The sequence below is a fragment of the Neovison vison genome, chromosome 2 (genome assembly GCF_020171115.1).
Source record: "Neovison vison isolate M4711 chromosome 2, ASM_NN_V1, whole genome shotgun sequence".
Lineage (NCBI taxonomy): Eukaryota > Metazoa > Chordata > Mammalia > Carnivora > Mustelidae > Neogale > Neogale vison.
Window position 1 is genome coordinate 86,402,131 of NC_058092.1, and position 72,089 is coordinate 86,474,219.

Sequence of the window (72,089 nt, forward strand, 5' to 3'; positions counted from 1 at the left end):
TGAAAGCTTGATGACCCTTAACATCTTGTGGAACAGAGGAGTCAGTAAAACAAGATGAAAATGTTAAAGAGGGAATATAAGAAACACAAAAGAAAGATGACAAGTTAAACATAATCCACAGAATAAGAAACGTCAGAAGCCTCCTCCTCAGTACACCTACAAACACCTGCCCTTTTGTTAATACATAAAAGAGAGCCTCTTGCTGTAACCCCTTCACGTCCTTGGTAGGGGGAATCCAGACGCCTAGGCAGTGTGACATACTGGGGGGTGAAGATCTCACAGGACAGAGATCTGGACAATGCATCCAGCAAGCTGTGTTGGATCTTAATCAGCCTTTTATTTGTTATCCCCATTTGGGGATAACTTTATTGCTCTACTTCAAAAGTCTCAAAGGCAATTAGTAGATTAAAGTAGACATATTCACTGAATGGCCCATGTGTGTGATGGGGAGGAATGATGGGGGACCACCTTGATGTGAAAATGTCGACTCTGACCCAACTTTCAAAGAGAGAAAAAAATAATCTGTCACTTATGAGATTCTTTTTTTAATCATATGAGATGCGATTCAAATTTTCAGTCTACAGACACAGATCTCTGAAGACCTTTGATGTCTGTGACTTGCCTCCCATGAAGTACTCTCTACGGTCCCAAAGAGTTCACTCATTCGTCTTGGCCTTAAATCCACTGTAAAGGGACGGGCCTTTTATTCAAGCATTTCTTTCTATCTAGGAGTATAATTGTATTCAGGTGAATAAGACAATGGGATACAAAAAACAATATGAAAGAGTTATTCATATTAGTTCTCTAATGGCAGAATTGCTCTTGTTGATGAATGAAGATCAGAGGAAAGGAGATTCCTCAGGGAGGAGTTGAAAGAAAGAGATAAAGAGTTTGAAGCAGACCTGAAACAAATTATACATTATATGTTAACTTAAAAAAAAAGAGTTTGGAGCAAGAGGGTAGCACTTACCTTAACAAACATCCTTTGTGTAATAATTGTTTTTCTTTTTCTGGATAGCAGATGCAAAAGATTGAATTAATGATTTCCCCCATTCATGGCATATGATCATCACTGGGCAAAGTAAGATTCCTCTTTTGTTTAAAAACTTGTTCCATTTTATTTCTATGCCTCATTCCCATTCCACCTTCCCACAGGTAGCCATTCTGATATATTAGATGTGTATATGTTTTCCCCACATGTTCTTGCAGAATGGGTATTTTTTTGTATATTTAATTTACAAAAATAACATCATGTTTTATATTTCTATTTAAAAATTTTCTTATACTCAGGGCCATATACTTTAGATTCACCCATGTCACTTCGTATACATGTAGTGCTTTGATTCTAACCACCACACAATGTGTACATTTTCTCTATGATAAATTTACTTAACAATAAATAATTTTCCCTATGGACTCTCCCAGGTATGTGCATCTGGATTTCCTCTGGTTAGGTCACCCCAGAGGTTGCTGAAGTCCATATCCATGTAAATGACCCTTAAGGACCTGTGTGAGAATCTCTTTGGACTTTATAATATTATTTATAATATAATACTCCTATTCCAGGAGTAGAATTGTTTATGTTAAGGTTAGAGTATATTTGAAACACTCCTGTTTTTTTTGAGGGGGTGCCACTTTTTCTTGCAAATGAGGTTGATAAGTAAATGGGGTGAGCAGACATTAAGGGAGATGCCACAGTCACTAGTAAGAGTAGAACTTATTCTTCTGACTATAGGGATTTTCTCTGTTCTTTGCACCACATCACATTCCGTCCACAAACTTCTCCCATCCTCACACTAGAGAGTGGGTTAGAATCATTGTGTTATATTTCCTGTGAGCTGCCTAACCACTCTCTCCTTTGTGACTATAATGTAACTAGCGGCTCACAGAGCTATGTTAGTGATGTGGGATATACGAATTCCCTGTTGGCCAACAGCAATGCTTAGTGATCTCATTTAATTGTTTTCTGGTGTACTGGAAATAGTATTAAAATCAGGGACGATCAAATGCATACAACTTGCTGGCACAGGTCTTAGAGGTGAATTTCTAATAAGATGGCTGACTTTTCAAGATCTGCTAAGGATAAAAAGGACAGTGAAACATTGAATTAGTATCCTTTGTATGTGAAACACATGGAAAGGTTGACATCGTGGGCTTGGTGAAAGAGAAACTGGTTTTAAATCTGCTGGGAAAAGAAATAGGGCAAAGCCAACTTACAATTGATTCCTCAAGAATAATTCATAAACACTTAATGATAAACAATCAGAGTGTTAGGGCAACTGTATTTTGTAATTCACTCAATTATGTATATATCATTTTGTTTGTTTTTATGAGACTGACTCACTACCTACTGCACTAATGAGGCACCTCATTTTGTTTGTTTTTAATGGTTTCACCCAATGCCCCCACATTCTTCTGTTACTGTCACATGGCAGCTCCAATGATCACACTGCTACAGTACCTCTCTTATCAATGTGAAGTTCTCAGTCAAGAAAGCCTGATACAGTCATTCCAGACATTCTTACACAGACATTTCTATCTTTTACAGGGGCTTTGAACTTTGATGCTAAATCAGTGGCCTCTTACAAGGGAGAATGCATTCTATAATTCACAGTGGAAACTTACTCCATCAAGAGCAATGACCAAGGCTCAACTTGGGGGAAGGGAGAATGAGACTCCTCTTAGAGTCTCCTGGGATGCAGGTACATGTTTGGGAGTGGGAAGTTTTTAACACTGTGAGCTTTTACCTAGGAGATTCTCATCCCCTCCCCCACCATTTTTGACCCATCTACTCACCACCTAACCTCATAACATTCAGGACAACTTTTTCCATGACTACTTGGACAATCAGCTCCTTATAGACATAACGGTGACATCAATCACTTGAGCAAATGTCTTTTGTCTGTAAGACAGGCATTAGGAAATTCGGTTAAGTGATTGCCCAGATGAGAATTTTTGAAGAAAAATTCTTTTATGTTCCTTCAGTTGCCGTGACATTTTTGTTTTTCAAAAAGTAGCATAGTATATTAATCCATTGGTAAACCCGCTAATTTTAGGCCAGAGGCCTGGGTATTAATTGTGCTCTCTGGTGCAAACAGCCTTATTTGGTAACATGATGGCTCTTTGAGGCTTTAGTTGGATTAGAGAAATGCCAAGATCTTGTCCAGTTCATAAGTTATTAAACTACTAAACCTACAGGAAAAGCAAACTACAATAGGAACTTAGGATATTATGACTCTTTTTTCCTTCATTTTTGAATTTTTTTGGATCAAGAACACAAAGTACTCTTTCCTTTCATCTTAACACATTTTTCTGTGGTTAATCTTCTCCAAAACTATTAATACATATGGAGACTCTACGCTAACAAGCAGTTGGCACAGCTACGTGTTTCTGGTCCCCTTTATTGGATAGCCTAAGCAGAAAAAGAGAACTCCTTGGGATAGTCTCTTTGGAGAATAGTGGTTTTTATACTTTAGAGCATCAGAATCACACAGATTGCATTTCCCCTCTGCCCTGCATTGACACTAATTCAGTGGATTTGGGGTGGGGTCTGAAAATTTGTATTTCTAACAAGTGTCCGTCCACCCAGGTGAAGTTGATGTTGCTGGTCAGGGACCATACTTGAAGAACCATTGTTCTAGAACACCATTTGCCCAGCATTGAGGCATTGATTTGAATCTCTCTCCATGTCAACCTCATACCCAGGTTGTAGTATGTGATGGGTAGCTTTGAGATGATGCCTCAACCTTTTGTTCTGGATTCCAGAAAATTCTGTTTTCCAAAAATAATCACCACACACACATACACATCCCAGCAACACAGAAAATGGAGAGTGGGACAAACACATATAGCCACTCAATTTCTCTATTCTTCCTCTCTTTATGACCCAAACTGTAGACAGTCTGGTTCACATAATTGGTCTAAGATAATAAAAAGATCTGATGTTTTTTGAATGGTGCATCATCATTTTTCAGCAGAATCCAACAGAGAAAGATAATCAGAGTTCAGATATGATCTCCTTTTCTTTCTGGAAATCCACTATTTATATTTTCTGTTTACCATGAAATGTGTTATTCATTCTACCTGTAATAGCTCATGCAACCCTTGAGATAATCCCATTGGGTAGGTAATACTTTTTATCCCCATTTTATAGATGGGGAAACCAAGACCTAGAGAGGCAAAGTAACTCACCTGAGGTTGCTCAAAAAAGACATGGTGGAATTAGTTTGCTGTTCTATACTGCCTCCAACTGTATAATACTGGAAAACCATGACACACTTTCTTTGCTGTTTACACAGTTTGTAAAATGGGCCTATCTCCCAGAGATAATGTGGAAATAAATAGGATAATAAATGTATTAAGTGCAACAGAGAAAGGATGTCTTGTGGCTGCTAGATACTAATTTTTGAAATATTTTAGATGTTACTTTCCTTTCCTCAAGAAATCAAGTTACATTATGTAAGCTTATTATTACCTGTTTTATTCTTTTGCATGTCTGATCCTTAAAGATTATTTTTATGTCCTTTCTCTCAAAATGGTTATGCATTTTGTTGCACTTCGGTGGCTTGGTGGGTTAGGTATCAGACTCTTGGTTTCTGCTCAGGTTATGATCTCTTGGATTGTGGGATCAAACCGACTTGGAGTTCTGTGCTCAGCGAGAGTCTGCTTGGGGATTCTCACCCTCTGCCCTTCCCCCGAATTGCTCAGGCACTTTCTCTTTCTCTCCCTCAACTAACTAACTTAATTAATTAATTAATTAAATATTTTTAAAAAAAGGTCATGCATTCCTTTTTCCTGTTGACATTTAATGGAATGACTAAAAATTATTTTATTTTCCATGTGTGACACTAAAGGCAGATGTTCTGATGTCATCAGCAGTTGGTGGAAAGAGAGGTCTCTCAGGATTTGAGTTCCAGCCCCAGCTCTGCAGCTACTCACCATGATTCTGGCAGTCACTGAATCCTGCATTACATCTGATGGTGTTGGGTTTGATCAAAAGAACTGGAATTTTTCTCACCATAGTTTAGGATGGATGATGTTCACATTTACAGACCCAGGTAAGGGTGAAGCCCATTAATACTTCACAGGGATGCAAAACAAAAATGATTGCAAACAGTTTTTTCCCCTAATTGCAATAACTAGAATAATTAGCACCATGTTGGTTATTTTACTCACCCTGTCGTAGATGAGATAGACCAAGAGTTAGGAGCAATCCAAGGCAAACTGGCTGTAATCCCACCTCTTTACTCCTAATCAGGAAAGCACTTCAGAATGCAAATGGGGAAGCAGGATGCGTTTGTCATGGGAATCACCTGCAATCTAATCTATTTTTTAAGAATAAATCATTTCCAAATGGCAACACATTATTATGAATGATTAATTACTGGCGTTAACACTCGCACCTGCTCACCACTCTTCAGTTGAGAACCACAGGTTTAGATCTCTTCCAGCATATACATGTCATTTATAGTCTTGGAACTTTCATCCAATAGACCGTCACAGTGGTCTTTCTGGACTCATTGCCTTGACGATGAGTTACAAGGCACAATTACTTCTGAGCTCTGTCCAGTTTGCTAATTCAAAAAAAAAAGGAGGGGGGTGTTGTAGCAGTTCCTTGGAAAAAAAAAGCCCTGAGAGGAAAATAAAATTTCCCCCTGAATCATTTCTCCTGCAGAATCCTGAAAGTCATGGAAAATGTCAGGCTGCCCAGTGCCTGTTGGCTTCTTTCTCAGCCCTGGAATGGAGGAAATATTGGAGTCCACTGACCTTAGGTGCCCAAATCCTCCTGATGGGAAATCTTTTAGGTCCAAGCTGTCTACTTTTATTTTTACATCCAGCATTTCTCCTCAATTATTTATTTATTCCCTTTGGGATTCGTTTATTTTCCCTTTGGGAATTCTTGAAATACTGCCTTGGGAATTTTTAGAAAGTGTTTTAATCTCCATAAGGACAATGCAATATTTGTGTTATAATCTCCCTTATAAACATTCTAATCACTTAGTATTTACCCTATTTATCCTGGCACAAAGTCTTCAAAAACAGGATATTCTCCTCAAGTCCCATTTTAGTTATATTGTGGCAAATCACAAGCAAGCTTTTCTAATTTTTTTATATGGAAGTCTTGGAATTTCCACAGCTTGTGTTCTGAGCCAAAAAAAATAGAGAGAGATCGAAAGCAGGGAATTTTTGAATTCAGCTGATTTACTTCAAATTATTTTTTGCAGATACATTTGCTTGACAGGGCTGTGAATTGTAAGTGTGATTAGGGAATGGAAAGTTTTGTGAAATCAAAAGAAAAAATGGTAAAAAATAGTTTGCCTCTGACAATATCAATCCCAGGAAAAGGTGATGCCCAAGTTATTTACAAGATTTCCTGGACAACTACTAGATAGGAAGACCAAAAAAGGGCTGGGGTTGAGCTGAATTGAGACTGTTTTGAAACTAGGCAATGTGTTAGAGCAAAAAGAACACCATAGAATAAGGAAACTTAACTTCGAGCCCTGACTTTCCTATTACCTAGCTGTGTGATTTCAAGCAGATCAGCTAATCTCTCTGATCCTCAGTTTCCTTCTAGATCTAATGGGAAAAAAATAAATAAATAAACTCGCCCTGCGTACTTAGAATTGTTAGGAAGCTCATGTGAGATATAGTATATTAAAGAATTTCAGAAATTATAGGAACACTTGGATGGCTCTGTTGAGTGGCTGATGTCAGCTCAGGTCATGATCCCAGGGTCCTGGGATTGAACCTGGCATCGGGCTCCCTGCTCAGCAGGGAATCTGCTTATCCCTCTGCTCCTCTCCCCTCCTTGTGTTCTTTATTTTTCTCATTCAAATAAGTAAAATATTTTTTAAAAAGAATTTTAGAAATTATAAAGTACTTTACAAATGTGACATGTCTTTATAACATTTTTCAACAATTCAGTTACTCTTCTGAACATGTGATATTTGAATTGGAAGAGATGATGAGATTAATGGAGCATTTTAGCAGGCCAGGACATGCTGTATTATCATTAATATTATAATCATTATATTATTATATACTTATATATACCCTCAGAAGTTTTTACAGACATCTCTCTTTGGAGCAGAGTCAGCAAATATTAATGATTCTTTTACAGGACTTTGGAGAAACCTACTGATTTCCTATTATCCATTTCCAATGGATAGTGACCCCACATGCCACTGAGCCTGCAAGTTAGTTTAGGGGTCCTCCTTCTTCTCATTGCCAATTCCAAAACATAGCTCCTCTCTGCTACTGTCCAAAACCTGTCTTCTTTATCCTCCTGATACACCTGATCCTGCTTCATTCATTAGTGATTTTGATGGTTGCTTCCATCACTTCTTCTCCACTCCTATCTTTTTTCTTAAGAATTTGAATATCTTCATGTACCTGGTCTCTGAATTCCTTGATTTTCTGGTTTGTAATAATCACTGCCTCTATCCGACCTTCACTATTCCCTCGTGTAGTCATTTTCTAGAACTTGTCATCACTCCTCATATTTATTCTTCTTATTGTGTTCAGTTAGCCAACATATAGTACAACATTAGTTTTTTTTTCCAATTTATTTATTTTCAGAAAAACAGTATTCCGACATTAGTTTTTGATGTAGTGTTCAAAATCCTAATATTTCTAATTGAAATCCTAATATCAAGATTTATTTGAAATCCTAGTATCAAGATTTTCACCCAGAAAATGAAGGAATTCAGAGACTAGGTCCATTTTCTGGTCACTCACTACCTCCTTATTTTTTTCTAATTTATTACTATAATCCCAAGTTAGCAGTTCTTTGTCTCTGTCTTATTGTTGCTAGATAGGATGTTCCAGACTCACCCTCACCTCCTGTGCCCCTCTTTTGTGCCATTGTCCTTGGCTGGGAAAATCCCAACTTTGGTATCCAGCATTATACCATGTAGAACCTGCACTGCTCTAGCTAAAACTGACTGGGGCAAAACCAGTGACTTCTTAAGATATTTATTTAGGTGTGTCTTCTTAAGATATTTATTTCATGCCATTTTCCATATCTCAGGCCACTAACAACACTTTAAATGTCTATACACACACACATACAAGTATACACATTCACACACACGCACACACTCATATTGAAGAAAGGGGAAAGGAGAAGAGAAGCTTCTGAAAGAAATTCATTATCCTCTCGTTCAAACACTTTGTGCTTTTACCTGGTGTTTACTTTGCTTCCCTGCTGATAATTTCTCTGTCTCATTACTCTATAATAGAAACTCCATGAGAGTAGGGATATTGTTTGTTTTGTCACCATTGTATTCCTGAGTACCTGGAACGGCGCTTGGCACATAGAACATCAAAAAAATACTCATTTTGTCACCAACTTTGGCTGTGGAGGGGAAATAGACATGTCCATGTCTAGGGTGCAAACACTAACATTGGGGAATGAGTAAATCCTGGAGCCCAGAGCCTCAGCCAACAGCAGAAAGTCTACCTAAAGCATAAAAAGCAATAGCAATGATCTAAAGCCATCAAGTAGGGTTTCCATGAAGTTTCTGCAAAGAGAACATGCCTTGCAAGAGGGTCAGTGTTGGTTCTGCTTAGAGTTGTAGTAACTGACCAGGTGATATTTGGCCCATCTGTCTACAGTTCTTTAGTAGGTAATTATTAGCCCAGAAATCATACTGATGAAAGGGAAGGACTTTGAGACCACCTATCCTGCCCCATTCTTCTTCGCAGGTGAAAAAACTTGGACCTTAAAAGTTAAGACTCTTATCTTAGATTACCCTTTTATTTATAGAAGAGAAGCAAGAATCCAGGTGTCTCTGCTCCTGGCTACTTTTCTCTTCATGGTTCCCTGTAAATGTCAAGATGGGTCTAAGCAGTTTAACAGTGCAGGGCTGAGCTACAGTTCTTGAAATGGCACTGGGTTCCAAAAGAAAATCTTATGCATTGTTTATGAAGACTGAGACTTTCATTTAGCACAGAAATTTAAAATATTTTAAAGGGAGATTTCCAAAGTGTTATGCTTTGGGAGAAAGTTTTCCGAGCTTTAGTTAAATGGAAGAAAAGTCTTTACTTCTTTTCCATACAAAACTCTGATCATTGTAAATTGTGAGATCATTCCCAAATTAAATGTTTAATTAATAGACCAAACACATTTTGGTTTAAAGTGATTTTCTCTTATGGTATTTGTCTCTTTTATCTTTTCCATGTATTTGTTTGTCCCTATTTACCCCAGTCTCATAAAATGTCCTCTCCAAGTCTCCTCTCACAGTGTAAATAGATGTTTTGCAATCATTCTGGAATGAGAGGAACCCTGAATATTTTCATCTCCTCTTTTCTTAGTGTGGCCCATGTTGCAAGTGAAGAATGGAGTTGGATTCTTTTGGGGCCAGAAGGTATGGTGGGCTGGTCTCACAGACTTGCTGCCGAGAAAACAGGAGGCAGCTATAAGAACATGGGTGGAAAGTGTGTTTTGATGCTCAGGGTTCCATTAATTTTTTTTTTATTTTTATTTTTTTCCTAAGCTCTAACAAGAGACAAAGAGAATTCCTTTTTTGGAGTTAGACCTTGGGCCCCCAGGGAAGAATCCAGACAAGGTGCGCCCATACCGTCTGCTCATTCCTCTCCTTCTTGTACACTTGCCGCTGAAGGCGTGTTTAAACTTCAGAAATGGCCCTGAAAGCGGTATTGAGAAGCTTACACTCATCAGCTTGAGGAGAAGTGGGCACAGTCTCCTGGATCATATTCATTGTGTCAAACTGGAGTTAGACTGGGGAGCTTCTGGGTCCTCTAAATGACAACGTCAAGGGGAAGGTATGTCTTTCAACCAACACGGAGACGGAGGCGCCTGGGTGTAGGGGTGTAGGGAACTGACGGTGAAGGGGGCGAGCTTAAGACCCCATCCTCTGTCTGGGCAGTCTTGCTCTATCAAACTTCTCTGAGGCTCAATTTTCTGAGCAACGCCATGAAGACAAAAAGAGTCACATCACTCCTCTCCTAGGGTTGCTGGGAGGCTCAAAGAAATAATCTCAGAACACTTTGGAAAACTCTTCAGGGAAAGAGTTACATAAATGGGAAGTGTTACTAATAACTGAATGAATTGTCCTGATTATTGCCCCGGCAATTAATTATCTATGGATAGGATAACACCCAGCAGCCCACAAGGCGTGCACTTGTTTATTTCTTTTCTCATCACAGACACTTGGGGGAAAGTCAGAGCATCAGACCAGGTAATACGTAAAAAGGCAAGACTTCTACACCCTAAGTGTTAAAATTTGTTGGGAATGCAAAGCCCATGCTGGAAATAGTAAGTACGGGAACAATTTCAAGGCCAGGTGTGAAAGGCCAGAGATGGGGATTAGTAGAGAATAGAGGAGGGTCATCCCAACAGGAGAAATGGAAAACACAAAGGCACTTTTGTCCAGATGAAATGCTTGAAAACATGCAATAGTCAAAGCATAAAGGATTAACATTCTGAATTCTGCTAAACAAATTTACAAAAAGGGAAGGAGAAATAATTTCTATAACAGCAATCTTTTTTCTGTTATTATTTTATGTAATAATTCAGTGCTATATTAAAAATTTCCTAAGTCACTCATATCAGGTACATATGTAGTATTAAATATGCATTTTTCTACTCCCAATCATGAGTAATATTTTTCTCACAATTCCAGAATGTCATAATAAATCCACGGTGAATTAGGCTTTGAACCAAAGATTCTTCCAGTAGCTTGTTTTCCAGAAAACTTCAAACTTCTGTTTGTTTGTTAAAATACAATTTATTCCCTAACTACAGACAAGAGGTAAATAAATGGCTCCTCTTCTGAGTCACAAGTTGAACTATGTGAAAGTTCTTTACAGATACTATGCAGTTCTTCATTCTAATACAGGAACTGAGTCCTTGTCTTCATTTGTATATTCCCAAGGCTGGCACAGTGTCCGTGCAATAGTTCCTCAATGAACACTTATAACTTGAACTGAAGTAGGAAATTGTGACCAATACTGCTAATCACCTAATCATCATCCGTTCTTCCCTTTTTTTAAATAAACAACATCCTTTTTTATTTGGGAGAAACAATGTTTTCAGTTAAAATATTCAGTCTCCCACCTTTTCAATGAGCTGTAAGAGGAAGTCACTCCCTGGAATTTATTGAAAGCTCTTTTAGAAGGGGATAAACTCCACTGGCTTTGTCCTCTTGCCCTTCATTTTTCTCTAATTTTCTTGCTTGGGATACAGATGTAATGTATGGAGATAGAGCAGCCATCCTAGGATCATGAGGAATAGCCCCATGCCAAGCATGACATACTTGATCCAATAAAGAAAATCTCAAAGGATGATGAGGTGAAATTTAATATTTTACATATTTGATTCGATAGTCATAAGCATCACGTGAATCACTTCAGCTGGTACTCTTACCCCATCCGAGCATGTGTAAACAAGTGCAGAGAGGCTAGCTACACTAGTGCAAGAATTTACAATTCCTGAGCAGAGGATCTGCATTTGAATTCAGGACTATCGGGCTGTGAATTAAGTTCTCTTCATATTTAGTTATTTATCCATTAGATATTGGTTTACTGAGCCCCTACTCTCTGCTGGCCACTATGTTCAGGGCTGAAGCTCTCCTGGTAAAAGGATACACATATTCCTGGCCCTCCCACAGTTAATAATCTAGTAACCACATACCAGTGTGTGCTACCTTTAGCTCTTGGTACAACACAGAGTAACAAGCGTATTCCTTCCTCTGCATGTCAGTCATTCAGTTATTACATAACTTATAGTTTTCTCTTATCCAAACAAAACATACTCATCCTTTAACAGCTGCCTATTAAATCAAGGATTTTGGAGCTGTCTACCATCCTCATCACTTTCCTCTGAACACTCTCTACTTCTGTCTCGTCATAAGAAATGGCATCCTGAATCAGACACCTTTGTTCCCAGCTTGGTCCTGGATGGCCTCAGGTGATCTATACTCTGAGTATAGATTGAATTTACTGCATCTATTTTCATTTCTCGTGGCAATGTTGGCTCATGTTCGCTTTATGGATCACTGAAATCTGTCTTCCTATGGACCGTGGTCAGTCAACTCTCCACCACCCTGCACTCGAGAATTTTATGTTTCACATTTAAATACTAGATTTTTAATGCATTCCTATTAAATTTCACTTCATCATCCTTTGAGATTTTCTTTATCTTGATTCTGTCATTTCTAAGGTTAACTATCTTTAACAGTCTTTTATTATGAATAAATTAGATAATCATGTCTTCTATGCTACTGATAAAAATGTTGAACAGAACAAATTTCAAAGACAAAACACAGTAACACCCTTTCTAAGCAGAGTAGTCCCAATCCATTGTACTTACACTTGCAACTCTATTCATTCATTCCTTCCACAAAACTTAATGCTTTATCTGCCTTCAACTCAGGTCATGATCCCAGGGTCCTGGGACTGAGTCCCACATAGAAGCCTGCTTCTCCATGTCTCTCCATATCTCCATATCCCCTTGCTTGTGTTCTCTGTCATAAATAAATAAGATCTCTGTCAAATAAATAAAGATCCTCAAAAAAAAAAAAAAAGTGCAATCAATTCAATCTGGAAGAAGCAGATGGGACCTCAGCTGGTGTGCAACTCAAAGATATAATGAGGGACTTCAAATATCTTGCTGAAAGCACTATGAACCAATTTAATAGATTGGATATTTCTTCAATATTCAAAACTTGGAATCATATCCAAACTCAGAACTGAAGTTATTTTCCATAACTTGGTCTTTGGGATACCATTAGATCCTATCAGTCTCTTGTTTTTGTACCTCAGAGAAATGCATTAAAAATCCTAATCCTTGCAAGATTTCTTCCAAAGTTAAGCAGTCAACATAAATGGTTTGGATCACCTCCATGATGACAGCTTTGTGAAGGACCACTAGGTTACCAGTTTACCAGCCACTTATGCCTGCAGCCGCTCGGAATCGCTTCTCCCACTTCTTTTTCTTTCCTTGTCCATTAGTGAGTCCATCCTCATCAGTATCCAGGAGGATGTCTGGAAGCCTCTCCAGCCATGCAGGGACAGGTGCAGTTTCCAAACCTTAGTTGTGGCCTTCGTTACATAGCTTGTTACCACCCCCCCTCCCATGAGTCAATGAGCTCGGGTATTTTCTTGTAGAATTCATTTTTTTCTCATGCAGTATTTACATATGATTGCTAGCATCTTGAAATTCTCCTTCCCAAATTTTAATTTACAGTATTTATTACCATACTTTTGTTGTATCTACTAAGTGTAAAAGCATGGATTAGACACCAGAAAGGCAGAGGTAGATACAAGGATGTATGAGAACTGTTGTCCCAGTCATTTAGGGAACTGATGATGATCCAAAGGAGGAGGTAAACCAGCACGTGTGTAATACAAGGAAGTGGCTATTCCATTCCGGTTTCTTTTTGATTAGCAAGCATTTTGCGAAGACTTGAGCTATGTGTGTGCAAGACTCAAACAATCATTTTTAAAACAGCTTTAAAAAAATAATTTCACTGGGCAGGGATGGGGTGGGGTGGGGTCAGAAGAACATCAGACTGGTGAAGATAACCAATATATATATAACAAAACCAAATTATTTATCAATATTATATATTAATATTATAACCAATATATATAACAAAGCCAAATTATCCCATATAACAAAACAAATTATTTTTCATGTTTTGACTATGTCTGTGGTCCAGTCCAAGAGAGTCACCACTTCAGATGAATTCCATACATTTACATTTTAGTCTGTGAAAGACTTTCAGTTCAACAAGTAGCTGAACCAAAGGATTGGTAACTTTTCTGAAACAAAAGGGAAAAATTATTTCTCTTGTTTTAGTACTGTTCCTTTATTTTCCACTCCAGAAATCATTTCAGAAAGTTGATGTTTGTTGTCAAAGGAATTAATTTTATTAATATTTTTTATGACTAGAGGGGGCGCCTGGGTGGCTCAGTGGGTTAAAGCCTCTGCCTTCATCTCAGGTCATGATCCCAGAGTCCTGGGATCAAGCCCTGCATCAGACTCTCTGCTCAGTGGGGAGCCTGCTTCCCCCTCTCTCTCTGCCTGCCTCTCTTGCCAACTTGTGATCTCTGTCTGTCAAATAAAAAAATAAAATCTTTAAAAAATTTTTATGACTAGAGAGAATAAAATTAAGAAGTTATGTGGTCTCCCTTTTAAAAAATAACTCATCAAAACACAAGACCTTTTCCTTACTCTTGTAAGTGAAAAATTAGAGCCAAGTTTAGAATTTGCAAATATGACTTAATGGAGAATAATCAGTTTGTATGACATAGTGGTTATTTAGCCGCTTCAAAATCCAGAGTATAATCTACTGTTTTTTCTCTCCTCCCTCCCTTTCTCTTTCTCTCTCTCTTCCCCCACCCCACCATCTCTCTCTCTCTCTTCCCTTTTTGTCTCTCTCTCCTCCTCTCTCTTTTTATTCTGAAATGAGCATTATTCTGAAGTGAGAGTTCCCTTGTATTTTTTCTTGCAAAGATATCCCTTTGGAGTGAAAATCAGGAAAAGCTTTAATTTTATCACCTTGGAAGTGTTTGGTGTTTCCAGGGCAGAGAGAGTGAGTAGTTACCGAACTGAGAGCAAATGAAGGGGTTAATCCTGGGCTTGGCTGAGTGTCAGTGAAACTTTTTTTCTGGCTCTGCTCCGGGTTTCCCCTTGAAGGGATTTCCCTCCGCCTCCAGGCCTCTGCAACAAGACCCTTTATAAAGAGCAGACTTTCCATTTCACTCCTCACTGAGCCTCACTGGCTTTAGGGGCTAAAAGCTCTTTTAGGACACTTTCAGGTGGGACAGAAAGAAGGGTTTGGGGACCACTATGTTCTCATCACAGCAGAAACGAAAAATGCCTAGGAAGATGGTCGTGATCTTTGGAGCCTCAAATGTTCTTTGGATGGTGTTTACTGTTTGTAAGTTCTTTTCTTTGATCTGTTCCAAATGCTCACATTCCATTTCAGCTCTGATTTTGGCTTCAGTCAGTTGTGCAATGGGAGTGAAGAAAGGCACTAGGATTTTTAAGAAGTGGGAAATCCATTTACTGTAACATGTAATATGCTAGGGAACATGGCTCTGTACCATGGTATTATCATAGTTGGAGCTATAAAAAATGTTTTTCGGATACCTTTTTCCAGTGTCAAATAAATAATTGGATTCTATCTCTACTGAGGTCTATCTCTTCAGTTTCCTGTACTTGATAATGAGCTTAAACTTAGCAAATATCAAAACAACTTTCATAAACGGGCATCAAGGTCAGGACTAAGAGTTCTCCATGATTCCAACAACTTTGGCAGCGACACCTATGTTTTTTGGCCGCCTTGTAGTTAGTTCAAAATTTAGGAAAGAGATCAGCCAGACTGTATTCTGGACATTATACTAGAACAGAGCAAAGGGAATGGAATACTAAACAAAGTTCACTTTTCTCTTTTTGTCCTCACAGCTCAAGCTTTTAAAATGGAAATCTTCCCTGAACACAGAGTTATTGCTCAGATCGGTGATGTCATTTCACTGACTTGCCGTACAACGGGCTGTGAGCCCCCATCTTTCTCCTGGAGAACCCAGATAGACAGTCCGCTGAATGGGAAGGTGAAAAATGAGGGGAACAACTCCACATTGACCATGGATCCTGTTAGTTTCAACAATGAACATGCTTACGTGTGCACAGCAACTTGTGGATCTAAGAAACTGGAAAAGGGAATTCAGGTGGAGATCTATTGTGAGTACTTTGGAGGATCTTTGATTTTCCTCTTAATTTTGCTTTTAAAGTAAGTTTTTTTTAGAAAGGATATTTTTAAAAGAAAAAAAAAATTAAAGGCTATTCATGTCCAGCTTCTTGACTAGAGGACATACTGCCCTGGGAAAGTTAAGACCACTAGCATTAGAAAAGGAATACAAACCTTGCCTTTGTTTCTAACTCTGCCACAAACATAGTGACCATAGGTAAGACTCAACCTCTCGAGGCTTTTCTTTTCTTGGCCATAAAATGAAGATCTCTGAAGTTTCTTAATCTTCTTTTCCAAAAATTTCTATTTGATTATATCCTTACATGTTTACTTTGTCATATGTCTAAATATTTTATGAATTCCATTCTTTGGGGATTTTCCACTTACTTATTCTTATGCAATTTCATATAAACAGCATAAGTAGGAGATCTATAATTTAGTAATGGGCTTCTGTTCAAGAGTTTTCCCTTAGACAGAAGGAAAGTATCTACAAACATTCCACTCATTTGACTTTGGTACAGATAAATTTAGGAGGGTTGTTTTTTTGTTTTGGTGCCATTAAGCCTTAATGCTCAACCACTCATCCTCAAGGTTATGGGTGTAATAATTTTATTTGCCTCATGAATGTTCATGAACATCCCTAGTTTGCCATTCTACCAAAACGCATGCATTCTTGACCCAGCATATAAAGTTAGCAAGAGGAGTAAAGAACCACCTGAAATAAAAATCTTGCCTTTGGTTACTGATGACTACTCTTTCAGAAAAACAAAACAAAATGAAACAAACCCTGAAATCCTTTATGACCATCTCTTCATGAAGACCCCATTTGATGATCTTATAATTATTTTGGTTCCCATCTGCTATGGGGAAGCTCAGCTTTGCCCGGCATCCGTAATCGATTCTCCAATAAGCCCCATGTGCTGTTGATGCCTCCGGAGAAACCGTGCCTGGCCCGCTGCTTTCAATTACGCCGGTTGTATGTGCATAGTTCGTCTGTGCAGCCCCCTGAGCTCCTTGAAAGTCCCCTTATGTAAATACAGGGAAAAGTAGCAAGTTCTCATATTACCTGACAGCAAACTACGCAGATTATGGGCACATTTTTTACAGAATATGAGAGGTAGAAATTATTGGTGGAAAAATTAAAAATACTTTTGGTTTGGTTTTTTGTTTCACGTAGCAAAGCACTTCCATTTCCTTTGCCTTTGCTTTCATGTATCAAACAGTTGAAGACTTAAAAAAAAGAGGAATAAAGACCCTTCTGGCTTTAATTATCTTTCCTGAGGTTTTTCTTTAAGAATATCTGTCTCTCGTTACGTTTAACGAGCCCGTCTCTGTTCCACATTTGATTGTAATATTCTTTAGAGCTGGGACCTTTGTGTTCTTATTGTGCAGAGTCCTGCGTCCAGCCAACGTGTTACCATCTTGACAGTTTGTAGTGAAAAGGTAACCCTTGCAAAGGAAGCAATGGCTGACTTAGATCGAATGTTCCCTGTTCCTCCAGCACTGGAAGGTTCAAGTGGAGTGCTAGTTCAGACGCTGAGTCAGGCATTGCGGGAGGCAAATCTCCTTTCCAGAATTTGTAGATTGCGCAGGTGTACCCATGCAATAATGTTCTGAGCCTCAGTTTCCTTATCTGTAAAGTGGATGTATCTCGCCCTAAGATTAGAGAAGGTGATATAATGTAAATCTTCAGTAGCAGTACAAAATAATAGAAATCCTGAGTGAAATCCCGGACTTGCCATTTATTAGCTGTGTGACTTTTGGCGAGTTATGCAAATGTGCTAATTCTATGTTTTCATATCTGTGAAGTGTGCTATGTCTTAGAGTTACAATAAAATTATTTATATTTAAGGAATAGCACAGTGACAGGCACATCTATGTATTTAATAAACATTAATTTCTTCTCCCTTCTTTTACTCTTAATATGCAACCCTTAGTACGTGTAGGATCAGTGTTGAAGAACTCCCTTAAAGGTGATTGACTGACTCTGATTGGTGAACCCACCCAAAACCATTAAAGGTTATTTGAACAGTGAATTAAGACTGTATCCACAGAAACATTAGACTTGGTTTGCATTGCATTGAATCAGTAAAAGACCTTGTGTTACATGAACAGAAAGCCTTCTCATGTGTATTTATTTGTTTGACCTTTGCAGCTTTCCCTAAGGACCCAGAGATCCATCTGAGTAGCCCCCTAGAACTTGGAAAGCCAGTCACAGTCACGTGTATGGTCCCTGATGTTTACCCATTTGACAGGCTGGAGGTAAATTTGATGAAGGACAATAAGCTCTTAAAGAATAAGGAATTCCTAGAGCCTATGGAAAGGAAGTCCCTGGAGACCAAGAGTTTGGCGGTAACCTTCATTCCTACCAATGAGGATATTGGGAAAGCTCTTGTTTGCCAAGCGAAATTAAACATTGATGAATTTGACTTTGAACCCAAAGAAAGGGAGACTACAAAAAAACTGCAAGTCTACAGTAAGTACTTGTGTGATAGAGTCTAGTCTCTGTGGGAATTTAGCTAAAGCCAGGAAGGCGTTTGTTTATAGTTTTTACTCCATTTTTATTCATCGAGAACATAGTATTTGTCAACAGCATAATTCAATGAAAAGAGCACAGCATTTGGGTTGAGAAGACTTCTGGCTCCATTAACCGTGTGAACTTGGGTCACTTAATTTCCTTATTTCCCAATCTATCAAACGGGAGTAATAATACCAGCTGACTTGGTAGCAGGAAGTGGGCTCAAATGAGATGTTTTTAAACACCTCTTATTTTTGCAAACTCTTATAATATGCTCTGAAATATTAAGTTACAGAAATTTCACAAGGCGAGCACTTGTTCTCTGTGTGCGTGTGTTGTGTGTGCACATGCTCATGGGCTCATCTGCATGTACGTGAGCTCACGCATACCCACGTGCACTGGGAGGGAGAGTAGGGATGAGGCTTGATTACCTCCACATTCCCTGAGACTGCAGGGAGATTTGAGGCAGGCTTGTAGTCCCAGAACTGTGTGGGAGTGGACACACTCTACTCCATTCTAGACCAAAACACTGTGTTCTGCTTTGGACACTACATTTCAAAGGAGTATTGCCAACTATATAGCATGTTTAGCTGAAACGGAATGAGATGGAAAGCCTTTAATCAATATTTTGAAAAGCATAGTCAAGATAAGGGGTATTTTTCCTAGAGAATACAAAACTTGGAAAAGAGAACTATCATTAAGTATTTGAAAGACAGTCATGTGGAGAAGGGATTTGATTTATTCTGTAACAGCAGAGGACTGAACTATGGCCAATGTGTGGAATTTGTTTACAAAGAGGAAGGTTTCAGTTCAATTGTTCTAATGATTAGAGCTGTCCCCAAATCAAATGGACTGTTTTGTAAGGCAGCGATTCCCTCCACCAAAAGTGCTGAAGCCAACTTAAATGAGCACTTGGCAAGGGTGCTTCTCTTGGTAGAAGACGACTTCTACCTTATTTGGGAGATTGAACCACATTACTCTAAAGTAATGTAGTAATTTTCTTAATTTCTGAGTTTCTATGGCCATCTGAAAACACCAAACATCAAAAAAAGTATCTCATGGGGCACCTGAGTGGCTCAGTGGGTTAAGCCTCTGCCTTTGGCTCAGGTCATGATCTCAGGGTCCTGGGATCCAGCCCCAGAGATCCCTGAGCAGGATCTCTGCTCAGCAGGGAGCCTACCCCACCCCACCCCACTCCACCCCCGCCCCCCACTGCCTGCCTCTCTGCCTACTAGAGATCCCTGTCTGTCAAATAAATACTGAAATCTTTAAAAAAAAAAGTAACTCACTTAGATTAGTCAGAAATTGGATTAACTGATATTTAGGACCCTACAATACTGATTTTATATTAATTTGACAGAGTAAATTTGTCAACTTTGTGAAAGCATATGAATACAGCCTGTGAGAGAAATACCTTATCCTTGTTGGATCAAGATGATGTCTAGCAGTTACTAATCTTGGGTCCTGCCTTTTCAGTCTCACCCAAGAACACAGTTATCTCTGTGAGTCCCTCCACGAAGCTGCAAGAAGGTGGTTCTGTGACAATGACATGTTCCAGTGAGGGTCTCCCAGCCCCACAGATTTTCTGGAGCAAAAAATTAGATAACGGGAATGTACAGCTCCTTTCCGGAAACGCAACTCTGACTTTAATTGCCATGAGGATAGAAGATTCTGGAATTTATGTGTGTGAAGGAGTCAATCAGGTCGGGAAAGATGGGAAAGAGGTGGAATTAATTGTTCAAGGTAAGTAGACTGTGAGAAAGGAATGATAAAGGTGCTATAACTGGGGTTTGTGCAGTAGGGAAACAACTTCAATGCCTACATTACTTCCTTAAGTGTTACTGATGACCCATGTGATGTCATTTCCTTTAGCACAATTGTATATTCATCTTACGCATACCTCTCAGAAGTCTTTCCTCCCAGGGCATAAATGGCTCTGCATTTCTCTTTTCCATCTCTCACCATTCCTTCCCTGCTTCATCCTCTGGCTTTCTCTTTTCCTTCTACCCCCTGAATATTAATACTCTCAGGTTACCACATCTGTCCTCATCTCCACTCTGGACTCCCAGTATTTGGGCTACTATATGCTGCTTATCCCCAAATTCATGTTCTCCTTCCATATCACCAAACCTGTCATTTCTTCCTCAAAAAGATCCTTAGAATTTGTCCTCAATTTTTCAACCCCCTTGCCATTGCCTTAGTTTATCATCTCTGACTTAAACTCTTGTAAGGTGTTTTAAAATAACAGCATTCACTGACCACCAGCTATATGCCAGGCACTTTATATATGTTAGCTGTAATCTTCAAGAAATAACTAAACAGTAAGTGTTTTATACTCATTTTACAGATGAGAGTGTATTGTCTCATGGAAATGAATAATGACTCCTACAGATCTTATACCTCATACTTGCTTGGAATTCTACTTTCCACTTTATATATGTTGTCTTGTTAGTCTTTACCAGTACCTTATGAAGTAAATAAAAACCTGAGTTCAGCATCCTTCATACTTTTCCTAGAGTCAAGTCGCTCACTAGGGGTATTTACTATGATTTTAAAACAGGCACATTTTAATCAAAACTCCATGACTTTTCAACTAAATAGCTAATTGTCTTCAAATGGTCATCCTGCTCTCATTCTGTCCGCAAGATAATCAATCCTATGCAATGCTATCAGAGTATATACCTTAAACAACAACAACAAAATGCTCGTTATATATGACTTCAACCAAACCCTAATTGCATGTAATTTAAAATGTGCATTTCTTAAAATAACTCTTCATGATCTGGTCAGAAACTACTTTTGTAGCTTTGTTGGTGTCCCTGTACCTCTGTCCGTGTTGCTCCTTCTGCCTAGAGTGCCCTTCCTTTACCTGGTAAAGTCTTAGCCATCCCTCAAGACAAAGCTCATGTTAGCCTTCCAATTCCAGATTGTATTAAGCTAAGCTGGGCATTCCTCCCTTTGTCTACACTCAACCCTTCTTATCGAAGTTTGTGTACTTCTGTTTAGTTCATCACATATTAATCAAGAGCCCTTGTCCAAGAATCCAAGAATTATGTTTGGCACTATGGGGGCAGACATGAAAAGTTATGGCGACTACCCTTTAAGAGTTTACAATGTAGGGAGGAAGGACAGACGTGTAAGCAGATAATTTAAATATACTTTAGTAAGAGCCAAAATAATGTATCTATTTAAATATGTCTTTTCATTAACTTACAAGTGCCTTAAAGTCAGGAAATGTGCATATGTGTGTTTTAATATTTGGGTGTTTACCACAAAAATAGGTGCCCAGTAAATACTGATTGCATAAATTGTAAACATGAGCAACACAAAATTTTAGAATACAAACACATAGGGCTTAAATTTAGATGGTTAAAACAGTAAAAGTGAGACTCACCATCAGTAGATTAACTCAGATGGGTGTTAGCTTACCATTCTCAAGAGACCAGGAAAGTATTAACCTAATAAAGTCATGGGAGACTAATCACCCATCCTGGATAACTTCACTCCATAATAAACTAGATCCCAGTTCAGTGTGGAAAGGAAATGCATTCTGGGATTCAAGAGGGCTGTTTTGAATTTTGCATCACGGGACACTAACAACCTTAGGTACTGAAGAGAGAATTGAACTTTGAAAAGACCTTTCAGTTACCTAAGAATTACTCCACAGGGACCTCGGGTTTGCCTGGTAACACAGACAGCCATTGGAAAATATGATTTGAGGGCTCTTCACAGGCAGGAATTGGGTCTGTTTTCAAGTTCCCCATTCCCACACTAGCATATAGGGAATGATCTCTCTTTTTCAATAAGAGCATATCGGTTCATTGAGATAATTTGAGGAAAGCCTTCTTTGGAACATTCTACAATGTCACAGTGAGACAAACCAGAGAAAAACAACTTCTCCTGGCACAGATGAGAAACCTGTAAAATGTGATGTATTTGCATTTCTTATATGTGGAGATTTCTTTCCTCCACCTCAAGTCTGCTATTTGGGGGAACAATTTTAGTGATTTTCTGTGAAGTCTCATCTGTCCCTTCCAGGGTTGCCCAACCATTCCCAGTTTCTTCAGGGAACTGGGAGTGGAGATTTGAAATTCTCTTTTTACCCCAGACAGAAAGCACCCCAAAGCAGCCTGTGGGTCCAGCAGGGACGGCCTTGGCAGCCAAAGAGCTCCTCTGGATAATTTGAGACTTAGCAGTTGGCTCTCCTATCTCAGTTTTCAACCCCTGAATTAATTGAAAGTATTTTTGTATTGCATCAGACAAATTTCAGGGGTGACTTGTGTATCATTTTCATGTTTAGATTTTGACGTTACTTTCAATGTGATTCTGTGTGCTTTCAATGGCATAACTTTATATTGTTGGCCCAGAGACTCTAAGCCCTGGTCCATTATGGGTATTGGATCTAATCGGAAGATATATTTCTGTAACTTTTCTCACAACTTCTCTTAGATCTTCCTTTATCTCCACATGAGGATGACTTGATTTAGTTGTTCAAGCAACTGAAAAGCTGGGCTCACAAATCAGACCCACCTGGCTTCAAGTCCTAATTTTGCCACTTGCAAACTAGAAAAAATTATTAGCATTTCTGAGCCTAAATTTCCATAAGGAGAAAGAAGCCAAGGAGGGTGATGGGAGAAGAAGGAAGAGGATGAGGAAAACAAAAAGAAGAAGCAGGAGAAAATGAAAGAGAAGAATTAAGTTATGAGGATTAGATGAGATAATTAATACATGCAAACTGGTTTACATAATGCTTACACACTGGAACCTCTTAAATTGTTGGAGCTGTTTCCACTTTTAGAGGGATTTGATAAACTACCGTTGAGCAGAGACTGAATTATTGTCATGAAAAGATGCCAGCTTCTGTCCTGACAGGTTTTGATCCACATTCATTCTGTTAAATGAATGAGTCAATGAACTCCTGTGGGTTTGTTCTTTAAAAGCATCTCTCTGGGCAGTCCCAAGGTGGAAAGGAGTAATTTCTTCTTGGCACAGATGTTAGCTGAAAAGAGATGGGGGTGGGGAGGAAGACCATGTATTGCAATGTGGTGAAGGAAGAAAAAAAACTCATCTTCTCTTTGTCTTGTTCTTTTTCCTCCAGAGAAACCATTCATTGTTGAGATCTCCCCCGGACCCCAAGTTATCGCTCAGATTGGAGACTCAGTTGTGTTGACATGTGGTGTCACAGGCTGCGAGTCCCCATCTTTCTCTTGGAGAACGCAGATAGACAGCCCTCTGAGTGGGCAGGTGAAGACTGAAGGGAGCAAGTCCATGCTGACACTGAGCCCTGTGAGTTTTGAGAATGAACATTCTTACCTGTGCACTGTGACCTGTGGCCGGAAGAAACTGGAAAAGAGAATTAGTGTGGACCTCTACTGTAAGTGCTTTCCAGAATTGTTTGCTGTTTTTATCCCCTCGGTTTTATTGAAAGAAACAGAATGCAAGTCTGTGATACACGGTGGTATCCATGTGTTTAGAAAAGGAAGTTTGCATTGTGAACCAGAATTTTCTGATACAAATTAATGGACCCAAATCTTAAGTATATATTACATACGTACACAGCACCCACAGTCCTTAGTTTGCGTCTTGTCCATGCTCTGTCATCATGCACTTGAACACACTACACGTTCACTGCTTCCCATCCCCTCTGTGTGTACAGGGGCTTTTCAGAAGTAGTAGTGAGCAAGGAGTGGGAGTCAGTGCCCTTTCAATGACTGGAGAGGGATTACTACCGCTCAGTTATTTGAACAGAGGGTGAGGCCCCAAGCTACTGTTTTGAAGGTACATTTGGGAAGCTGGTTGGCAGGATGGGGGGGCGGGAAATGAGGCAAAAATGAAAACAGGTAGTTATATTGGCCCCAGGGGATGGACAGTGACAGCTGCTCAGGTGGAAAGCAGAACCAGACATCAGTACTAGACCTTCACCTTGATGACGCTGCATACATCTGCTGTACTTTTTCTTGCTGTTCCTGTCACCTTAATAAAAATCATTTACAACCTCGAATCAATATGAATTTGACATTGCTGGAATTTCTCTGCTGTGATGAATGAATGACAAAATATGCAAAGTGACCTGAAAATGGATTACTTTAGAAGGCTACTCTGCCTTGTTTTAGTCAGTAGATTTCAAGAGAAAATAGAACATTTGCTACCAGAAAACCTGCCCAAACTTGTGTTACCCATCAGGATTTTGTTCAGCATGAGTTAGAGTATGTCTGTGGAGGGATTTAAATCTCTCAAAGTAAGGGTAAATTTTATTGTGTTATCCTATTACCCAGAATCCAGCATCTGCTGATGTAGGCACATTCCCAACAGAAATGAGAACCAGAGGTACAGCCTTATTGCAATATGGAAATATTTTAAAATTTAACAACATTTTGTTGAAGGAGAAAAAATTTTGGCATTGCTTTTATTCTTGATAACTATTTTAGTCTTATCTTTATTGGTTTACATAAGACATACTATAATTATTTAGAACCTAAATCTCACAGTTTTTTGTTAACTACAAATATTGTCTGAGAAATATTTAAGATTTACTGTCTAAGCCTGGCCATTGGAAACTAAAATGTCTAAATTGAGAACTGCCCTATGGCTCTTATTTGAAACCATGCCTGGGTTCTGAGCTCAGAGAAATATGGGTTCTGATCGCAACTGATCAGTCACTTGATAGATACAATACCTAATGAGAGTCTCTGATTCTATAAGGTTTATAAGTTTTTCTACCTACAAAGTAAGTTAAATGAAACCCATTTTATCAGGCTGATTAGAAGACTGAGATAATGCATATTAAAAGAGCAATACATCATGGGAAATATTTAAAACATTTGAAATATATAGTTGCTAAATAAGATTGTGGAAACTCATGTTCCTTCCAAAAGACCAGTTCATGGGTGTCAGACTGCATCACTAAGAAGAGAAAAATAGGAAGTATATTTATTTCTTGAATGATTCATGATTAAGTATTTTTGTTGAAAGCATTTATATTTAGTATCATAAACATGTAGGCTTAATTTCATTATTTATGTATTGGTGATCATTCTATCCCACTTGAGTTAAAACTATCATTTTGAGACCTTTGCTTTTAATAGAGATTAGTTCCATTTTTCCTTTGAATGTTTACATATAAACATCATTTATCATGATATTTGCAGCATTCCCTAGAGATCCAGAGATTGAGATGAGTGGTCTACTAGTGAGTGGAAACCCAGTCACTGTGAGCTGTGAGGTTCCTAACGTGTATCCTTCTGACCGGCTGGAGATTGAATTATTTAAGGGAGAGAGTGTCATAGAGAGTAAAACCTTTCTGGAGGACATGGACAGGAAATCTCTGGAGACTAAGAGTTTGGATATGACCTTCATCCCCACCACTGAAGATACTGGAAAAGTTCTTGTTTGTCTGGCTCAGTTACGCGTTGGTGAAATGGAATTTGAACCCAAACAAAGGCAGAGTACACAGATGCTTCATGTTAACGGTAAGTACATGAGTGATATAGCCACAACTTAATATGGATTTCTTAGTTTTGTCAGGCTATAGTTAACATGAGGTTAAGAGCTAAAACTTCTGTGGAAAAAAAAAGTAACGTGGGAGGAAATTTTAAAATAATTATTATAATAAACCACTCCTAACACTTAAAACAACAATCATCTACTAGTTGATGATTCCATGAATTGGCAATTCTAGAAGGGGTCAGATGGGCAGTTCATCTCCTCACCGTGGTATCAGATGAACTCACCCATTCATTTTCAGTCAATTGGCAGGTTAGTGGGGGATGGCTGGCCACAGACGGACTCGTTCCTATGTCTGGAACATTCTTGGGGGTTTCTGGGCCTCCCTTTCTCCATGTGTTGTTTCCCCCTGAAGGAAGGTGGAATAGGTTTAGTCACCAGAGTGCAGCATTTCAGAGAGGTGACAATGAAAGCAGGCTCGAGCTTGGAAGGCCTACAGCGTTACTTCTTTCATATTATATTGGTCACAATGAGTCGACAGACCAGCCAAGATTAGAGAGCTGGAAAAATAAGCTCCACCTACTCATGGGGGGTTCAAATAATTTTTGGTCATGTTTAATGTACCATTATGTATGTCTATGTATACTATCAATGATCATCTATTCTTTGGTAGTAAAAGACTCTCTACAGAACTTATTTCTATTAGAAAACATCCATGATGTGTTCACATTCTACTCTCTGTCATTCTGTCTGCTTAAGTAAATGGGGACAGAAACCTTCCTTTGGTAAAGTTAATAAACTGTTAATAAGTTTATTAATAAACATTAATAAACTGTTCTAATCCATTGGTTCCATAGTTCAGTTCTGCAACATTATTAAGACTTTTGGAACTCAGGGTATAAAGGGTCAAACTTAACAAGTGTCCCTACTTTTTCAGTTGCCCCCAGGGATACAACCATCTTGGTCAGCCCCTCCTCCATCCTGGAGGAAGGGAGTTCTGTGAATATGACGTGCTCTAGCAATGGCCTCCCAGCTCCGAAAATCCTGTGGAGCAGGCAGCTAAATAATGGGGATCTACAGCCTCTTTCTGAGAATTCAACTCTCACCTTAACTTCTACCAAAATGGATGATTCTGGTATTTATGTGTGTGAAGGGATTAACCAGGCAGGCATAAGCAGAAAAGAAGTCGAATTAATTATCCAAGGTAAGTAAAATGTGATTAATGCATTACTATTGCCAGTATTATTTTAGTTGTTGCTGTGTTTGAACAAAGTCCTCTGTGGAACCAAAATTTTTACTAAAAACATCGATTGAGGGTTTTGAAGAGCTCCTGATGTTTCCTACGCTTGGAAAGTTCCTGGAATGGTGCTTCCTCATAAACCATTCCACGTCTCTTATACTGAAATTCTTTAACCTCCAGTGGAATGCTAGCTGTGGGAATGGTGCCAGGAGCTCCAGTTACACTTATGAGACAATGATTATGGTGTTGAAATAGGGATAGGATGAGAAATACATGTATTTGGAAATTAGTTAGGATTAAAGTCACAATATCTGGCAGAACTGGACTCTGAGTGGTACTCTCACAAGCTAAATGCTAGTATTTGCTTAGAAGCCTAAGAAGGCATGGAAACCTTTTGTAAATTCTAAGGTTAAAAGTAGCAGTGTCTGTGGGGTTCATCAACCTCGGGTTCATCAACTTGATGCCATAGAACCACTAGAATGGCTTCAGTTGTAAGATCCATACCCCCTCTCTCCAGGACGGAGAGCCAAGACTGAAAACAAAACAATTTCTAGTTGACAAGTTAAATGCATAGACTGTTTTGGGCAAAAGCATGAAGTGATATATTTGGATTTCTCCCACCCTTGCCCTTTGGGGATTAAAAAAAAAGTCCTCCCCTCCCCAGAGCTTCCTATCCTCCCTTACCCCCTGGTATTATTTCCACTAAGGTATTAGTGATTTTCTTGCTACCTCATTTTAGTGATATTCGTATTTTAAAGAAACAACCTTGGAAGGGCAATGCACAACATTAAAGAAATGTATGTCATGGTTCTATAGCTGTGTTTGAGGGAAGAATCTCAAATCAAGTCACAAAAAGAGATGAACTTAATGGGAATCTCACTTATAAAATGGCAATATGATACCTTCTGCCATGGGCGGTGTATTAATAGAGATGTTGCATATCAAATACTTAGCCCAGGGCCCACCGCTTAACGAATGGTAGTTATGGTTGTTAAGAATAGTAAGAAGGAAAAAAAAGGAAAGAATAGTAAGAAACCCATCTCTGCATAACTTGATCCAGGAGAATCCAACTCCAAAACTCAGAAGCCTGTAAAGACCTTTATGCTTCAAAGAAAAACTTTGCACAACATTGTGACAGAAAGAAATGTTTTCTTTTTCCACATTTGAATTCTATTACTGTTTATCAACACGATTTTTTGGTTAGTCTAGATAAAGAATTAGATTAGGGACATGAGAGAAATATAGACATATCTTCTCTTATTAAAAACACAATCATTTATAACAAACCAGTCAATCCTTGACTTCTTTACTTGCTCCTGTAAACATTTAATGCAAACAGTAAGCACAGATAGGTTCCTGACAGCTAATTGTTGCTGTCATTAAATTAATATGAAAGTGGTTTATATTTCACCCAATCAGAGGTGCCTTTTAAATTCTCTTTACAGTTGCTCCGAAAGACATACAACTTATAGCTTTTCCTTCTGAGAGTGTCAAGGAAGGAGACACTGTCATTATCTCCTGTACATGTGGAAATGTTCCAAAAACTTGGATAATCCTGAAGAAAAAAGCAGAGACGGGAGACACAGTGCTAAAGTCAAGAGATGGTGCATATACCATCCACAAGGTCCAGTTAGAGGATGCGGGAGTGTACGAATGTGAATCTAAAAATGAGGTTGGCTTGCAATTAAGAAGTTTAACCCTCGATGTTAAAGGTTAGTTAGTTTTTTGGTTTTGTTTTTGATTATTTTTTCTAATAGTCAGAGGTTTGATGGAATGTAAAGATTTTCTAGGATCAGGTGAGTGAGTTGGCAAAATGGAGTTGAATTCCATGTTGACTGTGGTTATTTCTCAGTGTTTCTTAAAATAATCATGCACAGCTGCCCTATCCCATGGAGTTTAGCCAGGAAGTTGACATTAATCACTGGTGAGTACAGGATTCCCATTTGCTTTTCTCAAAGTTGACAATTCATCATTGGTCTCCGAAGTCTTGCATTTCCTAAGCGTTTAAACATACATTCAAAACCTTTCTCTGGAGATTATAAGGAAACTAAAGAAGTAGGATTCACCCAATGAAGAAAAAAGTTTCTACCCAGGCTCTTGTCCCTCCTACCACAAGAGAATGCTATTCTCTGAACATGGAGTAATTGCCTATTTTCTGGATTGGCTCCTTTCAAGATGATAATTAGGAGAGGCAATCATGAAGCTGAACAACACTGAAGAATGTTTAGACTATAAAATTGCCTTCTTAAAAATCCAGACCCCTTGTCCATCCTACCCTATTCTGAGCAGGGGGTGGGTTGAACAATGACATCAGCAAAGAAACTTTAGGGGCCCTTTATCTTCCTAACTTCTTTTGTGAATGCACAGTAGGATCTGTTGCTCTTATTGGTGTAAGCAGAATATGTTAGCCTTCACTAATCAGTCTCCAAACCTTGTGTGCTGATGAGTTCTCACTGTGTGTTGGGAACTAAACTTGGAATGCAAACAAATGCAACTCTTGGAGCCCATGAACTTGGCTATCAGAGTTTGCAACCATGTGTCGGTGTAAAGAAAATTTGAACTTAGGTCAGAAAATACGTAATTTTACTCATTTGGCCAAATTTCTCAACACTGCAAGCCTTACCATATGTTTTCTGTCTTCACAATACCTCCTCAAAACATGACAATATTAATACACCCCTCTAGAAATGTTAAGAAGGGGGAAATATCATGATTATCTGTGAAACTTTTAGTCATCCACCCGTAGTGATTATCCTGAGAAGAGTTGATCTGGCCAATGAAATTACTGTGTTCAAAGAATGGAACACTTACCTTGTTTCATGCCACTCAATATGATACTGGGGTGTCTATAATTACTGCTTCTAATGAGGTTGGGGATGAGATTGAGATTTCAGTTATGACTAGGCTGAAATTCATTCATTCCTAGTTCTTTCAATCTTTGATGCCTCTATCCCCTTTTAATTAAGGCTAGGCCCAGGAAATTGGACATCTAACATTTTTGTAATTCTGTTTGTAGTTAATGATTCTCTTCTAAAGATATATCAAAGCTTCTCTACTTTTTAAACTGTATCTCACACATTGTTATTTTTTAATTACTTTATTAAGATTTTATTTTATTTTTTTTATTTATTTGAGAGAGAGAGACAATGAGAGAGAGAATGAGCGAGGAGAAGGTCAGAGAGCGAAGCAGACTCCCCATGGAGCTGGGAGCCTGATGTGGGACTCGATCCCGGGACTCCAGGATCACGCCCTGAGCCGGAGGCAGTCGTCCAACCAACTGCGCCACCCAGGCGTCCCTTTAATTACTTTATTAAATGAATAACTTACATATTTGCCATTTTCATTCATTACTTACATGAACTCTCAAAGCATTTTAGGCACTCAACTTAGAAATTCAGACCCCCAAACTATGGTTTAAAATAACAGTAAGTGAATGGAGACAAAAATTTGCCATTTTTCCTTGCTATTTTGAATTAGCTTACTTTGCTATTTAGCTGAGGTTTTTTTTTTTTAAGATTTTTTAATTTATTTGACAGACAGAGATCACAAGTAGGCAGAGAGGCAGGTAGAGAGAGAAGGGAAGCAGTTTCCCTGCTGAGCAGAGATCCTGATGTGGGGCTTGATCCCAGGACCCTGAGATCATGACCTAAGCCGAAGGCAGAAGTTTAACCCACTGAGCCACCCAGGCACCCCTATTTAGCTGAGTTTGAAAATTACTTTTAGGGGCGCCTTGGTGGCTCGGTGGGTTAAAGCCCCTCCCTTCGGCTCAGGTCATGATCCCAGGGTCCTGGGATCAAGCCCCACATCGGGCTCTCTGCTCAGCAGGGAGCCTGCTTCCTCCTCTCTCTCTGCCTGCCTCTCTGCTTACTTGTGATCTCTGCCTGTCAAATAAATAAATAAAATCTTTTAAAAAATTACTTTTATTTTTCTTTGTTTTGGCTTGAAAGTATTCCAATGATAGGAATGGCTGGGAGTCTAGGATTTTCAGTGTTTATACAGCTAATAAAAAATAGTGTTTGAAGATTGCCCTGGTAACCGACTCAGCAGCAAATTTGTGTTTGACTGCAGATGCCTGAAGGAAAAACTGAAGGCAAAAGAAACATTTATTAAATTGAAAAGAAAACAATAGGAGTAGAAATACCATTGTCCAATGTGTTGTCAATTTGATGCCTAACCGTAATTGTAATAATGGACATCCATTAAAATATTATGCTTATAATTTGACTAGTTCTACTTTGCTGAAGAAAGTAGAAAGATGAGGCAGTTATCATTATGTTTAGGGTTAAGTGTTTTTTTATTTTAATAATTTGAAAAAATTGACTTCCTCTCATCTGACCATCATGATCCTTTTCTATTTGGTTGATCTCCAGTGATTAGAAACTTCTAGATGGAATGTAGTCATTCCCAAAATCGATTTCTTCAAAGACAGAAAACATACATGCTACTTTAAGAAATTTAATACTTGTGAGGTCATACGATGCTAGACAAACACAAATATAAATAAAGATGAGCCTCCAGTAAATGCCATGTTATCTTCCCCAGATCGTCTTATAAGGTTAAGATGGGTTTTTTGTTGTTGTTGTTGTTGTTTTTAAAGAGTTTATTTATTTATTTGACAGATCACAAGTAGGCAGAGAGGCAGGCAGAGAGAGAGGAGGAAGCAGGCTCCCTGCGGAGCAGAGAGCCCAATGTGGGGCTTGATCCCAGGACCCTGGGATCATGACCTGAGCTGAAGGCAGAGACTTTAACCCACTGAGCCACCCAGGCGCCCCTAAGGTTAAAATGTTAAGTAATAGTGTACCTGTCAGATGATTTTTAGTAGATTGGAAAAAATACTAATTTTAGTTCTGTAAACTTTTACCTTCTGTACCCAATTTACAGCTAAATGACAAAGTGACAGGATGTAGAAAGAAAAGAAATGCATTACTATTCAAAAAATATTTACTAGGGGTCAACTACTCCAAGCAATGAGTCAGGTACTGGCTATTCGGTGGTGGACCAAAAAGAAAATTGATATATCATCTAATGTAATTTGTAGTCTGGAAGAGGAAAGAAAAGTTAATAGATAACCATACAAATAAATGTTTATAAGCGGTGATAAGAGTTATGAGAAGAAAGTGTAGTGAGTTATGAAAGTATATCAGGGTTCCTAATTTAAGCTGGGGAAGATGTGGGTCAGAGAATGCCTCTGAGTAAGCAACAATTGAACTAAAATGTACTATCCAAAAAAACTTCAGTTTATCAAGAGATGATAAAAATGCTGAAGAGATACCCTACTTCAGAGATACAAAATGTAAAATTTTGTATATATCTCTGAAAAAGCTGTCAGCAAGAATTCTTTTTCTTACTATCCTATATGGTGTTTGACTATAATGGTTACGCTTCAGGATTTTCTTGGAGAACTAATTAGTCATTTCAGTTCATGGTCAGCAGAGCCCTAGATCTTTAGTGGATTTTTATATATTCCAGAGGAAATACTCTTCCCCAATTTTTGCTTTTGTAAATGAGCTCTAGAAAGTTGTGTCCTTGCTTCCATTCAACAATTGAACCTGATTCTATTTGGATCCAACTTTATGTAAGTCACCAGCTGTCATCTTTAGACTCATCATGACCATGGCAACTGCCACTGATTATTTGGGTAATTCAGAGAAATATGCATTTTGGTTCTTGCCGGCCCTTATCACTGCTTTGATTCACTCCAATTTAGAGAAGTAGTTGTACTGTTAAAATAAAACATGTAACTATTACTATCAAAACACTTTTTGTACTAGACATTAATTACACCCATTTTGTTGTTTTCCAGGAAGAGAAAATAACAAGGATTATTTTTCTCCTGAACTTCTTGTGCTCTATTGTGCATCTTCCTTAATAATACCAGCCATTGGAATGATCATCTACTTTGCTAGAAGGGCCAACATGAAGGGGTCATACAGTCTCGTAGAGGCACAGAAATCAAAAGTGTAGCTAATGTTTGAAATGTTCAACTAGAGACACTATTTATCCATCCAAATGCTTAATACTGCTCATCATTCCACGAGGAAAACCAGCTAAGAGTAAAGACTTCCCTGAATGTAGTGAATGCTTGGAAAAAAATGGCTTCTTATGCCCCATGCTAGGAGCAAGAGGCCAAAGGAACACCTTCTGCCTGAAAAATAGACACTACCATTGAGATGTGGTGACTGGAGCAGTTCCTTGATGTGTATATACAGTAACATGATCTGTACATATGTAAAATAAAATTATGCCATAGCAAGATCACTTGGAATAGCAGCATTCTGTAGTCAGATCTTCAAAATAATTCAACAGTGTTGCCTCAGCTGATATAACTGAATGCATCTTAAGAAAGATCATCATCTTAATATTGACTGGCAGCTAACCTATGTCAACTTTTTAATATTTTATTTTCTTTAACTAAAATTTTATTTCTCTAAAGTTCATTGACAATAATTTCATGTTTTATATAGATGCTAAGGTTTATCTTTTTATAGGCAAGTAATAAACCAAGAAGGCACTGGGTTCACATTCAGGTACTAAACACCTCAACCTATGGTATAAGGGTTGACTGGAATTCTCTGGATGGTACTAACATGGTACGGAGATGTTTTATGATGTTGTTTATCAGACATTTTTGTAGCTTTTCCAATGTGATCTAAAAATGCAACTTCTTTTGATTTTCTTTTGTAAATGTTTAGGTTTTGGTTTCGGTTTTTTGTTTTGTTTTGTTTTGTTTTTTGTATAGTAAAGTGATAATACCTGGAATTGGAAGAATTGTGTGTTTATTTATTATAAACTGCCTCCTTTCACTGTGGTGTTTGAAATGCCAAGTTCCAAAAGTAAAGAATTCAGGCCCGTAGAAATAATAAGCAGATACTTGAAGTGCGAACCTCAGAGTACTCTGATCAGAATCGAGTTATGAGAACTTGATAAAAATTCAGATTTTTTAAGGCTACACTAACCTATTGAACTTAGATATCTTGTTTTGTGTCCTTGGACTATGCAATTAAATTTATTTGTAATTAAATTTTAAAAATAGAAAACACAAGAAGAGTGAAGGCAGATGAATGTGTATACATCAAAGGGTCACAAATAAACACCTGTGTACATACCACTAAGATTGAAAGGTAAAGCATTTTTGCTTCCATCAGAGCCCGTCTTATCATCTTTGCAGAGAAGTCAAGTCAGTCTTCATCACTGCCAAGACAGGGCCTTCTGATTAATAAACAGCTATCTGTTTATTAAAACCTTTTTCATTTTCCAGAATGTTGCCTGTTCATGACCTAAAATCTCACTGATCCCCAGCCTTTGTCAAAGTGGCCCAGGCCACTGATAAAATCCCTTTAGGAAGAGCTGGATTCTCTACTCCAGAAGTTCAATAATGATGTGGGGGAAAAGAGTGATTCTTTCTCCCCTAGAGACAGGAAGTTTTCCACCTCATTTCCTGATCTTGTTTATGAGCACTTTTAAAGGGAAGTAGCAAAATGAGATTGAAGAGAGGTAAAGAAGACAGATCTTCTACCTGACAATAGGTGCCAGATAATGGGGAAGAAGGGAATTTTCTCCCCTGGTTCCTGGTCTCTGAAGTGGGTATGATTTGTCTTGGACACTATTGCCAAATTTTTTTCTGATTGACTAGTGTTACAGTAAAGCATAGAACTACCAGAACTTTCTGCCTCAAGTAGAAATTCTTCAGATTGTCTATAAATCTGAATGTGAAACCAACTCTTTCACTGGCCTAATATTCTAGCGGGAAAGAAGCAAACAACTGATTTGGAGAGGTACATAAGCACTTTCAGGGTCTTAGTAAACTTTCATTTCCCTCAAAATGTTTCATAGTCTGATTGTTTCAGAAATAGGTTCAAATCTTGCTACTGACCTTTGGTAGTATTGGTTCTCAGCTACGTGTACACTTTTTTAATTTCGGAGACTGGCAAGTTTGCCATCTCTCTCTGACACTGTGATAGTTAAGCCAAGACTAATTAACAGGTTGAAAAAAAAAAATCATGACAGTCCACATCTCCTGACCATACTATCATCTCTCCTGCTCTGGGTGAAGGGTATGGGGAAATTATGAATATGAGAATGACTGGGGAAGGTAACAGCTGGGGTCAATCACCTTATGCACTAAGGAGCTTTAGTTTCCTTAAACATAAAATGAAGACTTTACTACCAGTAAATTTTAGGGTCCTTCTAGCTCTCAAGCACAATGGTTCTTTGAAAATTTACACATGTCCTTTAGGTAATTTTTTTTTTTGTCACTTATTTTAGAGAATCTTTTTGCAGTAAGCCAAACACAGATCTAGGGATCTTCTCACTATCTTTCACTTACTCAACTTTAACAGAACTGGAAACCAAAAAAAATCAAACGTTTAAATTAATCCCAACAATAGGAAATAGTTTCTGCAAAGATTTCATAATAGCCACTCTTCCCTGCAAAGAGGAAAGGGACATTTATAATGTCTTTTGAAATACCTTTTATTTTAGATATAATGGTAATGAAAATTTCACTTCTGAAAAAAAAATGTATGCAGTGGCTTTTCAAGCTTTGTTGCTATTGAAGAACCTGGTTTCTCTCAAAAGACTAATAATCTGTAAGACTTGTTTGAGAAAAGTCCGATGATTGAATGGAATCAAACGTCTCGGTTTTTGAGTGAAGTACAATGCTATCTAGAGACAGTATGTTAATTGCTTTTAGTTCTTTTGTCACTAGTTAGGATTCTTGGGGGCTTTGTGAAGGAGAGCAAAAGTTGATTCAGTGGCTGAAAAAGCAAGGGTTCAGTCCTGAAAATGAATAAGAAAATGGCACTGACTTGGTGGGGCTAAGGGTGGAGGATGAATCGCTCCTACGTTGCATTGTGTCGTGAAGAATTTCAACTAGCTTCCTCAAATGAAAGTTTCAGTCTGTGAAAAAGATGTTTAAAGTCACAGTTTGTAATTAAGAATGTTATTACTGTCTCTCTTTTGTCCAAAAATGTGTGCAATTAAAATTTATTCAATTACCAGGATGTTGAATACTATCAGGCTGAAAACCCAAAAGAAGTGGTATTAAATGCAGAACTTCGAATGCACAATAAAAATGGATGTTATCACTCTTGTTGGAGGTCATATATACTGGTTAGAAATTTAGGAGTAGTCACATGAAACCCACTGAAAAAATAGCAGACTCAAGGAGTTACTTTTTATGGAGTTTCTATCACTGCTTTGTCAAGGTTTGTAGACATTTTCTATATTGTCATGAAAATCATTTTATGTTCCCAGGCAGAAAACTGAACTAACAAGTTCATTTTCCCTTGTGACAATCTCATAAGGGCCAGCTTCTCCTTATTGGTTTGAGTTCCTCTTATGGAAGTGGTCTAGTCATCATAGAGTTAACCCTAGTGTTACTCACTTGCATATTCTCTGTCAGTGTCCTGGCAGCATTTCCCAAACTCTCTTCATCTGGGAAGTCCATAAGGAACTCTTAAAATACACAGAGTCATGGACTCTATCCCAGACCTACTGCAATCAGAATCTCCAAGGACCTGAAAAATCCAAATTTTTAATGAATATCCCTGATGATTCTTATTTGGGAAATAGTCTTCCAATAAAACTATTTAGCTATTCAGTAGGTTTTCATCCCCAGAAAGCATTAACTGAACCTCGAATTTTGGAAGGGTTTCTGCTGTCTGCAACCATCTCCTCTCAGCTTTTTTGGAAAATTGGTCTATCATTCAAACACGTTTTCCCATCTTCAGCCTTCTATCTCTACTAGCTCTTACTAGAGTCTACTCTCTTCCACCTTAAAAAAAACAAAAACAAAAACAAAAAACAACAACAACAACAACAAAATAAAACCTAACAAAAATTTTTTCTCAAGCCTGCACTTCCTGCTAGATACAGCCTTATTTTGCCTATCTTTTCACAGCAAGATTCTAGAAGGGCTAATCATTGAATGGACTGCTTCTCAATTACTGTGTGACAAACTCTTATCTAGCTTCTAAATCGGCCCCTACCAAAGTCAGTACTAATCTCTTAACTGATATAATGGAGATAATTTTGAAATATGAAGTCAGCATGTTTCCATTTCTGATGTTCTCTAATCAAAAGGAATTATCTCCTGCTTGTTCCAAGGCTTCCTCACTCACCCTTTCATTATCTGTGGAGACAGAGAGAACCTAGGTGAGAAGGAAAGAAAGAATCAAGGCTCAGTTTCACATTTCAAGCCAGGTTTATTTGAATCCATAGGAAGACCCTGGTTTTAGAAGTCAGGCTATGTAGAGAAAATAGAGTGCTTTCCTGCATTCCAAAAATTTCCCCTAACACAGCAAGAGCTCACAGTGTGGAGAAGTCAGAGGATGTGTGGTAAGCCTCAGACACACAGTTGGGGAGAAAGCTGTCCTAGATTGAGAGAAGGAGCCAAGAAAGACAAAGGAATAGCAAGATATTAGACATGAATGTCCTTGTCACTCTCAGCTGTGAGATCAAATGCAGGAGGATCACTGCTGCAGAATCACTCAAATAGGTGTGGGGGAACCAGGAAAGCATAGGACTATGATCTCCCTTCCCTGGAGATTGAAGCTTCTCAGAGAAGACCTGGGTTCAGCATTCTTTCATAAGGTGTGGTAGCAGAAGAGCAGCATTGGAAGAGAGGGCTGAGGAAATCAGTGAACCAGAAGTGGCCTAGAACCGTAATTAAGGAAACACAATGTGTGGGGACATTAGGGCCAGACACAACAGTGGGTCTACAGGTCTCAGTAGTTAATAACACGATGCCTAAAAAAGACAAGCAGAACTAGCAACACCAGCTACCCAGAGAAGGGTAAAGTACATTCAGCAGACCTCTGGCCAGAAAGAACCAGCCGATGGCATGGGGACCACAAAACTCCCTATTGCCCCCATATGACATCTGAGAGGAGAACAAAGGGCAGTCTGAAAGGCTGAGTAAATATGAAACAATTTAAATTAAAAGGAAATGCTTTCAATTATTAAACAAATTTTTTTCCTGATATCAGGAGAAATGGTGACTCAAGGGCAAGAGTAAATCAGGATTATATAATAAAGTTACTTTTTAAAATGTTTATGTTTATTTATTTATTTATTAACATATAATGTATTATTCGTCCCAGGGGTACAGGTCTGTGAATCATCAGGCTTACACATTTCACAGCACTCACCGTAGCACATTTCCTCCGCAATGTCCAACACCCAGCCACCCTATCCCTATCCCCCACCCCCCAGCAACCCTCAGTTTGTTTAGTGAGATTAAGAGTTTCTTATGGTTTGTCTCACTCCTGATCCCACCTTGTTTCATTTTTTCCCTTCCTACCCGCCATGATCATTGCCTGCCTCTCAAATTCCTCACATCAGAGAGATAATATGCTAATTGTCTTTCTCTGATTGACTTATTTCACTTAGCATAATACCTTCTAGTTCCATCCACATCATTGTAAATGGCAAGATTTTGGGTTTTGATGGCTACATAGTATTCCATTGTATATATATACCATTTCTTCTTTATCCATTTATCTGTTGATGGACATCTAGGTTCTTTCCATAGTTTTGCTACTGTGGACATTGCTGCTATAAACATTCTGGTACAGGCATTTTAAATACCTCATATAAGTGGAGTCATGTAGTATGTCTTTCTGTGATTGGCTTATTTCACTGCATACAATATTGCCAAGGCTCACTCATGTTGTCACCTATTGCAGGATTTCCTTCATTTTTAAGATTGAATAATATTGCAGTGCATGCATAAACCGCATTTTCCATATCCATACATCTAGATAGTTTTGAAGATGCCTGCATAGCCTCAATTAAAAACAGGAAGTTTAATGATTAACAGATTGGAAATTCTGGGAGATCTCTGAAAGACAAAAAACAAATAGACTTTGAAAAAAAAGTTGTAATTTAGGCTGCTTATAATTATGCTATAGAAGGCTGAAGGAAACACGAAGGCCAATAAAGATAAAAATGTAAAATCTCAAATCTAAATACATATAGTAAAATTTTAGAACATTGTAATAGAAGGAAAATCCTCAGACTTTCCTTACAATGTTCTAAAATTTTACTATTTGAAGCATTCCCCTCATTTAATTAGCACAATGCTATTATTTAAGTGTTATTATTATTCTCATTTTACAGATGAGGAGCTAAAGCACAAAGAACTCAGGGCACCTGGGTGGCTCAGTCTTTACGCATCTGCTTTTGGCTCAGGTCATGATCCCAGGGGCTGGGATAGAGTCCCACATTAGGCTCCTCAGCAAAGAGCCTGCTTCTCCCTCTGCCTGAAGCTCCCCCTGCTTGTGCTCTCTCTCTGACAAATAAATTTAAAAAAAAAAAAAAGTCTTAAAAAAAAATTCTCTCTCCCTCTCCCTCTACCCCTCCACAGTCTCTCTATATATAATAAATAAATAAGTCTTTAAAAAAAAATAAAGCACAGAAAAGTCAAGTAACTTGCCCAAGATCACATAGCTAGCAGATGACAAGGCACAGAGTGGACAAAAGTGTACCATGCTGAGTCAGAATCCTGAATATATGTTCTTGCTGATAATAGCTAACATTTCTTCTAGTTCTAATAATCCATAATTATGTAATCCTGCTACATCTAAGGTGCTGTGGGGGAATTAAAACGAATCACACACCAATCTGGACTCGGAAAATTAAAAATTCCAGTCAAGTCTCCGAAGTCTATAGTCAGGATGTGGTACATGAAAACACATTTCTAAAAAACGTCAATAGTTCATGATTTATTTTCACCTTCTACTTTGGGGAGTCATAGTGACTTTTCACTTTTGAGAGGGATATAATGTTCCATTAACATGAGTTTGTTTGAGGGACGCCTGGGTGGCTCAGTTGGTTAAACTACTGCCTTCCGCTCAGGTCATGATCCCAGGTTCCTGGGATCGAGTCCCACATCAGGCTCCTTGCTTAGCGGGGAACCTGCTTCTCTCTCCCCCTCTCCCTGCCACTCTGCCTGCTTGTGAGCTCACACTCACTCTCTCTCTCTGACAATTAAATGAATAAATAAAATCTTTTAAAAAATGAGTTTGTTTGAGTAAAAACAATGTAGATAATCTTACATTGAGTATGAAGGTGTGCCCCAAATCATGCAGATGGTATGTAAAAACGGACTTGGAAAAGCTGAATTTGGGGGTAATTCTTCCTAGTACTTATATGGAACACTAATATATGCAATGCACGCTTTGCTGTTGGACCGCTAGATTTTGATCAATACATAATATTTATTTTTATTTACTATTATTATTACTTACTATTATGGTGATGCATTTCAACCATTCTTTGCTAAGTGGATTCTGAGACAGGAAGGTTATAACCTGGGGCTCTTGGGTGGCTCAACTGATTGAGCAACTGCCTTCTGCTCAGGTCATGATCCTGGAGTCCCAGGATCAAGTCCCACATTGGGTTCCCTGCTCAGCAAGGAGTCTGCTTCTCCCTCTGACCCTCCCCTTTTTCATGCTCGCGCTCTCTCGCTCTCTCTCACTCCTTCTCTCTCAAACAAATAAAATCTTAAAAAAAAATAAAGTTATAACTGGCATAGAATAAGAGCTAAGATGGATAGAGTAATACTGAAGCATTATTTGTATTAAGTTGAATAACATGAAATTGCTCTTCAAAAACTGTCCAATATCAATAATCCGCATGGCTTAACTTTTATGTTGCTGCTGGATTTATCTGCAGTGTGATACACCCCCAAATTCTGTGGTTTAACAATAATCACTTGATTAAGTCTACTGATTCTTGGGCTGACTAGGGTCAGCTTCATGGATTTGGATTCTTCTGCTCAAGACACCAGTGTTGGCAGGTCAGTCTTCTAGGGGCTGCACTGGACGTGAATATTCAAGCTAATTCACATGGGTGGTGGTTAGTGTCAGCTGTCAGCCCCCAGCTCAGCTGTAGCTGTCAGACACAGAACTCTGGTTCTTCCCTGTGTAGTGTGGGTTTCCCACAGCACAGCCTGGACTTGGAAGCCCCAGACTATTATTTCCACTGCATTCTATTTGTCAAAGCCAATTTACAGGGCCAGCCCAGTTACTGAGGATTGGAAGTGGGAGGTAACGCTGTCTCTCAAGGCATGTGGGAGTACGTGTCTATAGAGTGAAGAGGAAATATTGAGGAGCATCCTTTTGGAGACCATTTACCACAAAGAAAAAAAAAATTCTCTGAGTAAAATGAGAGAGATGTGTCTGGGCAGTTTTTTTCAAACAAGGATGCACGATGTGACAAGTGAGTAATATAACTGGATGCTGTTATTCCTTAGTGTGTGCAGACAGGAATTATAATGCTCAAAAGGATTCCTTGACACAAAAATGTCCAAAAGCTTTGACCCAGAAGCTAAGAGGGTGGTAAGATGTGTATCCACACAGTCACAATTCAAGTTAATTTGTTGCAGAGGTAGAGATGAGAACTGAGAGGAAGAGAAACTAGTTCTGACCAGGAGAAACTGAAGGATGCACATGTAGTTCCATGGTGCTATTTGAGCTGTGTCATGAATCAATGGATAAGAGGTAGACTAGTGGCTACAAGAGTGGACATTCAGGGGAAAAGAGTGAGCATAGGGAGGGAGGGAGCAAAAGCCTGACACTTCCATGCAGCAAAGAGAATATTGGTCCGTTGGGCAGAAATATGGAGGAGTGTAAATGTAAGTTGAGAACTAAGGTTGGGGAAGTGAGTTGTAACTGTGGAAGGCCTTGAAGGTCAGAATTGGGAGTTTGGGCTTTGTTCAGGAGTAGGAGTCATTGAAAGGGACTAACAGGATCAGGAAGCTGGCACTTCATGTTTGTTTGGTGTTTTCTCTCTCTACCTTTATCCCTTGATTATTCCCAGAGACTCTCTTTCCAACTTGCTGCCTGTAGGGGTAATTTCCTTTCTGATGCTTAGTTCCAAGGTCGCTACATTAGCGAGAGATGGAAGGACCCCTTCGCTTATGCTATGCATGGATACAACACACTATTATTTAGCTATTTAAATAAAATTTTCGAAAAATATTATTTAGCTAGTAAAATGACATATTCAAAAAATATTTATTGGCATGAGGAAATGCCCATATCCCCCATTATGAAATAATAAAGAACAGATTAAAAAATGAGAAAAAAAGATACATAAAATTTGAAAGCATCATAAAAATCCGAACGTTGTGTGTGCATATACATGTACGTATACAGAGAGGAAACAAAATCAAAGCTGGCATGGATAGTGGTATGATAGCTGTCCTTATTTTCTTATTTGCACCATTCTCCCTTTTCCAAATTAGAAGGTGTTACAGCTTTTGTCAGAAAAGTTATTGTCCAGTGTGTTAACCATAGCAATTAAATCTTCAAACAGCAACCAAGTAAAAATAGCCTTCTACCTGAACTTGAGACTTGGAATTATCAAAGACCTATAAATATTCAGGACTTCGAAGGCCAGACATGGGGTGAGGAAGCCGCTTTGGCCTTCTAAGTATGTGAATGTTCATTCCTAAGAGAATAAAAAGGTGAGGAAAGTGCTTGACCAACCCTTTGCTATGAAGCCACCTCTGGAATTTCTAAATAAGGTCACGAGCTCCTGGAGGGAGGGGGGATGACATGAGAAGCCTGCACACCATCACTCTGCTGTCATGGGGCTTGGAATCAGGAAGAACCCAGCCGTCGCTGTGGGTAAAAATGCCACAGTGAAGTGAGATATTGAGGTTTAAACCTCCAGGTACAGGGACGATTTCACTAGTTATGCAGCCCAGTACCAGTGCCTCCTGCAAATGTTGACTTTCTGTCCCAAGAATCAGTTGTTCACTCTTTTCCAGTCTTGCACCGTTTACTACTGTAGACATCTGATAACTCACTTAAGCAGATAAAGAAGGACTTTAGGAAATCCTGAGAAAAGAGGAAACCTGCCACGTCATTACTTTAAGTTACTGTTTGAGCAACTAGATTTATTCATTCATTCGATTTGCTCAGAAATGTCCAGCCAAATAGCTATGGAATTTTGTCTATGTATCTGACATAAGAAAATTACCCTGTGTCTCTTCCGGGTTTACCCTTACTATCAAAGTCTGGCTTTTGACCCTTCTTTCTGCCAGGCACATCCTCCAGGATCTAGCTGAATAGCTAGTCCTAATTTTCAGGCTCTCCAAACAAGGCAGAGAAACTTTAGCTGTCTTTCAACAAGCAACAACAACAACAAATTTTCAAGATTTATTTATTTATTATTTTCAAGATTTATTTATTAATGTATTTATTTATTTATTTATTTGACAGAGAGAGAGAGAGAGCAAGCAGGAGTGGGGGAGGCAGAGGGAGAGAGAGAAGCTGCCTCCTGCTGAACAGGGAGCCCAATGTGGGACTTGATCCCAGGACACTGGGATTATGACCTGAGCTGAAGGCAGACACTTAACTGACTAATCCATCCAGGTGCCCTCAACAAAATTTTTATAGTTTTACCAGGAAGAGAAAGGAGAAGCATGGATAATAGTAACAGAGAAAATCTAAAGGACTAAGTCTTTTTTTTTTTTCCCTACTGTTTCCTTTTGAAGAAATATATTCTCAGGATCTTAGGATAATGATAACATAAACCATCTTGTTTGTTCTTAATCAATAAAAGAGCCAATATTAATGAAATGCATTAGGGAGTCTGGGCCCTGGTCAGTGGTTGCACTACATCGCTCCAGGGTATATCTGTTTTTCAGGCTGAACAAAGCTAGAGAACAAACCTGGTTGATGTGTCTGGCACATTTTTAATGGGAACTGATAAAAAGAACTGATGGCTAATATTTATTGAGAATTTACTACATGCATGTTCTGGATTAAGTACTTTGTATGAATTATTTTATTTAATACTCACTCACCATCATCCAGCTAAGTACTGCTATTTGGACAACAGATAAACTAAACTAGAATACTTGAATAATTCGTCCCAAGGTCAGTATTAAATGAAGCTATGGTTGACCACAGTTTGATTCCAGAACCTGTTCTATTATTCTGTGTGGTGCTACCTCTCATTGGTGGACATAAAATAGTCTTCCACAGGCTTAGACATCTTTGAAGGACAGACGGCAAGTAATCCAAAAAAGGGAAATTTAGGTCCTTGGTTTGTTATGGGAAGGAAGAAGGGCTGATAATATTGCCCAGATAAATTTTTACTGCATGTTTGTCTGAAGATCATAAGAATCCCAGATTACTTATGCTAAATATCCAGCTTTGTTCACTGGACACTTACTTCTTTCTGTTGAATTTAAAAGAAACATATGGGTTACTATGTTTAAACGGCCATCTGCCATCATAAGCAAATTCTTGAGGAAATTGTTTTGGACCTAAAGTACAGGACATGTTTGATCTTTATGTCTATTTGTACTTTTGAATTTGGAAACTTTTAGATAAGGAGGTACAAAGGTAGCAGGAAAGAAAATGAAAAAGCAAAAAAAAATTATTTTAGAAAGCAAAATGAGTGCTCTGTGGTGTTCTATACCAGTAAGAGTAAGAGAGAAGAATTAAAACTGCCCAAATAGAGACAGCCTGATACCAAATTGATCGTATTGCATCAAATAGAAAAGGCTAAAAGGTGCAGTTAGTAACAATATCTAGTTAACATGTGCTGAGCTGAACTGATCATTTTGGAAAAGACTCTTGGTCCAAATTTCTGTGTGGTAGGCTGAATAATGACAACCCCCACTCTCCCAGAATGTCCATGTCCTAATTCCTGGAACAGATGAATACGTTACCTTACATGGTAAAAGGCATTATTCAGATACAATTAAGGATCTTGAGATATGAAGGTTATACTGGATTACTGAAGTGGGTCTAATATAATCACAAGGATCCTTCCAAGGGGGAGACAGAAGGAACATGGAGGGAAGAGCCACAAGTCAAGGAATATAGGTGGCCTGTAGAAGCTGTAAAAGGTAAGAACATGGTTCCTCCCCTGGAGCTCCAGGATGCAAGCAGATACCTTGATTTTAAGCCTGTAGGACCCATTTTGCATTTCTCACCTCCAGATCAGCAAAATAATAAATTTCTGCTGTTTTCAGCCATGTAGTCTATCATAGTTCACTCTAGTACCGATAGAAAATGGCTATATATGACTCAGAGAATTCTAAAGAAGTGGGAAATGGGAAACGGGGAAAAGACCAAGAACTCCTTAGTCATGTCTCTCACCCTTCCTATCTAGTCACCACCGAAGCCCACTCCTTCTTCCTCCCCTTCTGAGCATTTCTCTTTCCCATTCTAGCCCTGCTGGTCCCTGTCCCTCCCTCTCAAAGGACTGAAGACAGCAGTCTCTTGATTCTTGCCCCCACTCCTTCCAGGGTAACTGGAGTGTGCCCCACACCTACCATCAGACTCACATTTATAAAGGTCTCAGCCCCAACCTTGGTTGGATCCATATTATCTATAGATAAAAGGCCCAGGCTCTTCACAGTGGCATCCCAGACCTTCCACCCCTCCACATTTGCTATCTTCTCCCACTATGACACACACATGCAGCCTCTGTGCCTATGCTCAGACTTGGACCTCTGCCTGGAATGCTTTCCTCCCTCTTTGTCATCCCAACATCCTACTGGGGAAGGAGGAAGTGTGGGAACATGGAGAATAGTGTTCTGGTAGAAGGATCCTTGTTTGGGGAAAAAGTCGACATCTTTTATTCATATAAATAGTAAATTAACACGTGCTTCATACCGTGAATAAGGGAAAGAAATGTAACCATTAATGAAAGGTAAAATGCAGTAGAATTCCAAATTAAAAGGGAAGAAATCAGAAAAGGGAATGAAAAAAATCACTCTATACAATAAATAGCCACAAATAAGAGGGACAGGTCAGAGTTAAGTTATGCCTTTCATTACTCTAATGTTCCAGACTGCTTAAGCTAAATGAACAATATGTAGCAATAAACCATTTATAAAAAACAAATTTAAAACAAAGATGAGGGGCGCCTGGGTGGCTCAGTGGGTTAAGCCGCTGCCTTCGGCTCAGGTCATGATCTCAGGGTCCTGGGATCGAGTCCCACATCCGGCTCTCTGCTCAGCACGGAGCCTGCTTCCTCCTCTCTCTCTCTGCCTGCCTCTCTGCCTACTTGTAATCTCTCTCTGTCAAATAAATAAATAAAATCTTTAAAAAAAAAAATTAAAAAAATAAAACAAAGATGAAAAAAGGTTGAAAAAAAAAAAGAGCTGAATGGGTAGTTCACAGAAGAGCAAAATGACAAACATTTATGAAAAGATGCTCAGACTGTTGTAGTCAGAGAAATACTAAATAAATAACTGAGATATCACAACATTCCTATTGGATGGTAACAGTTGAAAATAGCTCTAAAGCTATTTTGTTGGAAAGGATGTTGAAGCAACAGGAACACTCTTCCTTTGCTGATCAAAATGTAATACAACCCTTTAGATGGTGAACTACATATATCTATTAAAATTTTAAAAATATGTATTCTTCAACCCAACAATCCTATTCTTGGGAATCTATTTCATAGAATTAAAAGTCTCTGGATACAAAGTCATGTGACTAATGATCCTTTATGGCAGCAGTGTTCATAACAACAGAACACTGAAAATAAACTGAATGACCATCAATAGGGGACGAAAAATTATAAAACATCCTGAGGGAATATGTTGTAGTCATTAAAAAGAAGAAATTAGAAATTAGAAATTCAAAAAGAACATGATAAAAATATAATTACAGTGGAAGACATGAATATGCCACTGTCAGAACTGGTCATTTATAATAGACAAAAGATTAGCAAAGTCATAGAGGAATTGAATAATTTTGTTGAGATAGGTACAAATAAAAAAACTTATAAGTACAGAGTATACATTTAGTAGAATAGAGAGGATACATTTAGTAGTGTACTTATAAGCTTGCCATATATGTTTCCAAAATAACTTCATTCTGGGACTCTCTACCATTAAAAAACAAAAAAAAAAAGCATCAGTCCATGAGGACTTATATGTTAGGATATTGGTTGCAACAGCATTCATGGTGGAAAAAGCAATATATATACATATGCAAAATACATGTGTGTGTGCATTCTCATCCATCCATTCAGAAAATGTGTCTTTATTAAACTTCTGCTACATGCTTTGTTCTGCTCTAGACACCATGAAGTTTAATAAAGGACCCCCACCTTCAGAGAACTCGTTGTAGCTGAGGAGCCGAAGCATACAGACACAGTTACATAAAGGCACCAAACAGGATATTTTAGACAGGAGACCCTATAAGCAAAGGCCAGAGCAGGAGGCAGAAAAAGCAGGATGTATTCCGAAGATGAGGAAATGTTATCTCGCCGGAGAAAAGAATCACATCCCACTTACTAAAAAAAGAAAGATATGTAGAAAGAAATCACTAATTACCACGAATTCTTAACGAATTCTAGTGAATGGAGGCAGATTGCCAAACAGCATTGAATAAGGAGCTTGACATGGACCTTGTTAAGATTCTAAAGCTTTTAAAATAAAAATGGAGCAATAATAACTAGGATTTGAAAGGGCAGATAAAGTTATGCCAAACTAAATTAGTTTTCATTTTTCATGAAGCTTCTAAATAAGAATGTAATAGACATGAGGAAATCAGAGTTTTGGCAAGGGTTTGATAGTTCTTTTTAATCTTTGGGGGCAGATGTAGGACAGTTAAACTGGCTGAATGACTCCAGAAAACATGTCGTGGGTGAACGACTCCGTTACCTACAGGAAGTTTCGTAGTGTGGGAGAATCTCTTTTGTGACAGACACACTGGTGGGTCTCAATCAGTGTGTGTGAAAAGGAATCTGCTACTAATACTGAAAAGTAAACTGACATGGATTCAAGGTTTCCCCTCGAATAATCTCATTTACGGGCATTCAGATGGTGTAAGTGAACAGGAGAGGAGTGGATGTTAAAATGAGCTGGAGAGCAGTGTGCATAACCCTAAAACCCTCCGACCCTCAGAACATATCTGGACATACCTCCAGCAATGCACAGATACACTGCCTCAGAGAGTAATGGAAGCTGCAGCCCTTGGGGGTAAGAGGCATGGTACTCTCTGATCCCAACCAACTTCGTGATTTGGATCTGAGATGAGGCTGAGGCTGAAGCACGAAGTAGCTAATACATTGATTCACAATCTGCGTCATGGGAAAGATTAGGTAAAAGTTGATAGCAAATAATATGAAACATGGTTCTAGTCCAAATTGGTCAGAACATAATTGGGACATTGTTTTAAAATTTTGTCCACCATCCTTTATTTTTAAAGGCAGTAATTAAATTCAGCTAATTAAAAGGAAATCAATCAGGTTGGAGACAGTGACTAAAGGAACTGAGATGTTTAGATTAGAAGGACTCAGGGACATTAAATCTCCCACCAAATATTTGAAATCCTATTATAAAGAACAGCAAAATAACGGAAAGAACATAGGGCTTTTTAACTCAGATAGAGGTTGTACTATTCGAGACTTCAGAATTCCTTTGAAACCTCAGATTCTAGGAAATCTATAGTAAGATTTTATAGTAAATTAGGAGGGCTAGGTTTGGAACATGCTGGGCACACCCCTCTGGTATCAAAGCCAAAGAACAGAGTAGAGCCCAAACTGCTGGGGTAAGTGCCAGCAGGGTTTCCTGGAGTGGTAATTCTAACGAGGGCATCCAGAGGACAAGCCAAAGAGTTAGTTAACAAACAGGAAGACTGGGCAAATGTCATGATGATGAGAAGACAGAACTAAAAAAAAAAAAAAATGTGGCAAGAGGCGACCAAAGAAGCCGAAGATTCAGGATGCCACAATCATAAGGACTAAAGAAGAAGGGAAGTAAAATAATGAGGCTGGTGATTGGGTGGGATGACAGAGGGACAGAGCAAGAGTCAGGTCAGGACCAGGATTACTTCAGGTCAGATCTTGTGATCACCCTGATAAGGATGACTTGTGTTGGGCACAGAGTAAACACTCAATAAACATGAGATGTTATTGTATGACACTGTGCCCTCATCAGCTGAGTTGGAATCAAATATTCAAAGTGATGGGGACAAACTAAATTAGGACCTGACCAAGGAATGTCACCCTAAGGAACATGGATGTTATCCTACAGGCATAAAGAAACACAAAGTTATTTGAACTGGGATGTGCTTTGGGAATATTTCTTGCTCAGCACTACAAAGAGTAGAAGGGTATTATAATAAATGAGGCAGAGCCATTAGGTAAGACTCCCTCCCACACACACAAAAAGGACTAACTAGGAAGTGGTTTAATGCCTTAACTAGGAAGTGGTGGTTTGGGAATGGGGTATATAAGAAAGAGCCTAGGATTGGAATCCATGAGCACATTGCCTAATTGAATCACAGAGCTGGCTCTGTATAGAGTCAACATGACCAATGCAAAGATACACCATGATGTAGTTACACTTATCTAGTATAGGACAGAGCAGGCTGGGAATACTCAGCCCCATTAAACACTACTCACTCCAGCTGATCTCAAGCCAAGGGAGACTCTTTAATGATTATGAAGTTTCAAGCACCTGAAACACAAGTTTTTGTTCTTTTCATGGCTTCTTTCTTCATTCAAATGTATTCAAAGAGAAAGTTAAATTTAAAGTCTGCTTGAGTCTGAGCCTATCAGGGTCCATCCGCTATAGAGGTAAAGAAAAAAAGAGGTTCTCCCAGAAGCTAAGAGGGATTTTTCAAGAATACGGAATGATCCAGTTTCACATGCTATAGAATGGTAATGTAAAGGACTAAAAAATGGCCAATTATTTAAAGTCAAGGCATATGGCCCACAGATTAATATGTTAATGCCAAAATCACGAGAAATAATGTGAACATTTTAACCCACAGTAGTAAATAAAATCTTATAATCATTACTGAGATTCAAATAGATGGAATTTAAAATTAGAAAGTAAAAAAGGAAGGATATTTTTAAGCGTAAAACACAACTTAATAGGGAAGAAAACTTTGTCAAGAAGACACAGGTATGAGTAGATACCTAGGGACTTAAAAGCAAAAGGATTTTGGAGAGTATTTAGATGAGTACAAAGTGGATAATAAGTGATTTAATGCATACAACATTGGCCGCTGACACTTTCTTAAAATAACAAACAGTGTGAGACCCATTCATTCATTTCCTCTTGTATTTATTCAACAAATTGTGTGTGATGTTAAGGAATAAAAGAGTCTCTTTCATTAAGTCACTCAAAACATACCAGATACTCCCAAGAAAGTGTCCCAGAGATGGTGACACATAGGTTGGGTCTTGAAAGATGGCCAAATGTTACAAAATGAAACAGACTAGGATGAACTCTCCAAGCACAAGGCCAAGTTAAAAGAAATGAATGGGGGCACCTGGGTGGCTCAGTCATTAAGCATCTGCTTTTGGCTCAGGTCATGATCCCAGGGTCCTGGGATTGAGCCCCGCATTGGACTCCCTGCTCAGCGGGAAGCCTGCTTCTCCCTCTCCCACTCCTCCTGCCGTGTTCCCTCTCTCTCTCTCTGTGTCTCTCTCTGTCAAATAAATAAATAATCTTTTAAAAATTTGATGGGTAAAAAGCAAGGCTATAGTAGTGAGGACTCTGGTTACAGATAATAGAAAGCTATTTCAACCTGATAAAAGAGGAATTATTTGAACCTACATTAACTAAACCTTGGGAAGATGAGGGCTAGATCACGGGAACCACAAATTCAGGACCCTTCTCCCCATCTTTCACCTCTGCTTCTCTTTATCGGCCAGATTTCTGCTCTCAAATGAGGTTCTCCATTAAAATATGAGGCCTATTGATAGAAACTCTGGACTCGTGAGCTTATTGTCTTCTGACCTCAGAGGAGAGATACTTCCTCTCTTTACTGGTGGTGTGAAAATTCCTAGGAAGGAATATAACAATCCAGATTCATCCTTCCCTTACTAAAACCCTAAAACAGAGAGGCAAGGTCTTCTCATCCAATATGCAACTCCCATGAGAAATGTATCTGGTCTCTGAAGGAATTGTGAGCAGGGCCCTCCATTTATGTCTTTTCCAATGGCACATTCAGGGTATCATAAGTGATTTGGTAAGACTGAATCTTAGAAAAGACTGAAAGATTATTTCAGTTAAGAAGTCATTTCAGCAAGATGGGATTGGGAGGGAGACAAACCACAAGTGACTCTTAATCTCACAAAACAAACTGAGGGTTGCTGGGGGGAGGGGGGTTGGGAGAAAGGGGGTGGGGTTATGGACATTGGGGAGGGTATGTGCTTTGGTGAGTGCTGTGAAGTGTGTAAACCTGGCGATTCACAGACCTGTACCCCTGGGGATAAAAATATATGTTTATAAAAAATAAAAAATTTTTAAAAAATCAGTTAAACAAGCACTTTAAGGAATCTTATGCATTAATGTAAGGAGCAGCCTCTGTAACATTAGGATGAGCTCAAAGTATATTTATACGTTTACACACTAAAAAAAAAAACAAAAGAAGAAGTCATTTCAGTGTACAGTTCAGAAGTTGGTTCAGTATCCTATCAGAGAGGGCCAGAGGGATAGATATAAGAAACTTGAAAAAGAAGGTCTGCTAGAAGTTAGTGATAGATTGAATATGAAAAATGAGAGAAAAGTTAAAATAAAGGAAAATTCCAAGGTTCTCCGATTTGGGCTTGACAAAGGAAAGGCTGGGAAAAGTCACTAAAATAGGAATTACACAGACCTTCATTATAGGGATTATGTAAATAAAGATATCCAGTACCTAAGTGAATATATGGAGCAGAGTTAGGAAAGAAACCAGAGCTCAAGACATCAAGCTGCAAGTCATTAGCACAAAATGGCAGTTGAAGTTATAGCAATATGTGGGCTTACTCATCTCTTCCTCCTCTGATCATTCTCTTTCATCCTTTTCTACTCATCTTAAAGTGTGTCAAGCTTGTCTCCACCTTGGATCTTTGTACTTCTTCTCTGCTCTACCTGGAACACTCTTCCTTTGGGTCATGGTGTGGTTTCTCACTTCCCTCTGAACTCTACTTAAATTGGACCTCCTCTGAAAGGCCTTTCTAATGCTCTCTATCTACAGTGGGGTCTTCATGAAACCATGTACTCTGACTCTAACCTTTTATCCTGCTTTCTCTTTTCTTCACAGACCTTACTAAGCCCTGAAATCATGGTGTGTATTTATTTACTTAGGTGCTCTGCCCCTAGATTGCCACTCCTTGAGAACAGGAGCATTGTTTTGTGTTACTGCTATACTCTAGGGCCTAAGACAAGTGCTCAATAAAGATTTGTTGATTAGGTGACTATATTAACTATAGTTCTTCTGTTTTTGGTTTAATTATCTACTAACCAATTCAGATGAGAAAACAGAATATAAAAGAGCTTTCAATTATCTTCACTTTTGTCAAATAGGGTTTTGTCACATTTTAGATTCTCTACCACTAAGTGGTATTAGGAAACATCTCAAAGAACCAACCTATTTAGCCCGAGGAATAACTAACTATATGACTAACTTTTTGTTTATTGTAGACAATGCTAATGTCATGTAGAACTTCCATGAACTTCTTATTTGGCTCTCTGCCCTGCAAATGGAAGGATATAGGGATTTTTTTGCTTCCTCAGTTCACATTGAACTTCCTATTTTCAGAAATGCTGAACTCATCCTGAAGTCTGCCCACTGAGCATTACTAGATTAACTGCCTAAACAGTGGTTTTATTACAAGACATCTAGATTTTATTAAATAAGACTATCTAGTCCACCCAGTGTAAAAGCTTCCCACAGGAATCTGTAATCATTTTATCTAAATCTAAATAATTATATGGACCCTTCTTAAAGAATATATTTTACTTAATTTATGTGGCTTTATATTTAATCTAAACACTTTCTGAGAGTGTGAATTGCTTTTTGTCTATGCACTTGTTAACATACACAACAGTGTTAATATTATAAAGATAAGCACTAGTTTTTTTTTTTCCCTTTGATAATAGTGGGATATTTTTCTAAACATAGGTGCCTAATCCACTATAACTTTTGGGGAAATGATGTTCTTTTCTAAGTGAACTATAAAGTAATATAGATGTATATTTCAATGGATAAGCAGCATTTGAAATTTATATGACTGTGTCTTAAACACTTTCTGGCTTGAGTCAGAAAGCCTTTGGTTAAGATCTTATTTCCACTTTTTTCTATCACTGATACGTTATCTACAGCTACCATGTTAACTCTGTGATTTTTAAATACAAAGGGTTATTTTTCTAATGATGAGTCATTATGGAAAATTTTGGAAAAAATAACAAAGATGAAGAATGTATTAAATTGTTCACCACCAAAAAACTAGAATTAGCCACTATTTATTCAATTACTAATGCATATAGCATTATACTGATGTCAAGATAATTTTATAACCCAAGTTTTCACTAAACGTTATATCACATGTCTTTTCCTATGTTAGTAAAAAGAAGGTCTACAAATATTAAAAAAAATTTTTTGAGTGTAGTTGACACACAATGTTATATTGGTTGCAGATGTATGACTTAGTGATTTTACAAGTTTACACATGAGGCTATGTCCCACCACAGTGTAGCTACCAAATGTCCCCATACAATGCTATTACAATCTTGTTGACCCTATTCCCTTTGTTGTATCTTATTCTTGTGACTTATCTATTCCATAACAGGAAGATACAGGAAGCCTGTATCTTCCTCTCCCCTTCACTCATTTTGTATAAGGTTACATAATATTCTGTGGCTTGTGTATACCGTAATGTACTTGTATTGTCCCCTAATGTTTAACACTTAGGTTGTTTCCTAATTATAGGTATTTTAATTAACATGAGAAGGAATATTTTATGCATAAAGATTTTTATCAAATGTTCCTATTTATTTAGAAAAAATTAATACATTAGAAGTACCAGGAGAAACTGTTTTGATATATATTGACAAACTGTTTTTCATATCAGCTCTACTAAATTGTAATTCTACTAAGATTAGATGAGTGGACTCATCTAATTTTTTTTTTACCAGAATTACCATTCAAATACTGGTTTTGTAAATTTATGGACAACAATAATGCCTTATTGCTACTGTATTTTGGTTCATATATTTACAGAAAGAAACACTCTTATTTTATGATTTATTTATCTTTATAAATGGTATTGGTCTTTTGCCCATTTGGCTATTACAAATTTTTTTTCTTATGGATTTTATTAGAATTCTTTTTATTAAGGATATTAACACTTTTATTTTTTTTCTACAAATATATTTCCCAACACATTTCAGACTGTGTATAGTACTACTACCTTTAATAAAATAGAACACTATATATTAGTGGATGTTGTTGTTACTGGAAAGATAAAGTTAGTCTTTATACCTCCCAAAAGCAAAATCCTTTTTTTTTTAAGATTTTATTTATTTATTTGAAAGAGAGAGAGAGCACACACACAAGCAGGGGGGAGGGGCAAAGGGAGAGGGAGAAGCAGAATCTCCATTGAGCAGGGAGCCAGATGTGGGGCTCAATCCCAGGACCCCGAGACCATGAACTGAGCTGAGGGAAGATGCTTAATTGACTGAGCCATGCAGGTGCCCCTCAAATTCAAAATTCTTAATTAAGAATTTAACTAAAGGGCTCCTGGCTGGCTCAGTCACTTAAGCGTCTGACTCTTGATTTCTGCTTAGGTCATGATCTCAGGGTTGTGGGATCGAGCCCTGCATCAGGCTAGGTGCCAGACATGGAGCCTGCTCCCTCTGAACCTACCCTTGCTCGCTCTTTCTTTCTTTCTTTCTTTTTTTCTTAAGATTTTATTTATTTGACGGAGAGAGATCACAAGCAGGCAGAGGCAGGCAGCGAGAGAGGGAGAAGCAGGCTCCCTGCTGAACAAAGAGCCTGATGTGGGGCTTGATCCCAGGACCCTGAGATCATGACCGGAGCCGAAGGCAGAGGCTTTAAACCACTGAGACACCCAGGTGCCCCATCTTGCTCTCTTTCTATAAAAGAGAGAGAGAGGAAGGAAGGAAGGAATAATTTAACTGAGTTATTATAAGACAAATTAATTTTTAAGTTGCTTAGCTAAGGGTATAGCCATTAAAAGGGACATTGCTGTTCCAGGAAACTCTTTCTTTCCCATAGATACAAAGAAGCCCAAGAGTTTGAGTATGGGGTGGGGGTGTTAAGAGTGGAAAAAAGCAATTAACTCTGTTCTGCAAAATAAGGGGAAACACTAACTCCAAAGAGAATTACACATCTCACAAACTGTGAGGCAATTAAAACTATATTTCTATTTCTCCCAAATAGATATTTAGCGTAGTTCATGAAAATAAACAGGTGTCTGAGTCACGTTGGTAAGGAATATTCTGAACAGGGCTAAATCCAGAGCGCCTACCTATTCTCATCCCCCTGGCTTGTTGTGTAGGAAGGACTTCTTGGGTCAACAGCTGTCACTGATTGTCCTGCTAAGACCTCCTGGAAATAACTCAATTATAAGACTATCATAATGATAACAGTTTGTGTTTTCCTTAAAAAAAAAAAAAATTCCCTGGTGGAAGTTAAAAGGCATTTTCAAGAGATATAAAACATGAAATTGTGGGAGACTGAGTCTTGCCCATAGACTGAGTCCCTTTGAAGGTTTCAACTCTTGGTTTCTGTTTTCGCTGAACCTGGGATGAGTTATCTTTGGCACAAGGCATCCTACTTCCCTTCTAGCTTCACCACTTGAATAAAATCTACACCTGCAACCCCACAACCCAATGGTGTTGTGGAGGGCAAAGAGACAGGGCAGCAGAGGGAAATGCAGCCAACTCCACATCAGTCCTTCCATGGCTCATGCAGAAGAACAAATAGCATCTGCCAATGTTATCGAAGGGCTTCAGAGGGTGATCTGCAGCAACATGAATGGGACCCAAGGAGAAACCCAGGCATTAAGATATTCTGCTGACTAGATACTTCTCTAGGAAAGCCATCATTAGCGAATATCTCCCCTATCCCTACAAGGGTGAGAGATCACCATTATAGTGATGGGAGAGTGGTGCAGGGCGGGTGGAGATCCTTGGGACATATATGTTCATATGCACATAGAGAAAGCCTTCACACGTGCACAGAACGATTAACAAACTGCTATCAGAGTGAGAAGTGGGTCATGGTGGCAGAGACAAAGTCAATCTCACTTTTCCATAGATATCTCTATATTGCTTGTGTGTGTGTACGTATATATGTCCGTTTTTACCATAAGCATTTAGTACTTTGGCAATTGAGGAGTATATAGTAAATTTAATAATATATTCCCCCCCCCCAGCTTGTTGTCTTCTTTTAAAACTTGTTTTATATTTACAGAAGTTTTTATGTGGTATTTTTATTTTTCTTTGCTATTTCGTGCCTTGCATTTAAGTTTTCCCTATCCACTGGTGAGATTATTAATGTTCTTTACATTTATGTGAGCTACTATCTCCCTGATGCAGGGTAAAAATTGCAGCAAAATACCATCTGGGGTCTGTCAAACAATGTATTCAAAACTCTCTAGCAAAAACAGGATAAAATGAGAAAGATTTTAAGAAATGGGCGTTTGCAATTGTAATTAGTAGGTTTTGGTTGTGCTGCTGTGACCCTAGGGCCCCAGAGTCCTGTGAGAAGTCTGTGCTCCCCGATGAAAGGCATTATTTCAAAGGCATTTGCCACACAGATGGAGATCCTCCTCAGCAATGTCCTCTCCTTTGTCCAAGCTACACTTAGAGAATTAGAATGAAGCACCCAAGTCCACTGAGGATTGCGTCTTAGTTCCCCACCAACTCAACCTGTTTACTATCTAGAGCAGAAATCAGAGTAAAGGAGGCAACAGAATTCAGAAGTCAGCATTACAACATAAGCAAAACAACTGTGTGCCAACTATACATTCTGCAAAGTGACCTCCAGTATCTCCGACTATACGTCTCCTTGCAAAATTTATGAGATTTCCCAGATCTGGGGTCAAACATTTTCCTGCTACTGTTATAACCCTTCCTATCCTGTTTCTCTTGCCTTTTATCTTCCTTTCTCACAGTTTCCTCTCTGCTTTTCTTTGTTTTGTGTTTTTAAATTTGGAATTTTCTTTTTCTTCTTCCCTTTAACCTTCTATCCCCAAGTCATTCTTCTCTTTCTGATTTTCTCTCCATGCCTTGTTTTTATTCTGGTTCTTGCCCACCAAGTCCCCATGACCACCATCCTCATTCTTTTTCATATATTCATTTATATTTATTTATATTTATATATAAATATATATGAATATATATATTCATAAATTCCCTCCTCCAATATTCAAATTCTATTGTCAGTGTTCATATTATTGAACTATCATTTAAGCCACATCTCACTGGTTAAGATTGGATTGTAGGTTTGGCTATGCAGGCATTTTTCACCATCACAAGAAAGCACTTCTAGACATCTATTAACTAGAAAGCAATTTCAGGAGCCAGTCCCATAGGGAAAGCTGAATTTCTTCCATTTATCATCTGAAAGGTCAGATTCAAAATTTAGAATTATGAAAATTTCTGGTTTTGAGAAGTAAGCCTGATCATCCCGTGGGAACTGATAGCCTCAGCAGATGATTGGTTTTGTTCTGCTTGATAGCACACAAATGTGGAATCGTGTTTGCAATTATCAAATAGACATAGTTTGTACCTGAAGATACAGATCAAGACTTCCATAATCAACCAAAACAGTAACTAGTGAAAAAAAAAAAACTAACTAACAGTAAAGTTGTTCTTTAATGATTTTGGGATTTGACTGGTTTTCTTGTATAAGCTACTCCAGTCTATGTGTGCAACACACATCCAAGCCAACCCAATTCCTACCCTCTTTGCATTCTCTGCTTTAAGAGCTTGATAATTTGTCTCTAGTGGATTTTTGCTTCTCCTCATATGGTGTTCCTTTTGCCTTTAAGATAGCATGACAGGCTTTGTAAGAAAGGAGACCCTCTATTCCCTTCTACCCTCTCTTCTTCAAGGCACCATTTTTTTCTTATTTTCTCCAGAAAGCCCAAATAAAACTACTCTTTTGTCGCTCCTTTTAAAACTGATCTTAGCACCCTGACATAGCCACGAGATCACACAGACCATCACTCAGAGAAACCCTGTGACGGAATAATATTGAGATACCATTCTGACTTTTTTTTTTTAACCTTTATTTTCCTCTTTTCCTTACCTTTATTCAAAATTATAACTGATTCCGTTCTTCTTTGTCCCAGAGGGAGTTTCTTTCCTACATCCTGAGCCAAATCTCAAACCAGCAACCCCAGAATTAAATTTGGTCCACAGATATATGTTATTGGGTTCATACAGAAATTTTTAAAACCTGGGGCAACATTTAATTGCTACCTATTTCACATAGACCCCTGAATTTCTGGGACACCTAGTCGACTCAGTCGATTAAGTGTCTGCCTTCCCAGGGTCCTGGGATCAAGCCCCCTGGGCTCCCTGCTTGCTTCTCCCTCTGCCACTGCTTTCCTGTTCCTGCTCTCTCCCTCTCTCTATCTCAAATAAATAACTAAAATCTTTTCTAAAAAAATCTGAATTTCTGACTTCTCTGGAAAATTAGAAGATCTAGCCACACTGGGCTGCTGTTTTCATGCCACAATCACCTGGAACCTTATAGAGGCTTCAACCATACATTGTCCCATGCTTTCCATTTCTTCAGAGCTCCCCCCACTATCCTTCTCTCAACCTGGAAAGTTTCACTCACTTTTTTCACTCACATGTTTTGCCCCCATCAGCATCGCTTGACCCTTGGTTTAAATCCTTTAAGGAGATACACTAGGAGAAAGACACCTTAAGAAAAGATAATTTGTATTTATAGGCAGAGATGGTTATGGTGAAACAACATGTATTCAACAAATAGTCAACAAGTCAGCACATATGTGCCAGTCCGTTTTTGGTGCAAGATAGAAATGTTTCCTGCTTTTATGGAATTTATATGCTAGTAGGTGATGGCAATAGACAAGTAGACATATATAGGAAAAATACACAAAACACATGTAAAGAGTTTAATAAATAATTATAAAGCAAAGATCATGTATTCACCACCAAATCAGGAAATAGAATATTTCCAATTTCCAAAAACACGCCTAGAGTTCCTTCCAGAACACAATGACTCTCTCCCTCAAGAGTAAGTACCACATGACATTTAAAGTATGTATTCACTTCCTTGATTTTCTTTATGGTTTTACCTCTTAGCATTGACCTTATGCAATGTAGTTTAATGTTGTCTGCTATTAAATTTAAATCAAATAACCTCATTTGTGCATTAAGATAGTCAATAAAAATTTCCTCACAGAGTGGTGTCTGGTTGGCTCAGTTGGTAGAGTGTACCACACTTGATCTCCAGGTTATGAGTTCAAGTCCCATGTTGGATGTAGAGATTATTAAAAAACAAAACAAAACAAAACAAAACAACAAAAAAAACCACCTTTTTTAAAAAAGTAATACAAAATGAGAAAAGTAAAGGTGCCAGGGTGGCTTAATCACTTGAGCACCCTACTCTTGATCTCAGCTCAGGTCTTTATCTCTGGGTGGTGAGATCGACCCCACATAGGGCTCTGTGCATTCAGTGTGGAATCTGCTTGAGATTTTCTCTCTCCCTACTCCTCTGTCCCTCCCCCTAATCATCTATCTCTAAATAAGTAAATAAAATCTTAAAAAAAAAACTCAAAATAAGGAAAGTACTTTTAAAAATAGCTTTTTTCCCTCACCCACAACAAAAAAGGACATAACCTAATGCAATATATTTCAGGAAATGGCAACCAAGTGAAGATAAAATTCTTCAGCAAATACAAAAGAAGAGCAAGTCTCCGTTTCTAATCTCACTGGCATTCCCAGAAGCCTTAAGTGAGTAGAAAAAATTCTCAGAATACTTAGTAATACCTCCAAATATATAGAGAAATAAACAGAATTGGATAACTTTATCTTTTCTTCTTTTGATTAAGGAATAGTAAAAAAGAAAGCTGCTGGGGATAAATATGTAAAATGGGAAAATGACTAAGAGTTTCATGGCCATTCCCCAGTCCCAGAAGATGAAAGTGGACTAGTGTAAACAAATTGTTTCATTCCATTCCCCTTGCTATGCTTAAGCATGGGCATTGGGAATCAACTCTGGCCCATAAGATGCAAGGAAGGAAATTAAAGGAGGAATTATTTACACAAGTGATGGAAGAGCCAAGAAGCCAATATAGGGTTACAAGACATCGCAGAGGTTAGTATAGCAGAAAGCCACTATTGTCTCTTTGCTGGAGGGATGAAGTGAGGAAGTGATGTTATCATCGTCCAGAGCCAGGGCCATCTAGCCATGATACAAAACAACCCCAGGGAAAGATAAGGATTGGATTTAAGAGTGAAAAGGGTAAAGACTTGGCATCAGGAGAACGAGGGCAAGCAAAGAATCACAGATGATTCCAAGCTTTTGAATTCTGAATGTGAGGAAGTGTCATTGTCTCAGATAGGGAACATTGAAGAAATAGCAGTTTGAGGAACAAAACTCAGAAGCCTTGATTTGCACGTGTGAAGTTTGAGATGTCTGTTAAATACTTGTGTGAAACTATCCAATGTGTTCTAGTCTGTTAAACCCAGCAGACTCCCCTGGACTAGGGAGCAGAGGAAGAAAAAGGAGATAAAGGAAAAGCAAAAAGCTTTTTTTTTTTAAATTTTATTTTTTATTTTTTGGAGATAAAGGAAAAGCAAAAAGAGAGGGAAGCAAAAGAAAGAAAGAAAAGGGAATGGGAGAGAGCCCAGGTGAAGGGAATTTATGTGTTCTAAGGCAGGTGAACTAAGGCTTGATTTCTCATAGCACAGCTGAGAAGGTGGCAAGTCCCTCTGAGGAAAATGGGAACAATGGCAGTTTATCAATATATTTTATTTCCCGGAACCAAGGCACGGAATCAGGGGAGATCTGAAGTTACCACACTGTAAAGAATGGTGGGTTCTCAGTCATCACTTCAGAGGACAAAAGAGCAGGCACCACCTAGGTTTCTCCCCCACCCCCATACTCCGTGGGCATGATAGCACCTCACAAATCTGAATTTCTGGGATTTGGAAAGGAAGACATACAGAAATGACTAAGGCCAAGTTGTCCACCACTAGAACCGTATGGAGATTCAGAGACAGAAATTAAGTTGTATTAGAACTCATCATCTCCTTTCCCCATGAGATAATTGTGGGATATAAAATCCCCCACAATGCAATTTCGGAAGACTGATTTATTCAATGTAATTTACCCATTGTTGGATCTTTAACAAGATGGTTCAGAGGGGTTTTGACTCTAAGACTGTGAACCCTTTTGAAATCTCCTCACAGTGTGATATCCAGAAAAGAACAAGCTATACTGGTCAATGAATCAAATACGCATGCAGACAAAAACACCTCCCCAAAACATACATTTAGTCTTGGAAACAGGGTAACCTAGTTCCACGTATTAAAAAAATAACATCTCCCCTATATGCAACAGAATCCAGGCAGACCCCTGCCTACAAAAGGAAAACCCCTTACGATATGACCAAAGGTGGTGTTAGTTGCATTCACTTGGTCATCAGTTTGGCCATAATCTGGTTTCTAAGCTATGGCCAGAGAGAAATCTGAAAAAGAAGTGAGCTCCTGGGGTACCTGGGTGGCTCAGTCAGTTAAGCATCTGCCTTATGCCCAGGTCATGATCTCAGGGTCCTGGGATGGAGCCCCATGTCGGACTTCCTGCTCAGCAGGGAGTCTGATTCTCTCTCTGTCCCTCACCTCACTTGTGCAATTTCTCTCTCTCTTTCTCTCTCTCTCAAATAAATAAAATTTAAAAAAAAAAAAGAAAAGAAAAGAAGTGAGCTCCTGTTTCAAATCCGTCCACTTATCAAGGGTCTGGCAGAAATGTGCAGTTAGCAGATTTTACCACTTTGGGCCAAATAACATTTCTAGGCATACTCACACTGGGCAAGTTGAGGGGAAAGAATATGCATGCAATGGCCCTGGGAGCGAGCTGGGAGGATTTCTGTTCCTCTAGTTCCACGTGGATGCATAGAGTTTTACTAGCTCTCACAGAATTCAATGGCAAAATGAAGAAAGAAAAGACGAGGATAAAGAGGGGAGAAAGACATTATTAAGCAGCATTTTGAGTTCAGTCCTCTCATTTTAAAGCTATGAAGACAGAATTTTACAAAGGTAAAGTTTCCAAAATCTCACACTCGAATTTCCCTGGGCCCATAATGTGGACAAGCTTACACCCAGCTTGCTGCTGTTTTACTTTTACTGTTAAAGTTGTTTAAGCAATGCAGCTTTGATAATCCAAACAATATAGCAAGATCTCGTGTGAATTTTTATTAGACTACGGAAGACACTAACCACGTCTTTCATCTTTTTTTACTATGTATATAAATATAATACACAAATATATCTGCAAATACGTAAACCTCAACTCGTAAAAATGCAAAATCTCATCTTCTCCTAATTTTGGTTATCAGGGAACTTGAGCCGTGGCAATATGCACATATGTGTTGTAACATTAAAATGCCGATAAGTCAGCACATTTCAGGGGCACATTTTTAATGCTGAACAGAATAAATAACCTCTAAGACATACTTCCTATCTAAAACTGCGAGTGCAGGAATGAAGAGCCGTCAACAAAAAATAAACCATCATAGCTGTTAGGATTGTGATAATACTTTGTTCCCAAATATTCTGGCCCTGTGTGCAGAGAATTAATCAGCTATCTAATTTTAAGGTTTAATTAGCTAAGTTTAGGCAAACTGTTGATTCTGAACTGCTACAGCAGAATGAGTCAATCCGTATGTTCTCTGTTACTGGAATATGAGCATATAAACAGATTGGTCTACAAGGGGGGGAACTCACAGATGACTGATAAATGAATTTTGGCAGTGTCGTATTATCATAATTGGCAATCACTGGGGAAAATATTGACAATGGTGAATATTGAACCCCTGGAAAGAGCGACTCAGGGTCTACCTCATATTGCAAACTGTGGTTGAGCAGTGGAAGAAGTTCTTTGGACCAGATAGGTTTTAAATTGGGCCAGTCTGGATGGGAAAAAAGTAATAAATGGAAGTAAAATTTTCTAGGAATGTGTCCAAAGCAAATGACAGTAGATGTGTGTGGTTTTCTTATTCTTGCTGTATATTTTTTTCTTCTGAGCAAAGACTCTGTGTGTGTATGTGTGTGAGAGAGAGAGTGTGCCTTGATCTTCATGAATATTCATGCAACAATGGAGAAAAGCGTCCTTTTAACCAAGAGCTATAAAGCTTATTTATCAAAATCCCATACAAGGACTATGCCATCTGTCTTGATTTGCTCTGAATCTGATACTTCTGACAGTGCAGAGGGTCTGTTTCGAAGGTGGCTGGGGACAGAAAGGCCAACAGCCGTGGTAGCACCAGAACTAAAATTCCTAAAACACCCTCAGTGCCAGCACAGAGCTCATTCTACATCGCTCTGGAGACAAGTGGGAGATGACAAGATGCTCAAAATAGCAGTGCTGCTTACCTAGGTATTTGTGTCAAAATCCTGCTGGAGGACTGCCTGTTTTGTTTCAGTGGAACACTTGCTAAAATCCAGTTATCAAATGCACAAGTTATTGTGATGGGACCGCTGTGTCTGTGTCTTATGACTGAGTTAGCATTTTGGACCAGCAATTTCTGTCTGAAGGGGAGAAAATTTTTCTCCTTCTCCTCAAATATCTTGGAGCATTTTCCATGTGCCAAGCACTATGCAAGTCGCAGGAATAATCCTTAAGATATTTTGGCCCTGCTCCCAGTTTCGCAGAAAAGAGAGACCTATGAACAGCTGAGTTCTAACACAATGAAGTTGATGCTATAAGTGGGAGCAAAGAGCTTTGCTGGTCCCAGAGAGAGACGATGAATTTGCCCGGGGTGGGTGGGAAAGGGTTTCTTGAAGAGTTGATATTTGTACTGAGTTGGAAGATAAATACAAGTTATCTAGATAGGAAAGTCAAAGAAAGGACATTCCAGCCAGGTTCCAAATCACACAGACCCCCAACAATCACGAGGTACCACTGAATAGAGGCTACGGTTGGAACAGAGGACAACGGGGAAAATCTGGGAGGAATAGTTTCTTACAAAAAGAACTTACTGGCTACGTGTAATTAACTTGGCTAGAGTTTTTCTCAGTTTTGTATCAAAAAACGTTGATCATCTTCCCAACGGGTGTGAAATTCCTAATGCTAACCCCTCCATAACATGTACCACCACCCTGAGCAATTACAAACTTGGAAATTAGACTTAGATATGAATCCTATATCTGTCACTTACTAGTGTGTGTCTTTGGAAATTCTCCTTAAACCCTCTGAGACTCCACTTCCTCTTCGTGGACTTGCATTGGTAAATTATTAAATCAATATATATTAAGGATGTAGCCCAATACTTTGCACATAAATGCAATAAATTGTCCATATCACCAGTTCAGGGAGATCACAATGCCTGCCCCACAAAGTTTTAAGGCTTCGTTGAGAAATGTATTTAAATACACAGCACAACATACTTAAGAAATAAGTGCATTTTTTTTTTTTACTTACAATTTTGAGCTCCTGAGTAGAAAGATGTATCTTACATGATGTTTGTCTCCACCATTGTGTTGAGGGTGATGAGCTGAATTACATTTAGAATTACAGACAGTTCACTTCAAGGCATCAACATATTTTAACCACACTATTTTTAGGCCTTACGATGTTATCTTTTGCATAAAGCCCTACTGGGAAGCTATCTAAAAAGCATGTTATTAGCAGCGCACTTTGTGCTGAAGTATGTCACTATTAAAGGAATCTTACTGCCAGTCTGAGTCAAGTAAAGATTGTGAAGAGAGATGTCCCGCAGTCTCTGGGGTCAGATATGCCCTCAACCCCAGGGTGTTTTCCTTCGCCTGTAACATTCAACTAGTAATTTTTTTCCAGTTTTTTTAATTTAATTTTATTTTTTCAGTGTTCCAAGGTTCATTGTTTTTACCCCATACCCAGTGCTCCATTAGCCAGTAGGGAAATTAAAATAAAAACCACATTGAGATATCACCTTACACCAGTTAGAATGGCCAAAATTAACAAGACAGGAAACAACATGTGTTGGAGAGGATGTGGAGAAAGGGGAACCCCCCCCAACACTGGTGGGAATGCAAGTTGGTGCAGCCACTTTATAAACAGTGTGGAGATTCCTTAAGAAATTAAAAATAGAGCTACCTAGGAACCAACTAGTAATTTATAACTCTGCTTCTTCATGAGTATAGACATCAGAAGGTTAGAACGACCCGGATTAACAACCAACCCCAAAAGCTCAGTGGCTTAAAACAACAAAGATTACTCCTTGTTTGTGTTTCATATCCATTTGGAGGCAATGGGGTCGGGGGGGAGATTTAGGTTGGTGGAATAGCCACTAACTTTATCTTAAAATTATCCATCGTCATACACAGGGAGAGAAATTTCTGAGGGTCTCCCTGTGAAAACTAAGAGTTCTAACCTAGGGATGACACATATCATTTTACTCATGATTCATTGGGCAAAACTGGCCACATGATTTCCTTCCTAGTAATAAAAGAACATGGAAGGGTGAGCCTATTACGTGCCCAGAATGGGGGCAGAAACAGGAATATTTGGCAAATAATACTAATGACTATCATTATCTTTGAGCCTCAAATAGAATTAATTTCCTTGAAATAATGATCAACTAACTTTGGCTAATTATGAGGACCTGTTTATCTTAAACTACCTTGCATGATTCCATATGTTCCTTACATTGATTAAGTGAACAGATTTCAGAAAGACTCTACATGTAAGACAGAGAGAAATGAGGGCCCCCTGAGATGAGCAGGGTGGTAACTATTTGGCCACGCTCTGCTTATGCTACATTAACGGCGATATGTTGCAGAGAACTGCCAACATCTCCCCGAGGAACAATTCTTCAGGTAACAAGCCTGGACATGAAATACTGTCTGCTGTGCATTCACCGAATATGATGCATTAAAAAACACACACATGGGACACCTGGGTGGCTCAGTTGGTTTAGCAGCTGCCTTCGGCTCAGGTCATGATCCCAGGGTCCTGGGATCGAGTCCCACATCGTGCTCCTTGCTCGGCAGGGAGCCTGCTCCTCCCTCTGCCTCTGCCTGCCTCTTTGTCTGCCTGTGCTCGCTCTCTCTCTCTCTCTTTCTCTCCCTGTCTCTGACAAATAAATAAATAAAATCTTTACCAAAAAAATGTTAAAAAAAATAAAACACACACACACACACACACAAAAACAACTCTGATTACTCAAAATATTTCCATTGCCACCAATACCCCCTTATCAATAGTTTCCAACACTTTTTCATATCCCTAAATATTAAACCTGTGAACACCAAGATTCTTTAAGTAGATCCTCTTAGAACTACCAAACAACAGAACAGTAAAACAAACCACATGTTGGTACCAGAGATGTGAGAGAATGGGCAATTCCATAGAGGTAAGCCGATATTTCACTAGAAAAAGGAAGGCTGTGTTTAGAATAAGTACTAGAAAATGAGGGACTGCAGAAGTTGGGAGTTCAGTGCTTTTTCAGCTCAGATTTGTAAAGATGACTAAGCTGGGTTATATTTCCCCATTCCTCTCTCATTCCAGGCTAGAAAGAATATTTGCCATTGGGATGACTATTAGCTACAGTCTCTTGAGAGTTTTGACAATATCTTCCTAAACTGCCATTTGTAAAGTGAGTCGATGGCCCTAGGAACATTCTCAGGGTAGGACTGAAGAGGAGGAGGGCCTCTTGAACTTCCCAATACCTACAGTCCTTTCAGTAGTTCAGTCCTAATGGCAGTAGGCCAGTAAAGATGTATCAGATCAACATCAATGTCAGTAGAATGTCCTTGATTACTATCTGGTGATAGTCTTGTAAGATAACTTGATGGCACTGACGTGTTATACTTATACATGAACATCTTTTTCCAACTGTCTCTGGCCTTTACTGCTTTGAAAGAATTACAATCATGTCTTCATTACTTTTATTATTTTAATGATTTAGTAAAGTGACCAAATTTCATATAGACTTTGAGTGTGTGTTTGTATGTGTGCATGTGAAATTTCTGTGTGTGTGTGTGTGTGTGTGTGTTTTATCAAACTGCGATATTTATGAATGGAATGCCTTGCAATTATTTTGTCCTTTGCAGGGGGAAAGTTCAGTGTTTTCATCTTTTTTTTTTTTTAAGATTTTTTATTTATTTATTTGACAGACGGAGATCACAGAGAAGCAGGCTCCCTGCTGAGCAGAGAGCCTGATGCGGGGCTCAATCCCAGGACCCTGGGATCATGACCTGAGCTGAAGGCAGAGGCTTTAACCCATTGAGCCACCCAGGTGCCCCCCCCTTTTTTTGTTAATTTTTAAAAAACCTTCTGTCTGGAATGGGAGAAGATATTTGCAAACGACATATCAGATAAAGGGCTAGTGTCTAAAATCTATAAAGAGCTTAGCAAACTCAACACCCAAAGAACAAATAATCCAATAAAGAAATGGGCAGAGGACATGAACAGACATTTCTGCAAAGAAGACATCGAGATGGCCAACAGACACATGAGAAAGTGCTCCATATCACTCGACATCAGGGAAATACAAATCAAAACCACAATGAGATATCACCTCACACCAGTCAGAATGGCTAAAATGAACAAGTCAGGAAATGACAGATGCTGGCGAGGATGCGGAGAAAGGGGAACCCTCCTACACTGTTGGTGGGAATGCAAGCTGGTCCAACCACTCTGGAAAGCAGCATGGAGGTTCCTCAAAATGTTGAAAATAGAACTACCCTATGACCCAGCAATTGCACTACTGGGTATTTACCCTAAAGATACAAACGTAGTGATCCAAAGGGGCACATGCACCCGAATGTTTATAGCAGCAATGTCCACAGTAGCCAAACTATGGAAAGAGCCTAGATGTCCATCAACAGATGAATGGATCAAGAAGATGTGGTATATATACACAATGGAATACTATGCAGCCATCAAAAGAAATGAAATCTTGCCATTTGTGATGACATGGATGGAACTAAAGGGTATCATGTTTAGCGAAATAAGTCAAGTGGAGAAAGACAACTATCATATGATCTCCCTGATATGAGGAAGTGGAGATGCAACGGGGGGGTTAAGGGGGTAGGAGAAGAATAAATGAAAAAAGATGGGATTGGGAGGGAGACAAACCATAAGTGACTCTTAATCTCACAAAACAAACTGAGGGTTGCTGGGGGGAGGGGGGTTGGGAGAAAGGGGGTGGGGTTATGGACATTGGGGAGGGTATGTGCTATGGTGAGTGCTGTGAAGTGTGTAAAACTGGTGATTCACATACCTGTACCCCTGGGGATAAAAATATATGTTTATAAAAAATAAAAAATTATAAAAAAAAGAAACCTTTTGTCTTTGCTTAGACACCATATATATATATATACATACACATATATACACCATATATATATATATATATATATATATACATACATACACACACACAGAATACATGATTTGTTGGGGGTAAAGCCCATGTGAATTGGGAGCAGGTGAAGAGTATGTGTTCGCATACATAGAATACATTAAAATGTGCAGCTAAATTTTATATAACCTGGTTTTGAAGTATCAGCCATTCAGGAATATTTTTAGCATCTTTTCCTTTAAAACAAATCTGCCTTGATTCTGTCACATAACTTTAAAAAATTCCTCTTATTTTATGGTTATTTTAAATATGTATTCTGACCTCAAACCGTGTGTAATGACGCAGTCTATCATCAGCAGTCAGCATGGTTTGCTCCAATAAGAGACCAAAGAAGTAGTCTTGTACTGTAGGGTGACTAATATAACATAAAAAAACAAACAAAAAGAATTAGTCAAATGTGGGTCAGTTTCAACAGTTGTGTGATTAAAATTCCTACAGCCCAAACATGTGCCTGCCATTTGTTTTCTTTATCAGGTTAGAATGAATTTGCACTTTTACTCATATGGATCATTTGGGGAACTTGTCCTTTTATATGCTTTGCTTTATTAATAAAGGAACTTACAGAAAAAGTAATTAATTTAAGTGTCAAAGATTTTATTCACCTGGATTAATTAGTGAGGGAACGAGTGAGATGTTACGCTGGCTTGGAGAATTCAGAGTGGACACATACTCAGGCAATCAAGAATGCTAAAATGAATTTGTTAAACTGAGGCAAAATTGGTCAACAGCCAGAGGCAATCATAAACAACCATCCTACCAGACGTATGTTACTTCAGTTTTTCTACAACTCTTTCTGGTAAATATTTCCTTATTTTATTGAATAAATAATTTAAATATTCCGAATTAGTATATATCTGCAAACGTATGAGTGGCAATTTCAACAGAAAATAAATTTTATAAATACCACAAACTGGGCAACATAAATATCTCTTAAAAGAATGAGCAAGATTGAGGCACTTGTGTGGCTCAGTCAGTTAAGAGTCTGCTTTCGTCTCAGGTCGTGATATCAGGGTCCTGAGATCAAGCCTGCATCTGGCTCCTTGCTCAGTGAGGAGCTGGCTTATCGCTCTCCCTCTGCCTGCCACTCCCCCCATTTCTGCACATTTTCTCTCTCTCTCTGTCAAATAAATAAATAAAATCAAAAGAAAAAGAAAGAAAGGTAAGAAAGAAAGAAAGAAAAAGAGAGAAAGGGAGGGAGGGAGGAGGGGAGGAGGGGAAGAAGGGAAGAAGGAAAGAAGAAGAAGTCTGGGATACCTGGATGGCTCATTTGGTTGAGCATCTGACTCTTGGTTTTGTCTTCAGTCACGGTCTCAGTGTCCTGGGATTGAGCCCCCTCGTCAGGCTCTGTGCTCACGAGGAGTCTGCTTGAGATTCTTTTTCTCCCTCTTCCTCTGCCCCTATCACCCCCCCTCACCCCCGCATGTGCATGTTCTCTCTAAAAACAAATAAATCTTTAAAAAAAAATAAAGACAGAATGAATAAGTTCAAATGCATATGGAAATGCCAGTTCCTTTTTTCTTTATTTCCTAGGGGAGTTTAGATAGTTTCATGAAAAAAATAGCACCTAGAGACACATCAGGCACTACCCACCATGACAGTTAGCACAATGGTCACTGTGTTACTTCACTCAGATGTCCTCAGATCCCTTTTATGACTTTTTAGTATCTATTTCCTAGTTTCTGCGTGCTTTATTCCTGAAGTCTGGCATATTAGCCCTTCTCCAGAGACCCACCTACGGCCCCTGGGATCCCTTGTCCAGCCTCCCTGAGAACAGATATGCCCAGAAGCCTGAAACCAATAACTGTCCAGTGCAGAAATAATGAAAGCTCAGCTCTTTTTTCTCAAAGTGGCCAACTAACTCTGGCCACTATGAGATCAGAGGAGAAATGAGACACAAAGTCAGTCATAGCAGGGATGTGGGGGTATATATGGACAAGGATGGATGCAGAAGAAGGGGAATGTGCAGCAAAGCACACAGTTTTACTCCTCCCTCTCAAATGACTTATATTATCTGTATGATTCATTAAAAATAATGTGTCAAACCTTGTTTTGTTTTGTTTTTTTCAGAAACGGAAGAGTCAGGTTATTGAAGTCCTAAAGAATCAGGGAAGTTGAGAATGTACAGTTAGCAGAATATTCAGAGGATCAGTTGTCCAATGGAAGAACTGAAGGAAAGGGTTAAGAAGGTCAGAACTAGCGGAGTAATTAACATTAACATTAACACTAACACACACACAGACACGTTGAGAATGATCAGGCATTAGGGGCAGAGAGACAGAAGTTCTGCAGTTTAGAAGACATGCTGGTCAAGTCAACAGCACTGTGAAATCAACCTGATTTTGAAGCTGGGTCATCCTTAAGTACTTGACTACCATAGCAGGACAGGTGCACAGAACTGTCCCACAAACCTTGGCCTCAGCTCCTGAAGTGATGCCTCAGCAAGATGTTGTCCATCTTCCACCTTTCAACTAATGAAGATTTGAATAATCATGGAACTGCTAGAGATGCAAGGAAGTGCCACCGAGCCAGAATTGCTATGGCATTTCAGTATTTGTTGGTCCTTCAACCTACCATCGTGTGACACAGGCCCTTGTGCAGAAACCAATACAACATACTGCTTGTGAATTAATTTGTATGACTGTATTTTTATCTAAACATATTATATTTATGAATTTAATTTAAATTTTTTTCCTAAGCAAGCACATTAGCCCCTGAGTATCACAAAGACCAAATAGTTACTGATGTGAATTGTAATACTTGTGATCATCAGCTAAGTTGTACTAAAAACATCTCCTCCTTATAGCAGGCCTGAACAAAAAGATTCCAAAATATGCAATCCTTAGGAACTAGTCTCCTTTTCCAGACGGAAAGTATGTTTATGAGAGGTAAATATAACCACGTTCAAGGTCTGTAAAGTTCAAATGGACAGGAGAAAACAGTAAAAATAGATCACACAGGAAGACAAAGTGAAGGAAAAGAAATAGAAGGAAGGAGATATGCTCAAGTAAGCAATTACCATTGTTACCGTGATGGAAAATGGAATAGAAAATAGGAAATAAAAAAATAAGAAACTGAATAGAAAAATAAGAAATTTTGACCCTTATATATAAGATTGAAGTCATATATAATTTTCACACACAAAAAAAACAACTCATAGGAGCTTATTATTGTATTATTATTGCTGTTGAAAATAGGAGTAGGCTATTTCTATACACAAAAATAAGTTTAGAATGCCAATAACTGGTATTTACTAGATCAACTTTTTAAATTAATGGATTCAATAAATTTAGCAAAAACCTAGCCTCTATATAAAACAGATGTAAAAACCTTATTTGTAGCAGATTTGATTGGAGGGTATTCTGCCTTTCTAACATGCTGAAAACTGGTTAAATAAGCAAAAAAACAATGATTCACTAACTAAATCAGGTCAAAACAAAATAGGCTGGTAAACAGACCAAATAAATTCAAGTATGTAGTCCATTATAAAGGAAATTTAGAATCCAAGAAGAAAGTACTCAGGCAAATTTTAAGGCTGCCAGGTTGATTTCAAAGAAATGAAATGTAGTGTTGAACCATATAATTTAAGTGAAGAAATTGGTACTTTATGATCTATCCTTGATTTTATATTTTGATATTTGGTTTTATCTTATTTCATCTTATTAAGTTCTTCATAACGTGCATTTCTATAGGAGAGATGCAAAAATAGAGCCCTCCTGGGTAGAAGAAAAAAATCATAATCTTTGAGATTTTTGTCATGACTCACATCCTACAGTCTCAACATGCTTTTATAGGATTATAATAGTACACTAACTAAATAGCACACAGCATCTAT

At 38.5% G+C, this 72,089-nt stretch overlaps 1 protein-coding gene across 2 annotated transcripts; it reads left to right on the plus strand.

Annotated features, from left to right (window-relative positions):
• Positions 1-14,751: 14,751 nt before the first annotated feature.
• VCAM1 (vascular cell adhesion molecule 1) lies at positions 14,752-33,679 on the plus strand. 2 transcript variants are annotated; one of them, XM_044238770.1, is made up of 9 exons: positions 14,752-14,909; positions 15,437-15,712; positions 17,875-18,195; positions 19,714-19,980; positions 23,336-23,611; positions 25,386-25,706; positions 26,618-26,884; positions 28,366-28,632; positions 32,724-33,679. In XM_044238770.1, exons 1-9 carry the CDS (start codon positions 14,819-14,821, stop codon positions 32,882-32,884), a joined length of 2,247 nt encoding a protein of 748 aa, XP_044094705.1. In that variant the 5' UTR covers positions 14,752-14,818; the 3' UTR covers positions 32,885-33,679. The 2 variants fall into 2 exon arrangements, with proteins under 2 accessions (XP_044094705.1, XP_044094706.1); XM_044238771.1 differs by lacking the exon at positions 28,366-28,632.
• Positions 33,680-72,089: the final 38,410 nt, after the last annotated feature.

Bases quoted from the DNA above. Each gene is read 5' to 3' on its own strand.
- VCAM1 (XM_044238770.1), top strand. From the start codon at position 14,819: ATGTTCTCATCACAGCAGAAACGAAAAATGCCTAGGAAGATGGTCGTG. The intron at 19,981-23,335 runs GTAAGTAGACTG...TTTTTCCTCCAG, and splicing joins GGTGGAATTAATTGTTCAAG to AGAAACCATTCATTGTTGAG. The intron at 26,885-28,365 runs GTAAGTAAAATG...TTCTCTTTACAG, and splicing joins AGTCGAATTAATTATCCAAG to TTGCTCCGAAAGACATACAA.